This window comes from Necator americanus, chromosome III (genome assembly GCF_031761385.1).
Source record: "Necator americanus strain Aroian chromosome III, whole genome shotgun sequence".
NCBI classification, from domain to species: Eukaryota; Metazoa; Nematoda; class Chromadorea; order Rhabditida; family Ancylostomatidae; genus Necator; species Necator americanus.
The window spans coordinates 1,119,745-1,188,608 of NC_087373.1; the positions used below are offsets into that span (position 1 = coordinate 1,119,745).

The 68,864-nt window shown below is 41.6% G+C and overlaps 17 protein-coding genes across 23 annotated transcripts; 8 read left to right on the top strand and 9 right to left on the bottom strand.

Moving 5' to 3' along the window:
* Positions 1–4,105: 4,105 nt before the first annotated feature.
* Positions 4,106–4,672, top strand: RB195_008255 (uncharacterized protein; the record flags this gene model as incomplete). Its single annotated transcript, XM_064194672.1, has 1 exon — positions 4,106–4,672. One exon carries the CDS (start codon positions 4,106–4,108, stop codon positions 4,670–4,672), a length of 567 nt encoding a protein of 188 aa, XP_064045817.1.
* Positions 4,673–4,858: 186 nt separating this feature from the next.
* RB195_008256 (uncharacterized protein) lies at positions 4,859–5,368 on the top strand (the record flags this gene model as incomplete). The annotated part of the gene is made up of 1 exon (XM_064194673.1): positions 4,859–5,368. One exon carries the CDS (start codon positions 4,859–4,861, stop codon positions 5,366–5,368), a length of 510 nt encoding a protein of 169 aa, XP_064045818.1.
* A 63-nt stretch (positions 5,369–5,431) lies between these two features.
* Positions 5,432–6,595, top strand: RB195_008257 (uncharacterized protein; the record flags this gene model as incomplete). Its single annotated transcript, XM_064194674.1, has 1 exon — positions 5,432–6,595. The coding sequence occupies one exon, from the start codon at positions 5,432–5,434 to the stop codon at positions 6,593–6,595; it is 1,164 nt and encodes a 387-aa protein (XP_064045819.1).
* A 251-nt stretch (positions 6,596–6,846) lies between these two features.
* RB195_008258 (uncharacterized protein) lies at positions 6,847–7,224 on the top strand (the record flags this gene model as incomplete). The annotated part of the gene is made up of 1 exon (XM_064194675.1): positions 6,847–7,224. The coding sequence occupies one exon, from the start codon at positions 6,847–6,849 to the stop codon at positions 7,222–7,224; it is 378 nt and encodes a 125-aa protein (XP_064045820.1).
* Positions 7,225–7,579: 355 nt separating this feature from the next.
* On the top strand, positions 7,580–7,908 carry RB195_008259 (uncharacterized protein; the record flags this gene model as incomplete). The annotated part of the gene is made up of 2 exons (XM_064194676.1): positions 7,580–7,621; positions 7,726–7,908. The coding sequence occupies 2 exons, from the start codon at positions 7,580–7,582 to the stop codon at positions 7,906–7,908; spliced, it is 225 nt and encodes a 74-aa protein (XP_064045821.1).
* A 1,162-nt stretch (positions 7,909–9,070) lies between these two features.
* Positions 9,071–10,669, bottom strand: RB195_008260 (uncharacterized protein; the record flags this gene model as incomplete). 3 transcript variants are annotated; one of them, XM_064194677.1, is made up of 2 exons in its annotated part: positions 9,071–9,925; positions 10,100–10,210. In XM_064194677.1, the coding sequence occupies 2 exons, from the start codon at positions 10,208–10,210 to the stop codon at positions 9,071–9,073; spliced, it is 966 nt and encodes a 321-aa protein (XP_064045822.1). The 3 variants fall into 3 exon arrangements, with proteins under 3 accessions (XP_064045822.1, XP_064045823.1, XP_064045824.1); XM_064194678.1 differs by lacking the exon at positions 10,100–10,210 and having other exon boundaries at positions 9,071–9,844; XM_064194679.1 differs by lacking the exon at positions 9,071–9,925 and having other exon boundaries at positions 9,932–10,669.
* A 14-nt stretch (positions 10,670–10,683) lies between these two features.
* Positions 10,684–11,052, bottom strand: RB195_008261 (uncharacterized protein; the record flags this gene model as incomplete). Its single annotated transcript, XM_064194680.1, has 1 exon — positions 10,684–11,052. The coding sequence occupies one exon, from the start codon at positions 11,050–11,052 to the stop codon at positions 10,684–10,686; it is 369 nt and encodes a 122-aa protein (XP_064045825.1).
* Positions 11,053–13,375: 2,323 nt separating this feature from the next.
* Positions 13,376–24,008, bottom strand: RB195_008262 (uncharacterized protein; the record flags this gene model as incomplete). The annotated part of the gene is made up of 15 exons (XM_064194681.1): positions 13,376–13,404; positions 13,570–13,648; positions 14,165–14,296; positions 14,365–14,439; positions 14,667–14,829; positions 16,357–16,484; positions 16,559–16,633; positions 16,689–16,815; positions 16,913–17,008; positions 17,073–17,155; positions 17,499–17,579; positions 18,317–18,446; positions 20,428–20,510; positions 21,331–21,420; positions 23,964–24,008. The coding sequence occupies 15 exons, from the start codon at positions 24,006–24,008 to the stop codon at positions 13,376–13,378; spliced, it is 1,416 nt and encodes a 471-aa protein (XP_064045826.1).
* Positions 24,009–24,889: 881 nt separating this feature from the next.
* Positions 24,890–26,415, bottom strand: RB195_008263 (uncharacterized protein; the record flags this gene model as incomplete). The annotated part of the gene is made up of 3 exons (XM_064194682.1): positions 24,890–24,992; positions 25,627–25,889; positions 26,233–26,415. 3 exons carry the CDS (start codon positions 26,413–26,415, stop codon positions 24,890–24,892), a joined length of 549 nt encoding a protein of 182 aa, XP_064045827.1.
* A 2,827-nt stretch (positions 26,416–29,242) lies between these two features.
* Positions 29,243–30,907, bottom strand: RB195_008264 (uncharacterized protein; the record flags this gene model as incomplete). Its single annotated transcript, XM_064194683.1, has 7 exons — positions 29,243–29,260; positions 29,329–29,461; positions 29,979–29,985; positions 30,101–30,129; positions 30,614–30,636; positions 30,695–30,709; positions 30,770–30,907. The coding sequence occupies 7 exons, from the start codon at positions 30,905–30,907 to the stop codon at positions 29,243–29,245; spliced, it is 363 nt and encodes a 120-aa protein (XP_064045828.1).
* Positions 30,908–31,440: 533 nt separating this feature from the next.
* Positions 31,441–32,324, top strand: RB195_008265 (uncharacterized protein; the record flags this gene model as incomplete). 2 transcript variants are annotated; one of them, XM_064194684.1, is made up of 3 exons in its annotated part: positions 31,441–31,535; positions 31,638–31,798; positions 32,209–32,324. In XM_064194684.1, 3 exons carry the CDS (start codon positions 31,441–31,443, stop codon positions 32,322–32,324), a joined length of 372 nt encoding a protein of 123 aa, XP_064045829.1. The 2 variants fall into 2 exon arrangements, with proteins under 2 accessions (XP_064045829.1, XP_064045830.1); XM_064194685.1 differs by lacking the exon at positions 32,209–32,324 and having other exon boundaries at positions 31,490–31,535; positions 31,638–31,846.
* Positions 32,325–32,396: 72 nt separating this feature from the next.
* On the bottom strand, positions 32,397–39,126 carry RB195_008266 (uncharacterized protein; the record flags this gene model as incomplete). Of its 2 annotated transcripts, none has more annotated exons than XM_013437962.2 (7): positions 32,397–32,468; positions 32,588–32,692; positions 32,837–32,916; positions 34,647–34,737; positions 34,840–34,914; positions 36,540–36,677; positions 38,968–39,126. In XM_013437962.2, 7 exons carry the CDS (start codon positions 39,124–39,126, stop codon positions 32,397–32,399), a joined length of 720 nt encoding a protein of 239 aa, XP_013293416.2. The 2 variants fall into 2 exon arrangements, with proteins under 2 accessions (XP_013293416.2, XP_064045831.1); XM_064194686.1 differs by lacking the exon at positions 38,968–39,126 and adding an exon at positions 36,768–36,776.
* A 2,887-nt stretch (positions 39,127–42,013) lies between these two features.
* Positions 42,014–42,839, bottom strand: RB195_008267 (uncharacterized protein; the record flags this gene model as incomplete). 2 transcript variants are annotated; one of them, XM_064194688.1, is made up of 4 exons in its annotated part: positions 42,014–42,086; positions 42,179–42,324; positions 42,665–42,722; positions 42,799–42,839. In XM_064194688.1, 4 exons carry the CDS (start codon positions 42,837–42,839, stop codon positions 42,014–42,016), a joined length of 318 nt encoding a protein of 105 aa, XP_064045832.1. The 2 variants fall into 2 exon arrangements, with proteins under 2 accessions (XP_064045832.1, XP_064045833.1); XM_064194687.1 differs by lacking the exons at positions 42,014–42,086; positions 42,665–42,722; positions 42,799–42,839 and adding an exon at positions 42,420–42,516 and having other exon boundaries at positions 42,249–42,361.
* A 622-nt stretch (positions 42,840–43,461) lies between these two features.
* Positions 43,462–50,199, bottom strand: RB195_008268 (uncharacterized protein; the record flags this gene model as incomplete). Of its 2 annotated transcripts, XM_064194690.1 has the most annotated exons (9): positions 43,462–43,543; positions 45,240–45,361; positions 46,931–47,023; positions 47,117–47,203; positions 48,680–48,783; positions 48,864–48,966; positions 49,178–49,257; positions 50,011–50,015; positions 50,090–50,199. In XM_064194690.1, 9 exons carry the CDS (start codon positions 50,197–50,199, stop codon positions 43,462–43,464), a joined length of 786 nt encoding a protein of 261 aa, XP_064045834.1. The 2 variants fall into 2 exon arrangements, with proteins under 2 accessions (XP_064045834.1, XP_064045835.1); XM_064194689.1 differs by lacking the exons at positions 50,011–50,015; positions 50,090–50,199 and having other exon boundaries at positions 49,178–49,243.
* Positions 50,200–52,547: 2,348 nt separating this feature from the next.
* On the top strand, positions 52,548–58,863 carry RB195_008269 (uncharacterized protein; the record flags this gene model as incomplete). The annotated part of the gene is made up of 12 exons (XM_064194691.1): positions 52,548–52,604; positions 54,352–54,441; positions 54,525–54,650; positions 54,703–54,836; positions 55,847–55,920; positions 56,004–56,064; positions 57,245–57,430; positions 57,491–57,561; positions 57,638–57,741; positions 57,933–58,046; positions 58,153–58,253; positions 58,734–58,863. 12 exons carry the CDS (start codon positions 52,548–52,550, stop codon positions 58,861–58,863), a joined length of 1,248 nt encoding a protein of 415 aa, XP_064045836.1.
* A 1,650-nt stretch (positions 58,864–60,513) lies between these two features.
* RB195_008270 (uncharacterized protein) lies at positions 60,514–60,782 on the bottom strand (the record flags this gene model as incomplete). Its single annotated transcript, XM_064194692.1, has 2 exons — positions 60,514–60,581; positions 60,650–60,782. 2 exons carry the CDS (start codon positions 60,780–60,782, stop codon positions 60,514–60,516), a joined length of 201 nt encoding a protein of 66 aa, XP_064045837.1.
* Positions 60,783–68,052: 7,270 nt separating this feature from the next.
* Positions 68,053–68,373, top strand: RB195_008271 (uncharacterized protein; the record flags this gene model as incomplete). The annotated part of the gene is made up of 1 exon (XM_064194693.1): positions 68,053–68,373. The coding sequence occupies one exon, from the start codon at positions 68,053–68,055 to the stop codon at positions 68,371–68,373; it is 321 nt and encodes a 106-aa protein (XP_064045838.1).
* Positions 68,374–68,864: the final 491 nt, after the last annotated feature.

Consider the following 68,864-nt stretch of genomic DNA (forward strand, 5'->3'; position numbering starts at 1 on the left):
TCATTCATAACTTACCTGGGACAGAACTTCTTCTGAACACGTTTAGCCATAGGTCAAACAAGAAACAAAAATGCTAGTAAAAATATTCTGTTATGAAGCTTCACCGATGATTTAAGGATGATTCAGTTTTACTACGAAACTCTTAGGACGAATGGAAATTCTTAATTCTTAATTCTTTTCTTCTTAATTCTTAGTAATAATTATTCTTAATTCAATTTTAGTTTTAATTCATTAAATAATTCTTAATTATTCTTAATTCTTAATTAATTCTTAATATAAGTAATATATAATATATAATAATAAGTAATATATTCTTAATAATAATAATAATAATATTGTCCATGTTCGACTGTCTTTGAATCTCGGCATGTTGAAACGTGGTTTTAAATTGATTTTCCTGAGCTGTAGCCAAGATTGTTATTGATCGCTTTTATTAAACAACGGATAACGGCTATAGTCCTTTGCTTCTTTGTAGATATTGATTCCTAAACTTTTGCTTTTTGCTAAAATTATTGCATTAAATATTACGTGCGAAGAGGTGGATGACGAATTTAGTGTGCGAAACCATTGCAACCACGATAAGTTCATTCTGCGTGCAAAATTTGAAATTATTCGATCTACACGTTATTTGGTTCATCGAAGTTCATTTCAGAGTTTCTTATAAAATGCTTAAGGTTATCATTTTAAAAGATTCCTATTTGGCATGGAGCAGGTAAAGAAATGAAAAAAAAAAGAAAAAGAAAGAAAAAGAAAGAAAGAAGATTAAAAAAGTCGCTGAGAAATTCGACTCCGACTGCATGGTCGATGGTAGAAATCCGCTTAAAGCCAACCAAGTCTTTCATCTCTCTGTCTGAGGTCGATAAATTAGCAAACTTGTCTGGGAGGACAAAAACGCTGACCATGATAATAAAAATGCACAGGCTCGCCCCCGCAACTCATTTCATAGGTTTCATACGCTTTCATAAACCACTAAGGATTCTGAATTGATTTCCGAATCTCGCAGGCACTTCTCCAAAGAGAGTGATCGACGCCGTTTACTCATTTGTTTGTAGATTTTGTACCCTTTTATTTTGGTACTGCTGTATCAAAATTCGTGGTTTTGTTCAACGAGCGAGGAAATCGAATCCGTTCAATCCACTGAATTATATCCTATTCTTATAGTGAGTCCCTCCATCTCATCTTAGGTTGGCCACCTTATCATTTCCAATTCTATGCGTTTGTATTCATCCATCGCTTGGCGCTCCTGTGGCACAATCACATTTTTAATCCGCATCCATCGTCCTTCTACTGCCATTCCTTTGATGAGCAGGAATTTTGCTATGCTACTGAACCAAATAGATGTGGTTTACGAGGAGAGTACAGGAAAATGTTTTGCTCATCGTACATGTCACTGAGCTATCCGTAATGTCTCCAATTTCTTTAATTGTGGCATTCCTGTTGGTGTAGCAGGCGTTGGACACAGCTGGACACGGTCAAAAGTGAATTCTTCTGTTCACCTCAAAGATTGGATTTCTACCAACAGATACGCATGTTCGAGGTGAAGTGATGGTAAGCGTTTGACTTGATAAGTACAGTACCGACGATGGAGAACCGCGTGTTTACGGAATTTTTCACGGCGAGTGAGAATTTATCTTCAGTCCAACATTTTAGTTTTTTGCCATATTCGACTGCCACTAAACCTCAGCTTTGCGACGATTCAGTAACAGTTGTAACATTGATTTGAGCCTTATACGAATTTGTCAAGATTTTTATTTCGAACTAATCCTTTTCACCCTTTTCAGACCCTGTGAGAACTTAACCAAATTTGATCTGTGATCTACAGAAACATCTCATCTGTACATATGACAAAGAAATATTCTTAGTCTTTTGATTTCGTAGTTACGATTGAAAGTGCAAATAACACATTAAGATCAAAAAGAACTTTGTTGCTGTTACTATTAGATAAGATACTTAGAGCCAGATAACTGTCGCAATTCATCAGTAGTCCTTAAGCATCTGAGAAGAGAATACTTCCGCATACTTGAGAGGCTTTCCTCTTTGCTGTTCATTTTTTTTTTTTGGTTTTGAAATGGGCGCTATACACCATCCACTTTCAAAAATCTTCTTTTTCTTTTTTTGATGGCCCTCACCTCATGCTTTAAATTTTCCGAAGTTCGTTTGAGACGTTTCTTAACAACATTCTTGTGAATGCTTCCATCACATCACAGGGCGTAGCCAACGCTGCCGGTTTTTCAGAGTTTACTGGTAACCTAGACGATTCTGGAGAGAGATTACCGAGATAAAGTTGGTCACGCTCTGGTTACAAATGAAACTGTCAGTAACTTGTTGAAAATGTTCCGATATTCTCTACTGGTGATACATCTCCTCTCTTAGACGAATTGGTTTACTCCACTTCATAAAATGTAGCATTGCTGCGGGTATCAGGATTAGATGCGTAGTTTCAGATCTACTATGGATCGATTTTATTTGGTTTTCATTACAATTTTTGTTCTCATCGAACCGAGTGCAACCACACCAGAATGGGAACGAAACGAGAAGCAATGCAAGGTGCGCTCCTGGTTTATGTGACGACATTAGCTGAGGTTATCAAAAATTTTGCCCAAAGAGTGGCCATTTAACATCTTCTCGACTTTTGACTAAGACCCCAAGTTTCTTCTATTTGTTGAGAGTGTCACTCATCTGATTATGCTATTCTTCATTTTCATTAAATCCCAGATTGATGCAGGCTTCGCTGTACAGACATTCCTCCACTCCGTTACGCTCCTCATGCATCGGTGATAAATATTTCTCTAATACATAGTTTTTTTTTTATCATAATACATAGTTTTTTTTCAATCAAAATCATTTTTTATCATTTTATCAATTTATTATTATTTTATCAAGTTTATTTTTTTCCATATTTTTATTTATTTATATTAAGCAACTTGCTTCAAAAATTGCTCTCCTGACTTATATCTCATGCTGACGCTAAGTAACTGCTACTTACAGTATGCATAAAATGGTTTGTGTTGAGATGACGCATCGCTGCATCGCTTCCTCGGAGGAAACATGCACGGTATCTCGAGTGCGACAAACTCTTCGAAGCTCTTTCATTTTTGCTTGTCATACTTTTCTCTCTTTTCTTTGCATATTAGTTTCTGCCTCAGCTTACGTAATCTTAGCAAACTCATATCTACTAGTGGTGCCGTTTGTTTTGCTTCTAGGGACTTCTAAGATCTTAGCTTGCGGGTGTCTAATTTTTGTAATCTTTTTTTCTGACTCTTCTTCTGTAAACCGTCTACGCTTCTTTGGTCACGTTATGAGGAGGCCATCTGATCATCTTGTCCACATAGTCTTGAGGATGCTTCCAGATCCTAATAGGAAAAGGCCTCCTGGTCGTAAAGAACGTTCTGGACGGAGCATAGATGCGATAGTCGGAACCGGTGATCTGACCCCCTCCACTTTTGGGCGGTTGGCGAAAGGACCCCTTCACTTGAGCTGCACCCCATAAGCTAAACCTCCTTCACCTGAAGAGGGTCCGGCTTCTCAATATCGCACCTATGGTACGGAGGTTGTGAAAGAAGACTTGAGGACACTAGGACACTTGGCGTTGACAGGCTGCTCAGTCGAGACGTGAAATTCCTCCGGTTGTGGAACAGCGACGGATGAGTAGATACTACGTAAACTTTGGCTGACGATCGAACAGGATGGGCTCGGATATGTACGGGAGCTACACAGCGCGGCGAAGAACCGGATACCCGTTAGACCGCCCCCGATTAAGTCAAGTAAGTCATCATAAGTCATCATAAGTCCTAACCGGATTCAATGCAGCTGCGACTGCGACAACTCAGCACGACACGTCGTTTTAGGTTTCACTGCAGTGATGGAACAGTGTAAATTACCGTATTCTCTTCATTTACTCGTGACAATACACAGAAGTGTAGAATGCTGAATCTAACATCGTTCTACCCCGTTTGCTTTATTACTTACTATTATTATCTACTTGGGACCGCGTATACGAGTCTGATTGCTACCTGCACGTGGTGGCCCTGCTTTAACTAAACAACAATCAGGTGTTCGAGTGTACGCATTGGGAACGTACGAGCTATATAACCTGCACTGTTATATGGCGAAAGCTTCCCATACATTGCAAAAAGGTGCTGTCGTCCAGCAAACCGCCAAAGCCCATAACCTGAAAGGTCAACTGCCTGAAGGGAGCATGGAATCTTTGGCAACAACCATTCGTTTCGTCACGCTGAACTGCCGAACACTATCGAGTGAACTCCAACAAGCCGCTCTATCCAGACTTCTGCGATATTTCTGTGTGCCTATTGCTGCACTGCAGGAAACACGCATGAGGGATCGGTCCGTCATCAGCATCGAAAATCACACCATATACTGCGGCGATGCTGATGAGAACAAAGTAGGTGGCGGCGCGATAGCTGTGAGGAACGATTACGAGAAAATGGTGGAGGAATTTGGCTCAACGTCGTCTAGATGCGCCTTTCTACGACTGCGGGATCGCAGAGGACGTAAACTCTGGATCGTAAGTGCTCACGCACCTACGGAAACCGCTGAGAACAACAGTAAGGACGCCTTCTATGATGAACTCAATGCGTTGATGTCTACACCAAGCCAGCAGGTGGTCATTGTCGGAATCGACGCAAATGCGAAGATGGGACTCGAACAGTAATCCTATTTGCTAGGAAAATGGTATTATCCAGCGGAGCGCACGTCGGAAAACGGTGACCGTCTGGTCGACTTGTGCGAACAGACGGGCCTCATCATCGCTTCCACGTTTAAGAGGAATCATCGACGCCATCAGCTCACGTGGCAGGGGTCAACCCTTTTAACGCCTGAAGAGCAGATCAAGCGGAAGATGAGGACTCTTAAACTTCAGCTCGACTACGTTCTGGCGAGGAACATTCCTCAGTCAGATATCCGAAAATCTAGAGCTGTTTGGGACGTCGCGTTCGACTCTGACCACCGTCCAGTTCTTCTCAGCTTTAAGATACGGTTCCACAAGAGAAACCGAGGAGTTCCTCTTCAACCGAAAATCGACATGGCAGGTCTGAAAGACGATGAATGCAGAAGAAAATTCCGCCAACGTGTGTCTATTCATGTTGGAGTAGGGACCAGGAAGAAGCTTAACGATGCGGATTCCTTCACAAAGTGCATCCAGGACGCTGTAAAGGAAACGCTCCCGGTTCTATTGCCGCGGAAGAAGTTTGCCTTTGCATCTGCGGAAACAAAATCCACATACAATTCTGTATGTGTCGTGCGCAGCGCTGGTGACTTCAACCAGGAAAAGCGTCTTAGAAGGAAGCTGCGTCGTCAACTGCAACAAGAAAACGATAACGAGTGGACGTCAAGAGCGATGCAGTTTTAGAAGGCGTGGGAGGACAGGAGCCCGCGGAAAGCCTACGCTCTACTAAAACAGTATAGCGGCAAAATGAAAAGATGTTCTCATGTCCTCAACACTGCTAATGGGGTAGCTATCGGTGAATCAACCCTTCCAATTTGGAAGGAACACTTCAAGACCTTGCTGAACCGGCTAACACCGTCAGTTCCTGAACTCGAACACGTTCATAGACCGACATATGCGGTTAACGAGGAGCCACCGACCGAGTCGGAGGTCCTGGTCTGTATTCAGAAAATGAAGAATGGAAAATCTGGTGGAGACGACGGGATTAGCGCAGAAATGCTAAAATATCTTCCTCCGTCTGGGATTCGTGAAATGACAAAGATCATCCGTTCAATATGGATAAACGAAAAGATACCTGATTCATGGAGACACGCTATCATAATTCCCCTCCACAAGAAGTTATCCGTCACGGACCCAAGGAATTATCGAGGAATCTCCTTGCTGCGTATTATGTACAAGGTACTGGAGCGCATTGTCCTGGACCGACTCATTAAACATCACGAAGAAACAACGCGCGACGAGCAAGCTGGCTTTCGTCCTGACCTATCTACGATTGACCAGGTGTTCATCGTCAGGAGAGTGATCGAAATCTGGCAGCGGTATTCGAAGCCAATGCAACTAGCGTTTCTGGACTTTGAAGCCGCGTTCGACTCTCCTCACCGAGGCCGTTTTCTCAACGCGCTTCGCGCCGATGGAGTACCAGGAAAGTTCGGTCGCTTGCTTGATGACATGAATCAACGAACAACTGCTGCAGTTCGAACACCAGCCGGATGTACAACACCGTTTGAAGTGGTAACTGGAGTAAGACAAGGGGCGGTGGCAGGACCCTTCCTGTTCAATTTCGCCATCGACGACATTATGCGAAGAACAGTCGACCAGTGTCCTGCCGACATTGTCTTAGCAGCATCAGGGTGCTCCTTGACTGACCTCGAGTACGCCGACGATGCTGTTATATTCGCGGAAAGCAGTACGAAACTTCAACATGTTGTCAACCTTGTATCGAAGCTGGCTGCAGCCTACGGACTACGCCTACGCCCTGATAAATGCAAGCGGATGTGGATCTCTTCGAGACCTCGAATGGGAATCAGGGTGGACGGACAACCGATAGAACTCGTCGATGAGTTCTTTCTTGTTCTCTATGCTGAAGAACAACGGCAGCTACGAGAGAGATGTTCAGCAAAGATGCGCTAAGGCCACTTCTGCATTTAACTCCTTAACGAAATGTCTGTGGTCGACCCCCATCACCAACGAAGTCAAGCTGCGAGTCTACCTATCCGCAATTCGCTCTATCATGATGTACGGATCGGAGACTTGGGCAGCACCATCCCAAGAGGCTTGACTGCACGGAACGAAAGCTGTTTAGACGGCTACTTGGCTACTTTTGGCCTAGGGTATGCCACAATGAAGATCTTTACGCAGAAATTGATGTGGTTTACCGGCGGATGACACGTGGAAGATATCAACATCTTGCACCGCCTTCGAAAGCGGCTAAAGTAAATCGTCTTCGCTTCTTTATTCATATATTAAGGAGACCGACCGATCGTCTTGTCCAACGAGTTCTGAAGAGTTCGTCGGGTTCGAGCTGGAAGAAGCCACTTGGCCGAAAACGGAAGTTCTGGACTGAGGTGGTAAAAGAGGACCTGAGGACACTCGGCATGGATAGGCAGTTCAGGCGAGACGTAAGGTTTCGCAGAACATGGGATAGCGACGAATGGATTGAATCTGTGCAAGCTCTCGCAGAAGATCGAGAAGGTTGGGCAGAGCTGTGTTCAAGGACGGCACTTCTCGGCGAAGATGCGGGTAATCGCGTCAGGCGATGACATCAGCCTGCTGATTAAGTCAAGTAAGTCATCATCTACTTATTATCTCCAAGCGCGGTTGCTTGCATCTTCGCCGATAGTTTCCACAGAATCCATCCATTTGCCATTCTTCCGTAGCCTCCTAGACTTTCCACCACACCCAGCACCAAGCGACCTGACTACCCTCATTTCTTCTAGTTCACTGTAGCTAAACTAAGGGTGTTACCAAAGATTGCATGTTTCCTCCGGCCAAATGACCCATTACTGTTGGGATCTGGCATGCTGGATGACAAAATTTTGAAAATACACCAAGGTAAATTCCGTCATATAAGTGTTAAAATTATATAGTTCGTTGGTGCCCAGAGTGTTTGCTTTAATGCCTCATTGCACTTGGTATAACCAATGTGGCGGCGAGCAGGTAGCAATCTGACTCTTGTACACGGCCTCAATACACCACATTTGGCCCAATCACTGTTTCTCTCTCAATATGACCACACCGTTCTGAATGTGTTTGACATTTAGGTGCATCGTTCTCCACCAGTTCATCACGTTATGGATCAAATATGTCTTCTCTGCCATGAAATGTTCTCTCATGAAGCGCCAAATCTTCGTGCGGAATGTCGCGCCAACTGTTTTCGAAACGACCAGTTCTCATCATGTATTGCTATGTTCAGTTCAAAGAACCGTCCTGAGCATTTTCGATAAACTTAACTATGTCTATCGGCCAGAACTACTCTGCTACATGTAAATTGTAAACATGATGATGTATGCACATATATCGCTGTTAAAGTTTTTCGCGTTTTGTTTGTTTCCTAGTTTCTGAAAGCATATTCATCATTCATAGCTGTTGTGGGCAGAGAAAGTTATGTTGTTTACATTTAAAAAAGACTCTAGACGTCAATTAGAGATATTTTAAAAGAACAGATGTAACGATCTATCTATGATCTCTGGATTACTTATTTCACGGGTGTTGTTAATTTATTGTGCATATCAGTGTGTGGCATCTGTACACGTGTAGGCTACTCTCCTTTCATTTGTGATTTCCAACTTTTTCTTCATCCTTTGTTTCACTACGTGAATAAATGTAACGCAGATCAATCAATCAATGAGCACTAATCGGCGGTCTTGAGAGATCCATATAAATCTTTGAAAGTTTGGTCAGATCTTTTTGAATATCGATTACGATAGTGCATGCTCTCTTCTTTTCTATTCATTCTTGGACCTTTATTGTTTATTCAAAACGCTCCCAAACATTTGCGAGTCACAATTTCGGCTTCGTACGATACGATCGTGGCAATTATCCAGGAAGGAGCATTTTTTTGGCACTGTCTGTGATGTGCTCTGAGAGGATGTTCTTGAATACGGACACAAAGGTCGCCCTGTTTTGCCAATGTATTGTTCGCCAAATATTTTGCACAAAAATATATAAGCAACACAAGATACTATGCAGTCGCTTCTCTTACCGGGAGGGTATGTTACACAGATTGAAATTAGGCAGATGTAATCGCACATTCTGTTTCGAATTAACTGTTTCTTGAGATTTGAGATTTGATGTGAGGTACTTGCACAACTCTCACTTGGCCTCCGAGATTGCACCTTATGAGACTACAAATTATTGCTCTACTCAGGTTGTCGTTTATGAAGGGCGGAAATTTATCTTTTTTGAGTCATCTACTGTGGCAAAATCTTGCTGCGCAATAAGAACTCTCCTACGGGGTAGATTAGCAATGTAACCGTTAGAATTTGCGATCCGCTGCATTATACAGTACATAAAGGACGAGCAACTCGCTATAGATAGGGAGGTTCCAGTGGTTCCGGTTGCAATAACTAGAAGTCTGAGTGCTGAGGAAGGCAGGTTAGACTACAGTTAGATGGATTCCACGAAATTAGCAATGATATTGCTGATGCTTCTAATCAACTCGATCACCTCGACTCTCGTTGATCTTCGAACTGGTCGAGGGGGCGCCAGTAATTCTTCCATTTGTCCCGATCGCGTTCCAGAGTAGCCCAGTGGTTCCTCCTTTCGCGCTGACCATCGGGTCGGCGGTCTTCCTCTAGTGCGCTTAATATTGCGGGGAACCCAGTCGCTCACGGCTCTGGTCCAACGGTTGTCGTTAAAGCGCATCACGTGTCCGGCCCACCTTATTTTACTTTCCTTGGCAAACGCGGCGACGTCTCTAATCTTCGATCGCTGACGTAGGAGAGAACTTTGAATCCCGTCCCTGACTTGCGTGAAACGGGATACTCCTAGCACTCTCTCAATTGCGCGTTCAATGACGCTCACCGCGTTTTCTTCCTGCTTGCGAAATGCCCAGGTTTCCGAAGCATAGGTCAAAACAGGAAGTACGGTGGTGTTGAAGAGGTGAGCACGGAGCCAAGTGTTCCTGGTCTTCTTCACTACATCCTCGATTTTCTTGTACGCTCCCCAAGCCGCTCGTCTCCTCCTGCCCAGTTCGGGGGTGAGGTCATTCATCATGTTCAATTCCCGACCCAGATAAACGTAGCTGGTGCATTCGGATATGTTCGTTCCATTGAGCATGAATGGGGCATCCGAGACGCATCCGTTGCGCATGAACATCGTCTTTTGTAGATTCAGCTGAAGACCGATGCATCCACATGTTTCGTCGAATTCGGTCAGCATTCGTTCCGCTTGGCTGATGCTAGGTGTTACCAGTACGATGTCATCAGCAAAGCGCAAATGGGGTAGCTGCCGACCATCAACCTTCACTCACATGTCGTTCCATTCCAACTTTCGCATTGCGTTCTCGAGGGTGGCTGTGAATATTTTAGGTGAAATTGTATCACCCTGTCGGACCCCCCTCTTCACGTCAATGATGATGTTCTTGCAGAATGGCGAAATTCCGGTCGTGAAGTTACTGTACAACTCTCGAATTACCTTTATGTACTGAGTAGGGACGCCTTGGTTGTCCAAGGCTTCCACGACCGCTTCCGTCTCAACTGAGTCGAAGGCCTTCTTTAAGTCGATGAAGGTGAGACAGAGCGGCATCTTGTACTCTCGTGATACCTCGATGAGTTTCGAAGCAGTGTGAATGTGGTCAATCGTGCTGAATCCTTTTCGAAACCCTGCTTGCTCGCATGGCTGTCCTTCATCCAAGACTTTTTCAATCCTATTAAGGATTACTCTTGTAAAGAGCTTGTAGATGACGGACAGTAGGCAGATTGGGCGATAGTTGCCGATTTCATGTGGATCTCCCTTTTTATACAATAACACGGTCTTGCTGGTCTTCCACTGTTTAGGAACCTTGTATTCCGAGAGGTAATGTGTAAGGAGCCTCGCCAGGGTGTTGATGACTGCTGGCGAAAGGTTCTTCAGTTGTTCTGGTCTCTGTCCGGACCGGGTGCCGTACGATTTCTTACCGACATAACACCATGTCGTATTTCGGACGGAAGAACCTCTGGAATAACATGTCCGTCTTCCCTCAGATGGTGAGGAGGAAATGGACATGGCTGCTGAAGAGATCAGAGTAGAAGTCGTACATGATTTTCTCCATTCCCCTTCTCGATGCAATGGTTGTTCCCTTCGGGTTGCGGAGAGCAGTCATCCTCGTCTTGACGGGCATAACGGAAGCTTTTTCCCGCCTCTGCAGCTTCAGCTAGCACTTCTGCTCTTCTCTCTTTAAGGTCTTCCTTTATCGCCTCTCTGCAAAGCTTTGCGAGCTCTGATGTGAGTTGTTGCTTCCCTGCGGCTCGTGCTGCTCCACGTTGCCATATTAGCTCAAGAGTTTCAAGAGACAGGCGTCTCTTGGTGATTTTAAAACTCTCAGCCTTCTTCGCGCAGTCGTGAAGGTGTTCAACGAGCCGGTCATACTCCTCGTCGATGTTGTCCATTGCGGAGTCTTCCCAAAAGCCGCCTAGCGGAGCGAAGAGATGATAGTTCGGAGCGAAGAGATGTTAGTTTGATAGATCAGTTGATGATAGTTCTGGGATTTCTCTCTCTTAACTTGGTGGCTTTCTCTGTTTTTCTTGTGAAGGAAAATCTTACTCAGAGGAGGCGCTGACATTTCTACTACTAATGTCTTGATAGCTGATGTTCGGCCGCGTAATACCGCGATTGAGTAATCAATACTCATCGCTGAGATCGTTGCTTGTCTTGGCAGAACGGAGCAAAGTGACGGCAGCACATCGTATACCAGCAGCGTACGGGGTAAAAAGAAAGAACCTTTCGAGGCTATGATAGAAGAATATGCAAAATACCATTGCGATGTTACAGAAAATGACTCATCGGTTGTTCGATTGCGGGATCAGCTTTTATCTGGAAGTAGAGCGGCGTTAGCCTCCGCTATTACTCTTGTGGAATCTAGACATCCCCGAAAACGTGCTCAAGGGAACTTGCTTCTGCATACGATGCTTGCTGCGGAACGGAAACGTTACGAGGAAAAAGAAAAGGAATGTTTCTAATATATCAGACAAACTGTTGTAAGCTAGCGATTTCTTGCGAAACATTGACAATCCAGGTGTCTAAGGTCCATAATATTTTAGAAAAGAGGAAAGAAGAGCCCAGAGAGGTACACCTTGTACACCATTCACTAACGCTGTTTTACGAGTTCAACACCGAACTAGTAGTTCCAGTATTTCTAAGATCTTCACCTGACAGATATCATTCAGGGAATGAATTACCGTTTCAGATACTAGTTCACAATAGATTAGCATCGAAAATCTTAAGCTTCAACAGTAGCCACCGATCCTTCGCAGGAATTGTGAGAGAAATAGGGTTGATAGTTCCCCTCAACTACTGAAAAGTTTGTAGAATTTTTGGACGATAACGAGGCAGATCAGTCTTTTACTATAGGGTAGACAAAGCTGACTAAAAACCTTCTACTCAGAAAGGTCTTCATCCTTTGTGAATTGATTAGTTAGCAACAGCAGCTCTCCAGAATGAAATTGTTTATTTCGGCTCTCTTTCGAAAAAATAAACGCATGCACACTAATTTCAAGAAGTTTTCGATCGATTCAATATTCAAAAACATGTCACTACGTATCACCTGTATAGCGTTTGATAAACCGGGATGAACTGCATACAATTATTAATTGCCTTGAAATTAAAAAAAGAATTAACTATGATAAGTTGTGGCATTGCAAATGATCGATAACAAAATGTCAAGAACCGGCTCAAATACAATTAGAGAGATTGACCGGAAAGATGAAAAAACCCAAACAAGATATAGAAGGAAAATAATGCCAACACGACAAGGAATATTGATTTTTCTAAGAACATATGTACAACGGTCAATCGAAGAGACAATAATATGAAAGCAGATTTTCACTATGGTACATAGTACAGCAGAAAGTTCTTCGATGAACACCGATTTTTTATGCTCCTACTCGAAAAATAAAAAGTGATACAATGTAGAAATAAAAAAAAATTAACACTTGACCTAGATTTCCGGGAAACAAGTAATCAGGCGAGATAAGCGAAAAGCAATATTGAAGTGTGACGTTCAAGCCACGAAATAAATCCAGAAATTCGCGCGATCAGCCATCAAAAGGTGGATGAAGGCAGTCGCATAACATTTGGAGGAATAGTTAGGATTCCTTATCAGAAAAAAATTGAACCAAACGATGCGGTGCGGGAGAGGTAGGGCAAGTCATGCATTCTTATAAGATTAATGGAAAACAAACACTAGAAGTGCAGAAAAGTAGCATTTCGTAGGCATTAGTAATCAATCAGCAAAGAAGATAAATTATTTTAAAACACACTTATACAGCATCAGTTTTGGAATGATTAGTGGTCATGAGATAACGATGGCGATCTGCCACAGATCACCGTGCCCTGCTCTCCGTATGTGTACGGTGAAAGGCAAAATACGAAGGGAAGAATCATTTGATGAATAAGTAGGCAAAAGAAGGAAATCGAACGCACAATCTCTGATTCCAAAGAAATAAAACAAATCGACCAGACTGAGAGCATCTCACAATACGTTCATACTTATTGCTTTGAGTGCAGCACAAACTGCGTGCGCTTGCAACTGCACTAATGATCCACATAATATATGAGAGGCCAGTGTACTCATCTTTGAAGCTTTAAAAGTCTGTTAATGGGCAGGAGTTTTCATCCTCTTGAGATGGATCAGCAGCCAGTCTGCCGTTGTTGAAGTCAGAAAAAGTGCGTAAGGCGATGATAGAGAGCGAAGAACAGGGCACAAACATTTAGTCATAAGATAGCACAACATCGACACAAACCTGAAAAAAAAAATCTTGGCAGAAAGTTCTGACAATTCTCCATGGTTTAACAGTAATGCAAGGTTTGTAACTGTAGTGAGCCAGTGAAAATGCAGACAGTATTCAAATCGAATCACTAATATTGACGCTCTTTTCAAAATGCAGTTGCAACACTACGGTTGTTACCTGCTCTGGCAGTTGACGGATTCGCTGGAGGTGTGGCCGGAGCGAAATAGGCGTGGATTTCAACGTGTGGCCGATGGTGCTGAAATAATCGATAAGTCAACATGTAACGAACGTTCCACCACGTGGGTCAAGAAAAAGCGTTGGGTTTGAAAACCTTCTTAGTTTAAAAAAGTAGTACGAATGATACTAACCAAAATGTGATATAGCAGTATTTCGACTTCAATCGGAACCTTGCTGTCAAGAAATGTTGTTGGTAATTTCACCCTTACTAAGGTGCTCTACGAGAACATGTTATTATGAAGTGCTAGAATAAGACGGAGAGGATATTCAAAACTAGGACATTGTGGTGAAAATGCAAGCAGTGAAAATTCAAATGAGAAAAGGGGCAATAAGGGAACAGCGAGCAAAAATCCTCATCATGCGGAAGAATGAGGACGAAAATTAACATATAAATCTGTTTAAAAAAACAATACAACACCATTTCTATACTTTTTTTTTGGCACACACTACATGACCGAAACCACAAATGTTCTTCGTCTCAAGAAGTGAATTCGACGAAGATCAACTAATCAAATTAAAAAATGAGTAGCAGCACCTTAAATCTCTGTATCGCCTCTTTCGACACGTTCTGACAATCGTACAAATCGATCCTCTTGAGCGCCTTTGCATGTCGCATATGTGACAGGGCAGAATCGGTAATTTGAGGACAATTATCAAGCTCCAGGACCTAGGATATTGATAAGCACATATTTGTAAAAACGTACCTACCTATTACTCTTGCAATGCTACACTCACCTGTAACTTGTCTTTATTATTGGTGCAGAGACAATGAATTGACTCGTCCGTTATGAGCTCACAATGGGAGAGACTCTAAAGATACAGTAGTTCTAGATTTTTATGGCCTTGTGTGGATATGTGGGAACGTAGTATCCGAATTCGAGATGAAAAGATTATGCATCTTCAATAGAACAAAAATATCCTTCAAACTACCAGTTGCTCAATGTGTGTCAAGAAATGCAGGAATAAATCAAATGCACCTTTTTCAACGTTTCTCGGTTACTATGATTACAAAATCGAAATGAAAGTGACAAGCTCACCAATTCGGATAAGTTGTTACAATTTGTGCTAAGCGAATGAATAGTCGCGTCCGTAATCAGACTACAATCCTCCAAATCCATACGTGCAAGATTTCTGCAATTCCTAGCAAGTTGTGTGAAGCCGGAATCCGACAGTAAGCTGCAGCCAGATAGTTCGACATCCCTGAATTCTCATAACAAAAGTATAAACCACAAAAAAAGTCACTTTTGTATCATGTGTTGAATACAAGTGCACAAGATACCCAGCAGTGTTAAATCATTTCTTTCAAGAATCTGCCTGATAGTTACCGATTTCGATTGCCATTACGATAATGATATTTCTTTGAAGAATATCAAGTAATCGATAGTCCTCCACAGCGTTTTACCGCTGTATAGTGGCGTTGAGGTGAATCTGGGCACCGAACTGCAACGCACATCGGAGGCACGTTTTTTGGCAAGGTTTTCTAAGCTGAGATTTCCGACTTCCTTAGAAATTGGACGTAAAGCTAAGAGTAAATCACCGATAAGATCAGGATCAATCGTGCGATGAGATTCCCCAGGTAGGGGTTTCGGAAAAAGAAGAGGAAAGTCGATACGAGTGGAGTGACACATTACTTTGGAGAAAAGAAATGCGAACAGAGTTCCATGAAAACCATACGACGACGATAGGACCTCGAGGGTTCGATCTTTCACAAAATCCAAATATCCGTAGAGGATGAAAAACCTACAACTTTACCTACTAGAAGGTTAGTAGCTTGATATTACAGAGTTTTCAACAATTTAAATCTGAATTTAATAGCACTTAAATACCAGAAATGCCAAGACTTAGGACAGGTTGAGGTGAGGACAGGTTTAAGAGATCGTTAGTAACTTCGCGAGGACAGCACTTGGAGAATATACACTTGGCGTAGATCCAAAACGCCTCCACCTTTCGCACCGCAGCACTAATTTTACAGGCTAGAATTGTGGTCCTAAAATCGGCTCCTTCGTAACGCCCACTCGACTACCATCTAACGCCGTCGTGTCACGTGATTTCCTTCTGCTAACTGGGGGTTCTTTCACTCGAACACATGGCGGTCTAGCCTATGTATTGGTCGCCCCACTCCTTACACGAAACAGACAAACACACGAACTCGTGCACTCACTTTCGTTGTTATCCGCAAAAATTTTACAGTCCGTTATAGCGCAAATGCGGTGGGGGCGCTGACGAGGTACCCAAGCGAATTGGGTGCAACCGATGTGTGTGCCAGTAGCAGCTGTCCTGTCCATCCTTAGGCTCCGCCCACCCCTTCCACCTAAGACGCGCATGATATTTCTACCTGGATACCTCCTGACCCTGTAACCAACCACCCTCCAGCAAAAAATATAAAGGATAAAGGATAAAGAATAAAGTGTCTGGCGTTAATCAATCCGTTTGGGATGCGCCACCACGTTCACTTCAATTCAGAATTGTTTGAAGTTTAAGAACGTGTAACTGGCCTATATAATGATTTGCGGGGATAGCCGATGTGTCAGGTCAGTGTTCTTATCCTCTAAGACAAGTCTGGTACCAATTTATCGACCACGGAGGGATGAAAGGGTTGGTGAGCGCTAGAGCGGATTCGAACCTCCGATCGATCGTGCAGATAACGGAACCTCTAACCGACCGACACCCGCCTCTCTAGCAAGAAATACATCATTGCAGAAATCAGATATCGATAAAGTAACTTACGTTAACATTTTGCAGCCTTGTGACAAGGAGATCAAGGATCGATCTGTGACCTGCGTGCAATTTGATAGACATAGATATCGCAAGTGGGGACAACCTCGTGCAATATGCGCCACGGTCTCGTCATTTGCCTGAATTATCGATCATTTTAGGAAGATCCTGTTTGTCGATCTTCTTTTCATTTTTAAACTTAAATAGAACTTACAAAACATGACAGTAAGTTGATAACCTCCAAATTCTTCATATTATCGATTGAATTTGCAAACACTTGTTCAGTGAGCTGCAATGAGGATGACTTCTTAATCGAATGGCTGAAGGTTCTCGCTAACGCTCACCCCTTCACAGCCTTTCATGATCAGTGTGGTAAGATTTTTACATCCGTTTAAAACCATATTTATGCCTTTGTCTTGTATATTGTCACACCAACTAATATTCAAATACTGCAGGTTGGGGCAGCCATCACTGCAATAAATCAAAGTCTTTGCACTTTTTATCACCTGATCTCTTAGTAGGCGAGTTAAGCAAAGAAAACAAAATCAATAGTGTATTTGACGCCCACCTAATATACCTGAGCGCTCGATCCGTGATTGCAGTGCAGTTCTCTAGGTTCAAATGAACCAGTTTATGGCAATGTCTGCCAAGATTCTCGCACGTACTAAGCAGAAATTCCAGAAGATCAATCTGTCCCACCAATTAAAGGCAGGAAAAAAAGAACTTACGCATCTGTCACTCGTTTACATTTGTATAAGCTGAGATGTTCGATATTGGCACATTTGGCTGTGAAAGACCTTAATGCTGAATCCTGAAAATAATGACAAAGTTAGCTTTGAAAAAACAAACAGACTTTGAAAAACTTTGAAAAAACCGCTAAAACAGCTAAGGACTTCTCACCAATAGCTCTCCTAGAATGTTTTATTTCGATGCGATTTTTGCACACCGTTATATTCAACACTCAGAGACCAATAATTTGCCGTCCTTAATGTCATCCAAATCGCCGTACAACCGTCACTACAACGCGGTTGATGTCTTCAATACGAGCTTGGGCTCGAGTGCACCACAATGAAAGCGGTGCGGTGACTCGGGAGACAATAAGGATACAAACGACAATACATAAATAATCTCTCCTTCAAGCGAAGGCTGCGCACCTGTATATTCTCACATCCCTTTAATGAAAGCTTCTTGAGAAATCCGCCACAACGTCGAGCAAGATTTTCAACTGTTGCTGCCTGAATTTGAGATTCTTACTAGAATATTGGAAACATTTTACTGCATAGCGTTTTGGACTTTAGGATACTGTTAATTTCTGAATGTTCTTGATTTTAGAATCACCCGATGAAACATCAAGGCAATTCACTTTTTTTCATCTGAAGAGCATTTTTTATGGCACCCATTTCACGAAGCATAAAGATTGGAAGCAACTGACATATTAACGGTCTGCGCGCCATCTTCTACACTTTAAAGGCATCACTCCACGAATCTGAGGTGGTGCAGATTTCAGGTGGAGTATTCGTATACGGGATGGGAGACTACGGAGGAGGGGGATTCCGTCATTTCTTGTTATTGCCGTAAAAACGGCCCGGAAGATGCGGCGCCGCACAAGACTGGCGCGCTCCAATCGAACCTCTTGTACAAAATGGTGCGCCAAAACGAAGAGGTATCTTCCGGGCCGTTTTTCGGCAATTGGGGAAATGATGGAATCCTCCCTCTCCGTGTCCCACCTGTATAATATCCCTGAATCTGCCTTCTTTAAAATCAGCTTCTAGCAAATGTGGCACCTGCTGACAGTCTATTTTCTCACCATTGGTAGACTAGAATGGAGTGGATGGGTGTGCTGATTGTTAACGTTTTGGAGGGACGATCAGAGAACAGTTATAGAAAACAGCAACTCATTTTTCCATAATACGTCTACCTACTTTACCTAGTGTACTACAATATTCACTTTTGTTTTGATGAACTGCCGCACCTTAACATCTTTCTGGAACGTGAACAAGTCGACCCGCTGCCAATTGGAGCCGTCGAGCGCCAGCACATTCCATAAACGGCATGCTTGTGCGCATCGACATAACGTTTTCATATCGAGATAAGAGAAAATTCTGAAAGAATTGAAAACTTGATGCTGGATACTGGCGGAACAATTTCAATCTCAAAACTATTCGTACTTCGTTATCCATAGAAAAACAAAGATGAAAACGTATGCATGCGAGTGGAATCAGATAAATCATCTATCTAACATCAGTTCATCGATTGAACCTATTTCATTCGCTTATGCTGATTTTTGACCTAGGCCCCGTAGAAAGTTGCTAGTTAGGATTAGCATGCACTAATCATGTATGAGGTAATCATTTGGAGTGCGATTTATTTCCATTATATGTATTTATTGTTAGTTTTCGATTCCAGCAGTGCTTCCGGTGCAGTTCTTTCCGTTTTTTTTTTGTTTTCTTTCTTTTCTTTTTTTTGCTGCAATTTTTTCGTAAGTTCTTTACTTTACTTCTGAAGAGACTTCTTTACTTTCTTCTTTGCTTTCTTACTTTACTTTCTACTTCTTTACTCTCTCTACCTCTACCTACCGATCGCAACTTCGAAGATTTCCGTTGACGCTGCCTTTAATATGAGTTGAACAGCGTTACAAAACAGCAATGCAAAAACGGTGCAGTCAGCTCTTCAACTCACTCAAACGATACATAGCAAAAATTGAGGAGACTGATAATTTCGCAAGGACATCACCTTCAAGAAATGAATGCAGTTGGAACAGCGCTTTCTTTGCAACAAATTCGTCAGAAACAAACGTAGACAGTAGAATGCAAACCTGTCAGATATTTTTTCCCCATATATCGCAAGCAGGTTTACTTTCCCTCCGAACGACACACTCGGAAATATGGAATACCATTTATTAACGACTGAAATAGTTTACGTGGCGGTGTGGTCGTAGGGAACTCCAATTAGCATGTATTGTTGGTCTCGCAGTCAAACGTGGTAGAGTGGTAAGGAAATCCGACGCGTACAATTTTCTTAGAACAGTATGTTACTATTCAAAGAAGAAAATCAGAAATATTTCCAATATGAAAAGAGAACGAAAGAAGATCTTCATCTTTGAACAATGACAGAACCATTTATTTATTCTTTTATACTAGGTTCAATGGCGTGCCAAGAAGAACATTAGTAACAGTAACCCAATCTAAGCTAAACAGAATAAAAACACATTAGAAATTAAAAGCCAATTGTAGATCATTTTCGCATCGTAGGACTCTCAAATTCTTTTTTTTGAATTATAGTATGAAATGTCTACGTTGTTAGGTGAGAAATACGGGCAGTCAACTCTTTTATGTCGAATGCAAAATCATACTGCAAAATGCAAAATCATCAGCGATTGATCTTTGACAGTTTTAATAAAAGTGGCACTATAATGCGCTGCACCAAACGAACAGTGGTGCATCCTGTTGATCGCACAATAAACTTTGTACGCCCTAATCCTAGTTTATTTAACAGCGACTCGTCACTCATTCTTCCCATTTTCTTTTCTCTCTCCTCTTTCCTCCCCCATCCATTTAGGATCCCTTCTTGCTTCTACCCTCTCTTAGGACTCCTATTGGGAAAATCCCGACGCATGCTTGACCCTGTGCCATTCTTTGTAAGTAAAATTCCATCATACGCTTGATCCTGCTTCCGGCTACCTTGTACCATATATTTTATCATGAATAACTACACATTACTCTTTTTTCTGTGTTAGCTCAATTTAGGGCACTCTACACCTTACAGATCAGAGAAGGGAAGCTGTAACCGAACCAAAATATTCCCTTTAAAAAATACATTGAAAAAAAGCAGGAAAACAAAAATTTAGTTTTTACTAAAAAGTACTAAAAATAGGTGAAAAGAAAAGGAAAACTAGAACAGAGCTTGAAAAAGTCACATACAGGGACTTCATTGATTTTCAAACGTCACAGCATCACTCGTACAAAATCCTATCTTCAACAACCACCGAAACCCACCAAAGCTCAAGGCACAAAAATCTCCACAAAACAAAATAAAGCCATCTTACAGAAAAAAAGTGACTGAAGTATCCTGATCCATACTTACCGTAATATAAGCTCCTTCGGTAACACTTTGTTGATTAACGCTTGCTCGCTTGGCGTCGGAGCAAGTGTCGTAATTAAATACATCTAAAAAAAAATGGTACTAACACTACGAAAGTAGTAAAGACGCAGAATAAATCTAAAGATCTCTGCATTGCAAAGAATGCACATTTACGATTATTTGGTCGCACTACTACTAAGCTTTGTTAACAAGGTGTCCGTAATTCTGTAATCAGAGTGGTTCTGTCTTCATTACCTGAAGACGGCTTTCAGGGAAACTATCCAGGAAGACGCGTCCTTCTGCAATATATAGGACACTGAGACATCGACAGCTTTCAGCCCCATCAGTCATAACGACGAAGAAAACTACGCGGACTCGTCCAACAAAATGATATACATTTAACATAGAACTTTTGAGAAAAAAATGTTGACGCGACGCGTTCTCGGTGAAGGTGTGCACTGTGATCGCTCTCTACAGTGGTCTCAAACTCTTCAGATTTCCCTTCTTTTTCCTTCTTGCAGTTATTCATAATTCTTCCTATAACAAGGGATAAAGGATAAAGTCACTGGCGCATCAATCCACTTGGGATGCCCCAACGCGTTTTACTGGAATTCGTAATCGTTGAGGTTTTGGAACGTGTGTGTTGGCGTATACAATGACTTGCAGGGGACAGCCGTTGTGTCAAGTCAGTGTTTTTATCCTCCCAGACAAGTCTGGTACCAATTTATCCACCACGGAGGTATGAAAAGCTTGGTTTGCACTACGGCGGTTTCGAACCCTTGACTGTGTGGCTACAACGAACCTCTAACCGACTGCGCCACACCCGCCCCCAAACTCAGATAAATGTTTCTATTTAAAGTTGGAAAGAAAACTTTGAATCGCTTAAGAATCTGTACTTCTAAATACCTGGTTTTGTTTGGCCTGTATAGTGGGATGCGTTTTCGACTGAGCGGCAAGTCGTTTGCCACGTCGTGAACTCGTTCCGCGGCGATCAACCTTAATAAGAATGTATTAACTTCAGAATAAGGATAGAGTGAACGAGTTTTGCCGCATACGTACAGTACGTCTGGAACAATTAATTAGGACTCATTCGGTAAATTTTCAACCAAGAAGCAACCAAAATTCATTGGAAACGAAGGATTATGCTCTTGAAAGGCTTTTTAAAACACTTCCAGCCAATCTCTATTTACTTATATAGGCAGCACAATCTACAATCGATACAACCATGACAAACTGCTCATATGCAACTTTCACATGCTGCTTCTCCTGATGGACACAAAAGTTGAGGATGTGTCTATAAAGACATGCTCATAGCGAGCTTGTTCAGCACGCTTGACATATGCTCAGTAGCAGTAGTTTCCTAGTAACATTGAATTGTCCTGCTCGGATGGCAGATTTAAACGTAAATAGTCCTGAAGGTTCTAAAAAATCCTGAGGGAAATAAACAAACACTAGTCGTAAAAGTGGTGTAAGTCGACGGCGTCGGCGTCCTCGATGAGGGTATGCACTGAGCTCTCTACAGCGCGGAGAACGCCCAGCACCTCTTTTTCTCTTGATTTTTACAGTTTCCAGCACTTTTTTCTCGTAACAATGCATGAAAAGATTACATAGTCTTAGTTAAATACTGTTCGATTAGGCTATAGTATCTTCTGCTAAAATAGCGCCTCCAAGATTTTGCCTTGCAGGGATTTAACATCTATCCCTTTTTGAGAAATCGCACATGATATTCATCTTCCGCAGTCGATATACGAAGAACGAATTCTGTACGAGATGGATTTCTGCCAACTTTTTGCGCAGCCGTGCATAATTGGTCTTGTACTTAGACCCAGTTTGAGATTTTACTTTGATTCCGATTACAACAAACGCTAATCATGCACATGTACACAGAAAAATGGAACAGAGATCCCTGCTAAGTAAGATCTAAGAGGTGCCCTACCAGCAATACAAACCATGAAACGGATGAAAAAGGACTTTGTTTAGATTATGTAAGCCTATTCCTTCCGTTACTACACGAAAAAAGTGAGAACTATAAAAAACAAAAGGAAAAGCGGTCCGCAGAAAACTCCGCTTTTCCTTTTGTTGTCCACACATTGCAGAAAGCTGAATTCACGCCTTTGTCGCGTCGCGCCGTTTTGTTACAACATGTTTTACGCTGGGGAACGGTGAAGAGGGTCACGGCGGATTCTCCGCGAATGCCTCCGAGACATTACGTGTTCAGTGGATATGCCGGGGGGTACGCGAACATATCTCGACGAGGTCACGCTTCAGTCTTTCATGGAAACGCAGACAACCCCCTTAGATCTTCTTCTGGCCATAGAGATGCTAAGAACTACGGATTTATAAGGAAATATGTAAAGAAAAGTGGTGTCAGTTGCCGAATTTACTGAATAAGCTAAAGAACAATCCAGTTAAACGTACATGCCATTTTGTGTGGTGTTCTAATAAGAGAAAAGGAGCGAGTTTTGTCTAGATATTACCTTCAGTAATTCTAGAAATATTATCAAATGAATTAGGCTATAAAAAAGTTTGAAACTTAAGGATAATCTCTCTTTAGGGCCACAACCCTGTGAATACAAATCAGTGTGTGAGTAAAAGTTGTTGCACGCAAAAAATTCTAATGGAAAAGAAAGAATTGACAGAAAGATAATAATTGGTCAATTAAGGGAGTTGTGCTAATTAACATAAATATTAAATCAAACAACCCTTTTTCCCGTTTTTGGACTTTTACGTCCATTCAGAACTGTTCAAGTTGTGGAATGGTAACAATTCGCTGTCTGGTTCACAGACTTCGACAAATACGAAATGAGTTCAACTGTACATCTGTTATTAGCAACCCATAGTAAGCCTTCCTATTCAGAGTTTAGTTGTACATTGTCCACGAATATGATGACTGTGGTAACCCGCGACTATGGTTAGATATAGTTGATGTAGCCGGATGGTAAGTGTGTAAAACTGTGGGCCACCGCTGCTGAACAGATTTGCTTCTCAAAAAGAAAAAAAAGGAAAAAATCGAGGTTAAAAACAGAGGCATCGACCAGTGATACACCAATGATTCCTCCGCCATAAAATGAGACCTACTCAGAACCACTTACGCAGCTGCGCAAGGTCTTAGGTCGTTTTGACACGACAGTATTTTGCTATATTTTGTTGATAATATTTGCTTCTCATTTCACATCGTCCTCACGCACACAGTCCCGCTTGAATCCTGCAGCATACATGCAGTTGAATTTAAGAGTATAGCTTTCTGCTGGGGAACGTGCTGCGTGCAAAGTCTAGAAGTCCGTCTTTCATTTTTCACCAATATTGTGTCTAATGCAATATAAGAGCACCTAAATTAGAAAATAAACACGCCACAATCCCCTTTTCATTTATCTTGGATATCTTAGATTTGCAGAGAGTCTTTTTTCCTGAATTATTAATGAACAGCAAGAGTGAGAGCAAACCTCCGGCATGCATTCATAAAAAAGACAAGAAGAGTGCAGATCAGCGGCCCTAGTGAAAAGGGTGAATTCTAAATCGATTTACAGCAGAACACTTACCTCCATGTTTTCTATATTGATTCTCCTGAATTGAGCACCGCTCATCGATGCATATCAGACCCTACAAACAAAGGTGTCATCAAATGTATAATCAACATCTGAGGAAAACGAAAAAAAACGTGCAAAAACACCAGGAATTACAAGTATTTACCAGAAAAGTGAAATGGTCGAATGACGGAAAATGTAGTAAAGGAAATAAATAGACTACACAAGAAGTTCAAAAATCTAGTTGTATAATACTGATTTGAGATGCTAAATGCTAGGGAATTCCACACCGATCAACTATCCAAAGTCAGTGAAGCGTCAAAATATTGCCACCCGCAGCAAATCGAACGTGTACTTTGTATTAGATTGAGTCGGAATTACACGGATGATGTGGTATTGATGACTTGTAGAGATCATAACTCAGCAATGAGCTAACATAAATGGACGCGCGGGCTACCGTTCGATAAAGTATAGAGGGTTCTTCTAAGTACAGAATAACAAACACATCGAACTATAATAGTTCCTTTCCTGCCACCATGCTCCTTCAAGCCGTCGCCACTCAACCCCCCGCTACGCCAACTCTTTCTTTGTCTACCAGGCCAATAACCCGCGAATATCAATAGACGTCTATTCTAACGTTCACCGGCTTCCCCAATAGGAAGGCAAAGGTGCGGATGCAGAAGACATCCCTAAACCCAACATACAAGTATATGCTCTGCATCAGGCGGAGCGTACACGGCGTCGAATACTGGGAGTAGCTCGTCGAGGGATGTACAGTGACTGCAGACGTCTTGAGAAACTGAGAAATTTAAAAGCAAATCTCGAAATCTACTGCTAAGGGTGAACTGATGAAGTTCGGCTGGATAATTTTAACGCACCGACCGTATTCACCAGACCTGGCTCCCATGGGTTACCACATTTCTGCCCATCCCCAACGTCATCTAGAAGGGCAAGACTTCCAAATCCGCAACATCAAAAAGGCAGCCGAGAAGTTCTTCAAGGATCAGTCCCCAGCGTTGTGGAGCAAGGCCATCTAAGATCTGCCTAAACGTTTGCAGAACACCATTGATGCCAATAGAGCATACTTCAAATGATTCACAATTCTCGTTTAAAAATTGTAGGATAAATAGAAATATTGTCAATTTGTCCGAGAAGTTTCGAATCAACCTAGTATTATTTGTGAATATCCTAACTTCTATTTTGCGATGGTCAACGGAAGATACACAGACAATGTCATTCCAATACACACTCACTGTGTACGGGAATGATTTCTCAATATTCCGCTCCCACATTCCTCTACTGAAGCTAGGACGAAATTGTTAGATGAGGAATAACCGTAAGGGTATTATCACACAAAAAGAAACATTCACATGAAAGACATTTCGACATCAAAGACACTGGTTTCACTGGTCAAGAAAAAAAAAACCTTACTTCAAAAAAGAAAAGAAAGGAACGTGCGAGCCTCATAGAAAACAATACCCAACATGCCCAAGTTCAGGAACTAACGGCTCTTGCCGGTTGAGCAAGGTTTTGAAGTGATCCCTCCAAATTGGAGGGTTGCTTCACCGACAGCCCCTCCATTGGCAGTGTTAAGGACAGGAGAACATCTTTTCATTTTGCCGCTATACTGTTTTAGTAAAGCATAAGCTTTCTTGTCTTAGTTCTTGTCTTACCACACCTTTTCAAACTCCTTCTATCTCGACGTCCACTCGTTATCGCGGTTTTGTTGCAGTTGACGACGCAACTTCCTTCTAAGACGACAAATACAGAATCGCACGCAGATTTTGTTTCCGCAGATGCGAAGGCAAACTTCTTCTGCGGCAATAAAACCGGGAGCGTTTCCCTTAGCTTCATGGATGCACTTTGTGAAGGAATCCGCATCGCTAAGCTTCTTCCTGGTCCGGCATTTATATTACTCTGCGCTGAAACATGTCCAGGAACCTCAACTTCAACTTCTTACTTTAATTGAAATCTCCAGCATTTTCACTCATACATATTTTTTTGTAGCACTGCCGCACTTCGTATCTGGTCGTCGTACGCTGCGTCGCGACACGACAGGCGCGGCAACTCCTCACTTTGCACTTCGCTCGCACTCTGTTTATGGCGGCTGTCGGAATGTGATACACCTCAAACTGGCAACTGCACTCACGGCCACTCTTGTGGCTATTATTCATGGACGGACGCCATCGACGTGTACGTCATCCGTTCTAACAATGCGAACGACAGATACTTGGAATATCATTCCAATCTGATTTTTTAGAGAAACATTGTGGTAAGTACTAACCTGGAAGTGTCGGGGTGAACACCGATAGGTATCCAAAGCGGCTGTCAGAATGTCCTTAGGAAATGTGTACGTTGATAACTGTTCCCTGTAGAACTTCTCCAAGTCCATATAGAAAGCTTCGACTTCTTCGTAGCTTGATGTTGGAGCGTAAGCGACGAAGTCAAAGCTGGGGTTGAACCACATCTTTTGATCTTCATCCACAGATGTCCGATGCGGGCAATTAGTTGTTCGAAGGAGCCTATGTTCTTTGCTATACTTGTGTTGACGAGGATGCCAACTCCACCAACACCTCTACTGTCGCATGTTCCTGAGAACAGTTCTTCTCTAATTTTATATACGGCGTTGAGAGGGTTGCGTCGTCTCGTCTCGGTAAGTTCAATGATAGTACTTAATCTTCCTGGCTTGCTTCATCAGACTTCGATCTCCGCTTCAGATGCAAGCGTACGTGCGTTATAAGTACAGATCGTCATCTTAGTCCTTTTCGGTAGCCTATATGACTCCTGCAACCCGACGTGCGGGGTACAAGGATGTCATGAGTCAGTCCTGGCTTAGCAGAAACGGAGTCCATCCCCTGAATCCACCCGTGAATCTGGGCAGACACAAGGTCGCTTTTGTTTCGCCACTAACTGGCTGTGATCCCTCTAATGAGGGAGATCCGTGGGAGAAGGAAAAAGGAAAAAATCGCAGCTATTAGAATATATATGTATATATATCCATCACTTTTCTGTCATTCTTGAAAGTATGACGCCTTTTCCCGTTATTTTTACTGAGCATTCTTCATTTACGAACAACGTTTCTCATTGTGGAGCTCATGTTTTACCATTTCATTTACTTATAAGCTCGTTTTGTCAGGGTATCCAAGCAGAAATATCATGCATGTCTTCGGTGGAAGGGGTGGGCGGAGCCTAGGGATGGACAGCTGGACAGGCGTAGCAGCGATTGCTGCTGCAGGCACACACATCGGCTGCATCCAATTCACTTGGGTATCGCCTCAGTGCCCCCCAAAGAGCGGAGGTTGTTAGGTCGAAATACCTTCTTTTAGGAGCGAAGAGATCAATGAAGGTGAATTTCTCGACTAAGGAGAAAAACGGCTGATCTTCGGTGGGACAAATATATAAGTAACGAAATTCACAGCAGTTAATCCACGTTATGGCTGCCGTATTCACATATTTTCGAAGTAAGCAAGCCAACAAAAAAGTGAATGGTACTTACGTAGAAGATTTAAGCACTAAATATCGACTCCAAGTTTCGCAAGAAAAATAATAAGTGTGACATGACTGCATAATCCGGACAGTAACAAAAATGTCATGGAAACAGCATTCCTATACTACAAATGCAGACAGTGGGGCAGGTCACGGGGAACAAAGGTGATAACAACAAGCAGAAGTACAATTGCACAGAATTAGCTGAAAACGTGACCTTTGCTGAAACGCGCACAAATAGAGTTTTAGTGTCTTGTGACAGTACTTCTCAGTATTGAAGCAATAAGGGAATAAAGTAGAACTGGAGCGGTCCCACAGACTAGGAATTCCACCTCATAAGCATCAGCCAAGAGCTAAACAATAGATCAAGTACCTGATGAGGAAGGTTGCTGTCTGTAGATAGCAACACTTTCGAAAAGGAAACTGGCACCTAATATATAGTCGGGTCAAAACGACATGAAGCACGTACGCAACTGCGTACGCGGCTTCTTTCGAGGCGCTTCGGTGTTGCGTAGCGGCTTGGACCGTGGTGAAACCCTTTCTGGCACCACCCATCGGTGCAATTTGCGACAGTCGCAACCAGTCGGTTACAAATGGTGCCTCAACCGCACGTTTCGAACATGTACGCAATTGCACCGCAACTACACTCGTGATTCATGTCGTTTTGACCAGACTATATAGTCGGGTCAAACGAAATGAATCACGAGTGTACTTGCGGTGGAATTGCGTACATCTTCGAAACAGCACGGTGGAGGCAGCAGTTGGAACCGGATTGGGACTGTCACAATTGCAGCGATAGGAGTCCCAACAAGGGTTCCAACACGCTCCTAGCCGCTACGCTCCACCGAAGCGTCTCGAGAAAACCTGCGTACGCAATTGCGTACGTGCTTAATGTCGTTTTGACTCTACTATAAGCTACTACGAAGATCCAGATGTTACGTGAAACTGAAGAAAAAATGTACAAGAAACATTATACCCGACGATTATAGCGAATGTTTTAGTCAGGATGACTGTGATTGATTGTTCCACAACTCAACTTCTCCCTTGTTTGATACTCACTCTTCCTGTTTGGACACATTCTTCTTCATCACGAAAAGTTGTAGGAATTATTGACGTTTCTGCACTCTGCAGCGACTGATAATGTTAATCGCCGCTCTTCTCCACTTCTAATATTAGCAACAATAAGATTTTTCGTTGCATCTGAGCCATTGAACGAGCTACGCCCTCATCCGGGAAAATCGACTGTTTACAGAATTCCACCAATCGCCGCAGATAGACAAACAGAGCAAAAATGTGTCAGTGACACTGACGTTTTCCACGGATATAAGAGACCATCAACAAAACAGACATGTATTTATTGATTGACAGATGTTAAATCCACATTACCTATAGAAATTCACACCACTCACGAAGCTTCTGCGTTGACATTCCAATCTGGAACGTTAAATGAGATTATCCTACAAGGCACAAAAAAAGTACCTTCAGGCATAGATCTGGTTACAAAACAAAAACTTGGGAAAAGCAAGAGACGGAAGTGATCTAAGAAACACAAACGTTGATGGAATTCCTTCGCAGGAATCTGCAGAAACATCAATGATAGTCAGATGTCAATCAATATGACTGTGTGTGTGTCGATGTGGAAACAATTAAAGGTTAGTCTTACATACTTCAAAAGATCATGAAGATGAATACTCATGTTTACAACTTACAAGAGCGTTGTTTAGATGACGCTGCGGAAAATAAAAACATCGAGAGTTGAGAAAACGATGACACGATAACATTAGTGGCTAACTGACACTGAAGGTAAGTCAAATGTCTCTAACATCCTACAATGGAAAACCCTAATAAAACAAATAAATAAACGAATAGAACAGCCCATAACCAATACACAGACAGCGGTCGTCCGACGTGCGCTCAGCTGAGCGAATAGCACTCGTGTCTGGCACCATCCTTTACGAGGAACGCTCTCTCTCGCCACTCTGGTGTTCTGCTGTACTCCAGCGTAGCACGCGTTTTCTCGTCCCTGGCTGAAATGTTTACGCGATCACCAGTAACGAAATTCAGCCGATGGTCATTCCTGTCCTGTGACCAGGGAGAATGTGCCCACACAGAGGTCGCACCTCTTCAAAGCATCACCCCACGAATCTGAAGTGCTACGGATTTCAGGTGGAGTATTCGTACACGGGATAGTAGATTATGGAGAGGAGGTGATTCCGTCCATTTCTTCCTAATAGCCGTAAAAACGGTCCGGAAGATGCGGCGTGTGCACAAGGCTGGCGCGCTCCAATCGAACTCCTTGTAGAAAATAGCGCGCCAGAACGCCCGAAGCCGTATCTTCTGGGCCGTTTTTTACGGAAGTTAGGAAGAAATCGACGGGATCACCCTCGTCTCCTTAATCTATAGTCTCGTGTACGAATACTCCACCTGAAATCCGTACCACCTCAGATTCGTGGAGTGATGTATTTAAGCGACTCCTCTGGATTGTGTACTTAAATGGTGATGAATCTTCAATGCACCCAGAGCAATCTTCAATTGCATCGGTACCTAATTTCTCAGGATTTTCTCACTTGTACGGTCCAAAATCACGCTCCAAACAGAGAGAAACTGTGAAACTTGGCTGCAAATCCGCTCTGACCGTTGTGGAGTTCAAGTGAGCATAACCAAACCGTTTATAGTGTTATAACGTGGAGAACATCTAAAAGTAAGTCACATACAGTAAGAGGAAATACCAGAATCTCCACGAATTTGATGACTTAGACGCAGCACCCCACGAATCTGAGGTGGTGCGTGTTTCACTTGGGTTATGCCTATACGGTGCCGTAGATTATGGGGAGGAAGGTGATTGCATCCATTTCTTTGTAATTGCTGTAAAAAACGAGCCGGAAGGAGCGGCGCGTTCACAGGCGGAGCCGGCACGCTCCAACCGAACTCGTTGGAGAAAATAGCGCCCGCAGCGCCCGAAGCCGCATCTTCCGGGCCGTTTTTTAAGGCAATTAGGAAGAAATGGACAGAATCACCCTCCTCTCCATAATCTATGACACCGTATAGGCATAACCCACCTGAAACCCGCACCACCATAGATTCGTGGGGTGATGCCTTTAATGGATTCAAGAATGTGATACACGTGATGTCAAGCAGAAGTGTGGTTTCCGCGCTCCTTAGTAGAAATGTTGACCTACTGTCGATACTTCCATCCCACTTCCTGGAGCGTATCCTTTCCTCATTTTGCTTCATTTCCATTTAACTACTTGCGACAGGACTTTTCGGGGAATCAGCTGGAAATCCACGACCGTTTCTAGACCGTTTCTTTCTAGATACATTACTGTGATTCTTACAACAGTTTTTTTCGATTCCACTCCAAATCTTGCACATTTTTGCACTGCGGGACCTCTCCTGGCAGAACTGAGTAAGAAACTTTGCTGATTTCTTCGTTCAAATGGCTGTGTAGTTGATGTTGTCAACTCGGACAGCATAGTTGAAACGTACTAGTATAGAAACTGATCTCCAAAAGTGTTATACTGCATCACTGGCATAAATTTTTAAGATAAATAGCCGATTCATATTGAAAAATGTTTATGAATAACAACAACTCCCATACTCTTCACATTTGTGGCGATATGCACGCACTTCAGATAACTGCTAACCTCATACCATCTGCAGCTAGTTCACACCCGTTTTTTTTTTTGGTCGGAATCATACTTACGCTATTCACAGTATTTGAGTGGCATGACTTTAGTCAGTGATTTCAACTACCTACTAATACAAATCCACAATTTTGAACAACTGCCTATTTCACGCCATAACATCAAATGCAGCGCAGGCCTGTACTGATAATTTTTGCTTTGACTGGAAGATTACTTAAAAGTAGAAGTAGATTGAAAAACTATGTTAGAGCCTGAATAAACCTGCTGGAAGGACGTTTAAAAGGGTCGCGGCGGATTTTCCTCGTTGAGCTCTCTGAGCACACAAAACTTTGCACTAGAAGACATACAAAGCTTAACATCTTATGTACAAAAAGTTTTGTTCTGCAGCTTGCAGAGAACACGTCCTCATTCATGACATGGTCTGCTTCAACCTATCTCGCATTCGACTTCCTGTATGGTAAGTCATCGGCGAGCTCACCGAACATATATGGTCGGACCAAAAATCGGAGATTTCCCTCACCTTCCATTATCGCTTGCCTAAGTTGCATAGTTCTTACAGGGTTACGACGGACAAAGAAGCTACGACGGTCAGCTGCAAAGGAACACCTGCACATTTTGCCGCGCGCGGGCTCCTTTTGTTCACATGTGACCTCATGCGAAATAAAACTGGGTCGTTGTGTGCGTGTGACTTCTACGCCGGTGCAGCATTTGAAGAAAACTGTGAAAACGGCTTTAGAAACAGGACGAGACAATGCGTTAACTCATTAGTAACAGCGATGCACAATGCTTAAAAAACCTTCCATACATGTGCAGTTGTAGAGTATGAGAAAACGTGCTCAACTTGCGCTCAATGCTTACGCCACTCAGCAATGAATCCCTATAGAAAGGGGTGTAGAAGACCGTAAATATCCAGAAAATGACTGCTAATCAATGATTTAATTGACCCACAGTTTACGTGTTGCATTTATTATAAATGGTAACAACAGAATATCGACACATATGAAATAATCTAATCGAGACAGAAATAGAAAACTATAGTAATTTAATTTTTAAAACACTAATAATTTTTCAATGAGAAATATAAAATCCAGCTTTAAGAAACTGTTACAAGACCATCTTCATGAATTTAGCAGATAGCACACCTAACAAAAACACGAATGACAGGATTCGTAACATTTATTTATTTGAAGAAGGTAGTCAACAAACAAAAAAAAAAGAGGAATGGCAAAAGCAGTGTAGAGAATGAAGTAAGAATGAGCAGAAGAAAAACAAAGAGAGCTATGACGTAGCCAGACACTCGGAAGCCGAACGCTTATTCTCATGAATATTCGGCTCGAAGACCACGGCTGCTGATCTTGAAGCGACCGCAATTCTGTGAAGGATCCTTCACCTGCACTACATATTATTACCTGGTCTGATCATCAAGTGAAGAATAAATGAAAGGTGGTGAGGAAGGCAAAGATGCTTTCCGAGCAATTTTTCTCACCTCCTTTGAAATCTCGTACTTACCTTCAAAACACGAACTCCTCGCACCTTACTGTCGTTCTCCACCAGTATACTCCTTTGTATCTGTTGAATCCAGTTCCTGGTTAACTCGCTTTCGTGATCTTTTTGCTGAATATAATATTGGTAGATTTTAGCTAGCATATAAATAGCAGGTCATCTTTGTCTGCTCTCCAAATGAATCTATACGGGGTTTTCACTATTTCAAGGCACATGGTTGTAGACTTTTGGAGAAGAACGGAGAAATGGACTCACAGAACAGGTTGTCACGACAGTGCAGCCAGCCTCAGTGAGAGTGTTGATCTTGTTTAAAATCACTCCCATAATGGAAGATCCTTAAAGTTGAGGATTTAGCAATGAAAATAAAGCAATTCTCATCGGAAGCTGTCAGAAGTTAGCATTAAAATTTTTGTGACATGAATACAAGTTACAATTCTCGTTTCAAACAACAGCTAATATTGCTTTCCATAAGTACATTTGTAGTCAAAATGAATTATCTTACTTTTGAATAAAATGATGTCCCACTGCATCGTCGTACTGCATTCAATATTAAGAACAATTTAAGATAGACTTTAATAATACATATTCGTGCCTCTTTTTTCTTTATCATTTCCACTGGAAAACTTCCGATTCAAACCTTCAGCGAAGATAAAGTACTTCAATTCTGAAGAGGTCACGGCCTTTTACGCTACCAGCATACGAAAATGAGGAACGAGTGCGTGCTTAAGAAACACTTGGCTGCAAAATAAAAGAAAAAAAAAACTTTAGATTCTTTCTGCTAGATTGTTGCCGAAAGACATCATTTGCGAGTTCCGCATATTCTTTATCAGCACCGTTGATTCTCACTAGAGGTCTAATTTCGCCCAGATCGTTACGTTACAGAATGAACCAGGTTATTGCTTGAAACGGCAGCGGGTAAAGAGGCCTCTAGATTTTCGAGCATGCTCCCGATCACACCTTGTCTGAGCAACGAGCGATTCAGTGTATGTATGTGTAGCGATAGAGTGTGAATAGATTGTATAGTGTGGAGATACTACCTAAGTAACACCTATGAATCTTATCTACCGATGATCTTACGCAGCATCGCCGGCTAGGATGTAATCTACATTGTTCTAGAGAATCAGACACATCCACTGGAATTTTCTTATGGAAATTTTGAGAAATGTTGTGACGTAAAGTGATCTTAAATTAGCAACTGACTAGAAACTAGAAAAATCTTCATGTGAAATGTGAGAGAGATGCATCTAATAGCTACAAATTACATCAAAATTCAGTTGAAAACACAGAACATCCCAGCTTTCAAGAGTAACTGGGATGAAGAAAATAGATATCTAGCGGAATCCAAGCCTTCTATAGCTTGTTCCCACGTGGAACTTACGAATAATGGTGGTAATTGTGAAACACTTAAACAAATAGGAACGGAAGAAAGTAATAAAAAGCCTGTCGTATGGATGGAAATTGGTGCTGAACTGTATTTCCGATCTCTTGAAGGTAAAAGAGTTCATTTGATAAGATTTCTAGACTTTCTGAAGGAAATAGCTAGACAAGATTCTTGCAGCTTGGCTTCGTCGAGGGATGTTTGCGTCTCCTCAGACATATTCACCGGGTAAATAATATTTCGGAAAGATCGAGCTACCTCTCCGTTTCTCGCTTGCGGCAACGTTCCACGTCTTTTTGACGCCTCGTTCCCCATCACCGGTCGTTTTAGTGCTGAGTATGTAGTCTTATCCCTTCGTTCAAAGTTTACTTGCATGCTTCACCCTGGTATTCTCAACGATGCAACCAAAAATGAAGAGAAGAAAATATATTTTATCAGCGTCAGACCAGAAAAAACTACAATGGATCTGCACTCAATTTATAGTCAATGGAATCTAACACAATTGTTGTCGTGGCGGATGAGTATTACAAACATGTCATTCTCGTATATTAAGTGAACGGTCCTCCTGTGACATCTGTCCCCCTAATCCAGAATTATGCACCCTTACTGATTTCTAATTTTTCAAAATAACAAGACAGAAGTAGACAGATGGAGCACTAAAGAGTTCTAATGCAACGGTAAACTTACTTCTAACATTTTCCCCAAAGAGACGCTCATCACACATTTCGAAGACGCCATCAATTATCACTAGGCGAATGCAGTACTCCACAAAATAGTCCTTAACGATATTTTAGTAAACGTTATAAATTCACTCGTTTATTTCGCTCCAATCATTTTAGGCAGTGTTTAAATACAAATACAGAATGTTCTATCGACTTACGTCTATAAGTCCTAGAATCTCTATGAGCTGTTTGTGATCGCTGACACGAGCGATTGTTACACGTTCAAGAGCCTCCTTGAAAAAAAAAACGCCAAGAATTCATCTAGAGGAGACAAATGATCACATTCTCAGAAGAATGAAAACGAAAATGAGCTCTTGGTTTGCGTTGGTTTTCTGACTATTTGATGTATAGTGTATAATTATGAGTTTTTTTTTTTGAGATAGAGAATTTCAAAGGAAATGCATGCAATAAAAAGACTACCAATAAGTTTGTTCAACGAAATGAGGATTGGAATTGAATCTGGGCGCAGCAGTGTAGGTGTAGGAATTAGAAACTGCGCGGTGGAACGTAGCGGTTGGCAGCCCGCAGAGTTCGGAGCCGCGTGAGCGCTCGGTTTGGTGGTTATTGACTATTTAAAACTGTGCATCCAATAATCACCAAAACCTCAGAGTTGCCAAACCGCGCGTTCGCGCGGCTCTGAGCTCTGCGGGCAGCCGTTGGGATCGAATGGTGACCTTCGCTAGTATCACTTATCGTCGCTGTTCGAATGAAGCTAACGATGGTCACACTTCGATCCAAACCGCAATGCTTCGGGCGCAGGCGCTTAGACAACTTTAACGAACATCGGTTCGAAACTACAGTATAGAATTATGCACAACTACTGGGTTCTAATTTTTCAAAATAAGAAGACAGAAGTAGAAGTCCAAATGACCCGAAGTTGTGCGGTTGCACAAGCGGCTGGACTTCCACGGTGCAATGGTGGAGCGTAGAGGGGACTCTCGTTAGCACCACTCATCGCTGCAGTCCGAGTGAAGCTAGCGAAAGTTTCATCTCGACCCCTGCCGCTAGCTCCACCGCCCCATTTCGAGCGCTTACGCAACTGCACAGTGTTCCAAGTCATTTTGACCCGACTATAGTCGGGTCAAAACGACTATCGAAAAGCAAAGAAAAAAAAGTAAAGCAAAATAATTCCACTATTGAGTTTTTGATGATAATAACACCAATATTTTTCTAATCCTCGAGCATTAATGCATGAAGCTCGGAAAAGTTGTTACTGTTGAGTATTTAAAGACATCACCAATCACGAATCTGGGGTAGTACGGGTTTCAGGTGGGTTATACCTATAGGGGGTCGTAGACTGTGTGGAAAAGAGTGATTCTGTCGGTTTTTTCCTGTATCAGTGGAAACAGACGACCCCGGAATGCCATTTCTTATGACGGCTTATGTTGCAATGCGGAACGTTTGCGCTCAGCCCAACGCGGCAGGCGGGGAGCGGCGCAAAGGTGGCGCGCAATTGAGGACGTCGTAACGAACAGCGTTCTAGGGTTGTCCGTTTCCACTGATTGAAGGAGAAATGGGAAACAAGAAATCACCCTCCTCTCCATAATCTACTACCCCGTATAAGAATGCTCCACTTGAAATCCGTACCACCTCAGATTCGTGGGGTGATGCCTTTAAACACATTCATGTGAAACCTCACTACGCTCGTAATCCTCTGCAAACAAAACATTTTCAATTACAAGTACGACACTATGAAAATATCAGATTGCAGTGCAGCAGAAAATCCTGTACGGTTGCAATGTACATTGTGTGAGTCATATTTTAGACATGTTTTGCATCATTTGAAAATTCAAAACACAATATCTTTAACAGAGCGAAAATTACTACACCTAATCTTCGGAACAAAAGAAAAACCCACGAATGTTTTGTCAATAGTCTCACCAGAACCCTTCGCGTACTCAACCAATCGATGAGCTCGAAATGAACCATTCGAGTCTAACCATGCCACATTGAACGTCGTATGGAAAAGGAAATGTGTGACGAGAGCATAGCATAACTATAAAATTTTGTTGTGGATGACAGTGTACATATGAAGTTACTTAGTTACTAAAGTAAATGTTTGATTGTAAATAAATAGCTGACTGACGCTATGCATTGTTTGGAAGAACAGCTTTCATCAGCCCCATAAGATATTCCAAGATATTCCCAACTCTTGCGAACTCGGAAGCGGCTGAGAAGGCATTTGTGACGATGTAAAACACGGTAATAACAGCAACCTAAAGTGGCGCGGTGACGACAGCGGACTCTCACTCATGTCAGTCGGCATGCCCTCTTTGGCTTGTATTTTGGCGCGCAAAAAAAAAAACTTTTTAGAGCGCGGGAACCGTTCTTGCCGTTAGACCGTTTCATTTGCATGATGGCTGCTGCCAGCTCACTGACTCTTCCTGATTTCACTCTGATTACACTCAGTGGCGCACTTATTTCTCGACGCTCTAACCTACTTTTTTCCTTAGTAATTTTAGTTTACATGTGGTCCTCTAAGACTAATACTTAGGCCTTAGGGCCCGATTGATTTGATTATTTACTTTGAGAAAGGGCGCCACTGAGTGCTCCTCCCTCCAGACTTACTTAGTTTTACTCGTCCAATTAAGAATTTGACGAGTGGTACGCTGATCGTGGATTGCTATGAAAGTAGTGGCCATGCCCCGGGTGCGTATCGTTAGGTACTCGCAGCCTTCGCGACAACCCATCTTTAGGGGAAACAACTGACTGGCAACGGCTAATTGCGCTGCGCAGCAGTTAATAGCGTTAGCAGAGCACTGCGCTGCGTTCGCCTTACGCTCCGCCCATCACATCGTCCATGTTTGGCCCTCATCGTCTAATGAAGTGCAAAACATGCCACACAGGAGCATCTTCGTTATCCCTGGCATTGCTTCTGAACGGAGTATCGATCGTTTACGTATAGAGATACATCGAACGATTGCACACGAAATCCCAGAAATAGAAAATAATAGTGTTTTATTTATGTAAAACAAACAAATCGAAACTTTTACAAACTACTGCAGTATCTTACATGAGTTTAATGGTTTGTATAATTACAAATATACATGTATATCTTCTATGTAGTTTTTTTTTTCTCAACCACAAATCTACATCTTTCAAAAACCAGGTTCTCAGTTCTACACATTTTAACTTTTATTCTGGAACGTTATCAATTTTCAGCTTCATTCATGTTTTCTGATGTTGTTTTTTTCTTGAACAAATCTTCTACGTTCTTTCTTCATTTTTAGCATTTTCATTTTCAACGTCTTTTGCCACTTGCTACGTTGGTACCTTTTCGTTCTTTGAACCTTCCTAGAAGTCAACTCTCTCACTTAATTGCAATACAAAAACGGCACATGACCTCAGTGATGTGGTGATGGGTAGGCGCGGCTTAGTGATCATAGGTGGACTAAGATATCCCTGCCCTCCCCTGCCGACAGCCTCTTCTGCAGGCACTTTTTCGGCTGCGGGTACCTAACGACCGCCCCCTCACCATGCTCCAACTATGGAAATCCCTGTAAGGTCACGAAATAGACGAAGGACGATCAACCTTCATAAAGGCTAATCCAAAGGCCCTCTTCAGGGTCACCAACTTGCTAATACAAATCGAAAATGTCTGGATAAAAGTTGTTGCATGCATGCTTCATGCTTGGTATTCGTGGAGAAAATTCCAATGGAAAAGTATTTTCGATTCTTTTTTGTTGGAGAGTACTACATTATATGACTTGTAGTCGACATGAAGCACGGACAGTTGCGCACGCGGCTGCGCTCGAAGCGGTTCGGTGGAGATGGTTGGAATCGAGGTGGGACCATAGCGAACTGCAGAGATGGATGGCGGTAGCGAGGATCCTTACACGATCACAACCGCTACGCTCTACCGCGTTGCTTCGAGCGGAGCCGCTTTCGCAACTTTTTTTCAGAATGCTATTGCAGTGTACCAAACTTGCGCCCCACCCCGCTTGAAATGAAATGAATTGCCCATCGGGGAGTCCGAGTGGATTTTTGACGAGTCGCAGTCGGAGGCAGGGCGCAAGGGTGGCGCGTTGCAATAGAGGACATCGTAGGGAACCACATTCCGAATGCTTCTGTTTACAGTGATGCAGGGAGAGATGAGCCAGGTCCCACCCGTTTTGCAATCTACTCCCCCGTATAGTCTTTGACCCTTGGAAATCCATACCACGTCAGATTCGTGGGGTGAAGCCTTTAACGCATGCCTTCGCCGAGGGCGCGGCCCATAACCCCCACGATGGTAAGCGTTTTACATCGTGTGTATTTTGATAAGTAAGCAATAGATTTCAGCTGACCTGAGTTTTTCCAGTGCCAGCATCACCCATAATTTCAGATATTTCTCCGTACTGCAAATTATTCGATAAAACTTCGTCGATGACAGGCAAGCCAGTCTGCAGTCCCAGTGGTACACCAAGAGCGACCAAGGCGTCAATGGCAGACTCATTAGTGCCCATTAATGCTTCTCAGTTCCAGTATTTACCTCAACGAAAACGACACATTTGGGGTACATGTTCAAAATAAACACATTGATGAATACGTACGACAGAAATATAGTCAGGTAAAGACGATCTGGAACTCGGCGGAGTGCCGTAAGCGGCTGAAGCAATAAGCGAAGCGACGCAATAAAGCTAGCGGTTGGGTCAAGGTGGGACCATCGCTAGCTTCATTCGTACCGCACCGATGAGTGATGCTATCGTAGATGACAGCTACTTTCGGTACTGAGTGCGGTACATTTACCGATATCACACTGTCATACTTCAAGAGAGAGGGCTCCTGGGAAAAGATATCGATGTTCGCTTATTCGTTCTCTATGTGCATTTAAGTTTTGGCTCGGGCAGCTCTGACATGTCAGCCCATGATATCCAGGTGACAGGCATCTCCTGACGATTTCCCAAATCCTTGGAGACGTACTACAAACCACATTCCCATTCGGTGTTGTCCATCGCGGTGTTTTCCCTAAACTCTGCTAACGGAACAAGAAGCTTCCAACTGATGTGATTTTGGAACTCCGCTTCTTGAACTTCACAGTTCCATCTCTTTTATACAGGAACAAGAATATTCTTTGAAGGCATTGGTCCGATTCTGTTTAGCAGTTCGGGACAGTCGTTAAGCAGAACCTACTACTGACGATGAATGTGACCGACTTCATTATGGAACTCTTCACAGACCTGAATCTTCCCTCCGGAAGAGAAGATTCTGGAACGTGCGTATACTATTCGAATGTTCAGAGTCTCAGTACTTTTGAACACTCGTATCTAAACTTACACCCGGCTGCGGGAGGCTCCGCCCCTTGGACCAATGCTAACGCCCTGCGAAATTCAAAATGGTGTACTGAGTAAGTGCTTGCTCTGTTGTTTCGGAGGAAACTTAGAGAAGCTTAGAGAAAGGTAGAAAGTGAGTGCTTTACGGTGTTTTACGTATTCCTACCATAACGAAGAGAATAAATATCGCAATAAACCTCAATCCAAGAAAGAAAGGAAGTATGATCTTCGAATTTCAAACTGAGTAAAAGGATTAGTAAAAAAATTCATTATCTTCCTCCTCTTTTACATTCCTATTTCGCTTGATTTGTTATCTTTTCATTCTATTTGTTCTTTTACAGGCCGACTTCTTTCGACATAATTGAGCTAACTGCCGTTTTCATTTGATTTCTACAGTATCAAGTATTGGCACAGTACTTGTACACCCGCTTTTAACCTCGCTACTGTTTTAGCTTTAGTAACAGGAGAAGAAACGACGTTATGTTCTTCACGTTTCTGCCAATTTTTCCAACTACGTAATAGCATCACCAGAGCCGAAGTGCATCAATAGCTTTGATTTGATTCTAGGTTTTTTGAGCAGAGGTTTGAAGATGGGAACTGGTAAAATTCGGAAACAGAAATGAGTAGTCACAATTTCGCACAAACGAAGAAAGGAAACTAAATCAAGCTTTGGGATTCGGTGTTCAGATGAGTATTCATTGTAAATTTCGCACGTTTACTTCCTATGAAATATTCTAGGACTAACTTAAAATATGAAGAGAGCTTGATTTCTTTTTCTGTCTCCAAAATTAGTTGAATAGCAGCAGAAAACTGCTCTCCCTAAGAAAAAATATTGAAAATATTTACAAGTTGAAACTTCAAGTGAAGTGTGAAAACGCTATCTAGTTTTGTCATGGACTGCACTGGCTTTCTTCTGTACTTTTTTTCATTATCTTGTGTCAATGTAGGAGATGTATAATCTAGGATGTTTTGTAGAAAAAAGCACTTTCTCCAATTAGAAAGAGATACTGGAAAAAGATCTTTGCATTCATTTGAGAAACTTCCGCTATTTTTTTTATCCGAATTGTGTTCATTTACCTTCGATGTTCTTGTCATATGTTAACGTAATTTAAGTGCCGATTATCATGCAGTACGCATTCCCTAGGTAAGACCAAGTAAACAGCGCAATTACGTGCTGGAAAATAAAGACAAAATGAGGAAAGGAGAGTAACGTTAAGAGCAAAAAGGAGAGCAGGAACAAAAACAATAATGGATGTAAGAACAGTGAGACACACGAAAACGAAACAAACATGAATGAAGTAAACGTGTGACATAACGAGTAACATACTAGGTAAACTTGTGGTATAAAACGTGATGTATGAATAAAAAAAGAATTTGGAACCATAAGCCTTTCAAGGAGACAGAAGGTAAAAGTGGACGTAAAACCAAGAAAAGGAACAAAAATACAACTTTAAAAGATAGAGAAAAAAGACGAAATGATCATAACAAGTAAGACAAAGGAATAAGACAAAACAATAAGACAAAGAAACGATAAAAGTAGAACGGAGAAACAAGACAAGTAGGACAAAGATGAGGCAAACTATAGAAGGAAATAAAAATGTGAATTAAATAAGGGAAACAATGCAAGAACAAATGGAAAAAAGAGAAGAAAACTGGACAGAGGAAGAGTAAAAGATGTTAGCTATGTAGTTACCTGAAGTAATCTTTCCCAACTGCATGATGAGGATCAAAAACCTCAAATTCCAGTTTCATCCGTTACTTAGTTTGAAATTCGGAGATCATAATTCCTTTCTTCCTTGATTTACGGTTTATTGTGATATTCTCCTAGTTTATGTCACGAGCAGGTGAAGCACCGTAAATCACTCTTTTTCTTTTTTTTCCCTTTTTCTAAGGTTAATCTTCTGATACAGCAGAGATAGTAGTTACTCACCATTTTTAATTTCGCGGCGCTTTAGCATTGGTCCAAGGGGCGGAGCCTGTCGCAGCCAGGTGTAATTTTACGAGTCTTTTGAACTAAATGCCTAAATAGTTTTTCCCACGCAGTTCACCTTAGTGGAACTGTACGCAGCGCTCTTCCTAGTTAGGAGAATTTCTTGTCACTGTGTCGAGTGAGAAAAGCCACAGACGGATTGCTGAGTTTCCACGCTGCACATCTGAGTGGCTAGCACTTAGAATATTAGTTATCAACAAAATTATGCAAGTCGAACAGATTTTAGTAGCACATATATAGCCGAGTGAGAGTGACCTGTAACCTGATGCAGCTGCAAGTGGCACGGTGGAGCTAGTACATGCGAATGACGCCGGAGCCTCGCTTGCTACACTCGGACAGCTGAGACGTGCGAAGTTCCATCTAGATCGCAACAGCCAGCTTGCGACACTTCGAGTACAGCCCTTTGCGCAGGTACAGATGGTCTCAGGTCGTTTCCACCTGTATAGTAGGGTCAAGACGACATGAAGCACGCACGCGGCTAGGAGCGTGGTGAAACCTTTGCTGGCACCCCCCATCCCTGTAGTTTGCGACGGTCCCAACAGCTGCTTCCACCGCGCGTACGCAAATGCACCGCAACCACACTCGTGATTCATTTCGTTTTGACCCGACTACACAAGTAGTCCGATCTGATGTTCAACATTGTGATAGCTAATTTCTACAACTTTTGAAACAACAATTTCTACAACTCAAGTTTTGACAAATCTAAGCAAATGAGTGGAAATATTTGAAGCTTGGAGAAACCGGTAGCATCAAGAAATTGCTCGCATCTTCGTCCATACGATTGTAGGATTTACAATAGCTGAACTAATCACATTAATTGAACTAATTACGAAGCAAGTAAACAACTTGTGCAAAGTCCAGCTAATTTCACATACCAAGTAAAGTACTTCTGCACTTGTAGAGCTGTTCTGATCATCAGAAAGCCTATGGTCACATTTACGGTTCCCGTATAGAAAGATCGTGATTAGTGATTCTCGACTTAATGTAGATATATGAAACCTGTTACAGTGAAGTTGAACACCAGTAACCTTTTTCATCGATTTTCTCATACAGAGTAATCATGAATCTAGAACAAGTACTGCAACATGCTGATACCATTTTGCTCTATAGAAGCTCCAGTGTGCAAAGTGGAACATGAGAAAATGTTAAAACATCAAAAATTGCATACAGATACGGTAGCAAAAAATAGTGCAATAAATCGGATCGAAAAAAAATTTTTAGTTGATGAAATAATAACAATTAAACTCTGATAGACTTACTACAGACCACAAATACAATACAACCAGATCAACATTGTAGAAGAAATCTAGGGTAAAGTGAGGTGTAGGGGGAGAGTACAATCAAACACGCTCTTGTTTCTGGAAGTAAATAACTGAATTAGTCGGTGGCCTAAGACCTAAGCATAGTAAGAGGATCTGTGATATGTAAGCTAAAGTTACTAATAGAAAAAAAATGAAGATATAGCTCCTAGAAATAAGAGCGCGGTTGAGTGCCCCGCTCTCCCAACTTTTCCCCAAAATCTGAACTAAGCAAAAATCTTATGGCTGTTGACTTGGCAGAATTGGGACGATGAGATGCTCTTGAGCCATTAGGTTGTATTTTGTTACATAAGTCGTAAACCTGAAGAAAAAACTTGGAAATGTTCCATATTATTGCTATTGTTTAGAAATAGTATGAGATTTTTGCCTCAAAATCGGTGCACTAGGACCAGGATAAGGCGTGTGAGGGGATTTTCCCTTCGGGGGTCACAGAAAAGGGAGGATTGCAAGGCAAGGGGGTCGTAAGAGAGTGTGCGGTGGGCAGCTGTGAATGAAGGAGAAAATGATAAGCAAGACAAAATATTACGTAGTATTAGATAATAACATACATTATAAAAGATTAAAACAAATAATATTGAATGATTACATAAATCACAAAGTATTATATTTAGTTTCAGGGGTAGGATAGTATGGATAGAATAACATTCTATTTTGAAAATGCACAACGTGTTGACAATGTAACAAGTTACGCAAGTTCAACAACCCACTGATGCAAATTTTTGCAAAACAGGTAGAAGCTTGGAATTTCTCCTAAAAGATGAATGATTCAATTACATGTAGTTTTCATCAGTTTAAAAATGGAGTTAATGGAATTTAATGACCAAAAAAGCACGGTTTCTGTGCACATAATTAGGTCTAGAATATCGCGAATAAGTTCGTGATAAGAGGACCAAGAGAAATATTTCAGGAAGGTTTTTAGAGAAGATGGTTTGCCCTACGAAACAGCCTAATGCTGTTTTTCTCACCTCCCAGTCTTTTTAGAATTTAAGATGGGACAAAGATGGGAGAAACGGCATCTTTCCCATTGTTCAAAGTCACCCATTAAAGTCACCCACAAGTCGGATTTTCGCCAGTTTTCCCATTCCAGAAAAACGGGGCAGCGTTTAAAAAAATCACCCATATATTCGGATAGAGGGACCAAGGAAACCCCTATGTACAAAATTTCTCCTTTCCGGACGATTTGGTTCCCTCATAATTTAAGTGGGAAAAATTCAAAAAAAAAAAGTCAAAAAATTTAACTTCTGTCCCCTCTAAATTCCAAAAAGACTAGGAGGTGGAAAGAGACAACTATTTCACTGTTTTTGGGGCAGAACTTCTCTGAAAAACTACCGGAAATATTCCTCTTGGAACTATTATCACGAATTTAATCTCGATCTTCTAGATCTAACAACGTGCACAGAATCCGAGCTTTTTTGTTCAATAAGTTCCATTAATTCAAATTTTGAACTGATGAAAACTACAATTGTATTCTTCACCTTTTACAGGAAGTTTCATGTTTCCAGCTCTTTCGCAAAAAGAGCTAGAAACTTGAAACTTCTTCTGAAAGACTCCTGCCTCACTGGGGTTTCGAATCTGCGTGGTTTTAGAAAAAAAAAAGAAGAATAAAAACTAATATCCATAGAATATAAATAATTCATAGAATAAGAAAATATAATCCATAGAATAAAAACTAGAATATTTCAACACCTATATTTCAAAAACAATTCAGCAAATTTGCCTCTTCTGCTACTTTGTGTCTCTTCGCTTCTGTCATCTTTGTCAGCAACCAATTTTCTCATTAGCCATTTGTTGGAGGAGTTTTCTTCTTCAAAACACGCGGAATTTCCAATATAAATGTCAGCAACCGAAAACTGTCGCAGGAACGCTGGAGGAGAAGAAAAAAGGAGGAGGGGTTCGTATTCGAGAGGGTCCCATCCTATCATCGCCCCTGACCCTGACTAAGATGGGTTTGAAGGTCCAAGATTACCACAAACATTAAGCTAATAAAATAAACCCACCGTTTGCAAAGGTGAGTGCTGTTTTCGAACTCATCAAATAGCTGTCTGTGATGGAAATAGGCGTGTGAGAATATTCGATAAACTCTACGGCAAACGGACCCTAACTTCGACAAAGATGATTCCTAAAAGTTTCTTTTTGTTTGACTCTCGGCTACTGCCTGTTACCTGTTTGCTGAACTGATGAAAAATCAGATGAATGATTATAAAGGGTGTGATGAAAGCATAAGTACACCTAATTTATGGCACCATATTTCGTTTTCGCGCCCCTCTCAAGGTCCTAAAGTGGTTTTACGGTGCATTGTAGTTTGTAGTGTATTCGTAGCGTCATGTTTAAGTTTCGTAGATATCCACTGACTGGAAAAGCCATGGTGAAGGCATTTCCACACTAGTGGTAGAGCTGCACAAACGCGCGATGACGAAGGTCGCGATCGCACGATTCCTCTGTTTGACCCGGGGAACGATCAGACAGATCATCCACAAGTTCCAATCCTTTGGCACGTTGCGTGTGGGGCGTGATCGAGGACCGTGCAAGATCAAGAAGACCCCCGCTGTGATGACGAATCGACTCGAATAGATCCGAAAGCACGTCGACCGGAATCCGAAAGCGCTGTATGCGTCAAATGGGCTGAAAGTGTCGGAATATTCCCTCCAAACCATCGTCAAAAAAACGGCAAGGGTTGACCTTTCATCGCGTTCAAAAACGGGTTGTCCTTTCGGACAAGAACAACCAAGCCCGCCTGAAAAATGTCATGTTCTACTCGCCCGGACGCGCTCTGGAGAGCACCTCAGGGCGGTGTTTTCCGACGAAAAACTCTTCACTGTGCAAAGCTGTTTTCAATCGACGGAACCATGGTGTGCTTTCTAGGACATCCCAAGGAGCTAACATGAAAGGTGGAATCGTAAATCCAGCGGTTTGGGCCATAGATGCGATAGTCTGAGCCGGTGCTCTGACCCCTTCACTTTTGAACGATAGGGGGAAGGGACCTCCTTCACTTTTAAGTGGTCGGCGAAATTATCCTCTTCTCTTTCGGGCGGTTAACGAAAGCACCCCCTTCGCTTGAGCTGCACCCCATGAGCTAAACCCCCTTCACCTGAGGAAGGTCCGGCTTCTCCCTATCGCACCTATGGTCGGGCTGTCATCTGTGCCAGCGGCAAAATTCCGCTGATGTTCGTCGAGACTACATCAAGACCATTCTCGAAGACGGGTCATTGCCTTAGGCCAATTCTCACATTGGAAGTGACCTTTGCACATATCAGCAAGAGAGCGCCGAACTACAAGGCCAAAATCGTTCAGCAGTATTGCCGAGACCATCTTTCGGACTTCATTCATACTGAGGATTGGGCGGCCTCCTCTCCGGTTCTCAGCCCTCTGGACTATGCCGTATGGGGTTATCTGGAAAGCAAGGCTTGTGCTACTTTTTATTCCAACGCGGAGTCACTGAAGACTGCCCATCGTCGGGAATGGAAGAAAATCGACGTCGACTACCTTCGTACAGTGATCGACTCGTTTCCAAAGTGACTGAGGGCCGTTATCGCAAATCGAGGACAAAGATACTGTGCTGTTGCAAATCCCTTAGGGATTTCTTCATAAGTTTTTCACCTTGTTTGAGCTACCATGACCCGATAAAATTTCTAGAATATTTGTGTACTTGTACTTTCATCGCATTCTGTATATGGACAAAAAAACCTACTTTTATATTAATCCTGCTGGGAAAGTATTTGTTACTATTAAGCAAAGACGCGGCACCATCAAGTGTATGCCTGGTGTAGTCGATCGCAGAGCACTAAATACTTGATCGGTCTTTTCGAATGAGTTTTGGGAGGCCAGCAATAAACTCTTTTGAACGCATGTAACAAGATAAGGTAGATAAACTCGCCTCCTTCGGATTCTTATGTGCCGCACAAAGGAAGATCCATTGCTCAGTAGCGGTCATTTGAATGCAGGTTTCAGGATTGCATTCTTCCTAGGACAGAATGATAGTAGCTACTCGAACAGCGGTTTCCAAAAATAACTTTTTTTTTCTAATTTTGCTAAATATTTCCATTCTCTGGCACTTGAATCTTTGGCAGAGACCGACAATAACTCTTTCATGGATGATATAGCGAATTATCGGTGGGAGAACTGCGCCGGTCAGCCTCTCGGAGCCCTCTTTTTGTTTTACGAATGATTTTTTTTCTTTTTTTTCGTATAATAAAGGAAGAGATCACGTATACTCAGTAATATAATTTCCCACTGGTTACTTCCTTTTTAAGACTTTTGATTGTAAGGACTGGATTTCTGCGTCATTACTTTTTATAATCGTGCATGTTGTTCTCTACACTCGTGGTCGTAAAAAATTCTATCTTGGTTAGCTAAGCAGTTTCTTTCGCTGCAAAGGCGTTCCTTCTAGGATTTCATTTTGATTTAGTTTTCACGTTATCAGTGGTTGGATTTCTACTTAATTATATAAACTAATTAATCCTAATTATATAAACACGCGAAGGAGCGATAACGCGGAAACGCGATTCCAACAAACCGAAAACATTTGAGGTTGCGATAGAAGAGAGAGTTACTCTAACAAGAATGGAATTCGGTATTACTGCAACTACGAATTAATCCTAATCATGCACAGCTAAACAGAAGAATACAGTCTTGAGGAAAAAACTCAGAAGGGCACAGCCAACTATAAAGTCTCCCACAAAAAAAGGAAAAGGATCCCGATGAGATACTGTAAACCTTGCCATACACTACTACACGTCTCTTTCTTTTTTCTAAGTAATGCAAATAGACGATCATAAATGTTTGAAAGAGATGAACGTTGCGAGTACTTGTGCGGGGTGCAAACTCATTAAGAAGTATCTCTCTCTAATATTAGAGATTTGATATGTTCCACGGAGGAAGTCTATTCATCGGAAATCTGGACAAACCATTTGACAAATAACAACGATTTTTGCGCCTTAAGCGTAGTTCGATTAGAGCAGCCTTAGGTGAGTGAACGCAAAGGAAAATCATTCGATTCAACACTCTTACTCTTCCACTACCCAACGTTGGGGACGTTGCACACGAAAGAGACATAAGCACAACTATATTATAATAGTCGGAACCTCCAGTATATTTTCTAATGGACAACTCCTACCCATGCTTTTGTTCTTGTGGACGGAAACCAATACTCAACTTTTTTGAAACCACTACCTTAAAGGGATCAATTTAGAATTTCCCTTAAAGCACCTTTGATCTTACCTTGACTCTTAGAGTATCGTTGCGAATACGCAAACCTGCAGTTCAGATTCAAACACAACAGGTGAACTGTTTCCTAATGATATTTTATCGACACAAACTTTGCGAAAAGAGAAAAATTAAGCTAATGATCTAATAAATTCTGCAGGCAGTTTCTTGTAAGAGAACTGCAGAATCTTTCAAATCAAGGAATGATACACTTAAAAACATTCGAGATGTTCACCTGCAGCATGAAAGCCAAACCGTTGAGCTGAAGACAAAACTGGCGAAGATGCTCGTATTTCCACACTCCATCATCAAGATCAGGTGGCGGAGCAAGAATAACATCTAGACAATATATGCACGTGATTTTGACTGCAACAATGCACAAGACAGAAGATTGAAATAGGTGAGATGCTCTAGATCACCTATTTCAGCAGGATTTTGCTGAATAGTTTGTTGGATATACTGTTGGACATTTAGCGTTGAATCCATGTCGTCGAAGGTCATTGGCGGCCATTTGCTCCAATCCTGAACCCAAACATTGTGACAACAAAGCTACAAGAAAAGTATTCATTTAATTTGCTACAAAGGTTTTCAAAGTGCGAGCTCTGAACCTGTAAATATAGCACTGATTACTTCGAGTACAGTTTGCACGTCCCAATACTTCTGGATAGAAAAGCGTTATTCTCTTCTTAAACCCAAATAAAATAAAATAAAAGTAGTAAAACAAAGTACTGACTTCTCGTTTAGTACCGGGATCATTTCGTCGGAAAAGACGTGGTTGTTCTGCAGCTTGCACAGTCATATTATACTGCGTATCTGTAAGAAGTTAAACGTCCCATAAATTCTAAAACAAACCAATCATCAGCAAAGGAGCAGCACTTTTGTTCGAAAGATGTATTGTAGAAGTCACAAGCGTATAAAAGTCGACCTGGGCGCAAAAGGATGGCATCGAATATAATGCGACTTGTGTAACTACACATACCACGCAGGCACTTACGACATGATAAAATAATATTTTCTGGTTTTGATTTCTATCTCCTTCATATCTTTCTCCTTTGTTAGGTGAGTATTATTTCTCGTCATTTCTCTCGCTAATTTGTTAGATTATTTCCCTCTTGCTTGCATTTTGTGTGCGCTTGCATACAAGGTCCTTTTCTGCACTGCAGGGAATTGCATAACATGTGAAACTAATCATATGTAAGAAGAGATTCTCCACAATATTTCCATTCAAATCTACTTGAACGGGCGGACGCAGCGCGTTGGCTTGTCGCCAGCTCCACCATGTCGGCGGCCCTTCGCTGGCATGAGGGCCTCTAATGCTAACAGGGACTCGCTATTCGATGTGACCCCAACGAGTACATTCGATGGTTTCTGGGTGTATGTAAAGAGGGCCCTCAGACTTTCGAGCATCCCCTAGCGAAGGTTTTCGAAGTGCGAGCTCTGAACCTGTAAATATAACACAGATTACTTCGAGTACAGTTTGCACGTCCCAATACTTCTGGATAGAAAAGCTTTATCATCTTCGTAAACCCAAATAAAAAAATAAAAGTAATAAAATAAAGTACTGACCTCTCCTAATTAGTGATGGAGCGTCTCCTGTGGAGATTCGCTGTCTTTGCTACCTAAGTAGCTGACTCTGCCCACCTACCACTGATCGTACACTGCATCACCGGGGGCGGTCGTTAGGTACCCGCAACCGATTATCTGCAGCCGGATAAGTTCCTGCAGAAGAGGCTGTCGGTAGACCAGAGCAGGCATATCTTAGGTTAGCTGTGACCACTAAACCACGCCCATCCATCACCATGTCTCAAAAGCCATGTGCCGTGTTTGTATTGCAATAACATAATAGAGTTGACTTCTGGAAAGGTTCAAAGAACAAAACGGCAGCAACGTACCAAAAAATAGAAAATGAAAATGCTAAAAATGAAGCAAAAACGTAGATGATTTGTACAAAAACAAAACAGCATCAAAAGACATGAATGAAGCTGAATACGTTCCAAAATAAAAGTTGAAAAGTGTAAAAACGAGAACCTGGTCGTTGGAAGACGTAGATTTGTGATTGGAAAAACTTTATGGAAGATATAGACATATATTTACAGAGTATTTAATGCATTAGTGCATTGTATTTATTTAATACTGCATTAGTTTGTAAAAATTTCGATTTGTTTGTTTTACACAAATAAAACACTATTATTTTCTATTTCTGGCGTTTCGAGTGCAATCTTTCGATGTATCTCTATACGTAAGCGATCGATACTCCGTACAGAAGCAATGCCAGAGAGGTGCTCCTGCGTGGCATGTTTAGCACCTCATTAGACGATGAGCCCAAAGATGGACGATGTGATGGGCGGGGCATAAGGCGAACGCAGCGCAATGCTCTGCTGACGCTATTAACTGCTGCGCAGCGCAATTGACGATTGCTGTTGCCAGTTGTTTCCCCTAAAGATAGGTTGTCGCGGAGGCTGCGGGTACCTAACGGTTAGCGTCGCCTGCATCTAGTGCACTGCTGATAATTCACTGTACCACGATGCTAGTCTTTCAAAAACGTTACAAAAACCGTTAGCCTCCATCTATAATTACTGTAATGAGAACGAATATACCCTGTTCAATGTCTTCATAGCTGATTATTCAACATCCCATGTATAGTTGGGTCAAAACGACCTGAAGCCTAGTACGACTACTTATATAGTAGATTCAAAGCGACATGAAGCACGGTGCAGTAGCACAAGCGGTTGTGCTCAAAGCGGTGCGGTGGATTCCAGCGTTGAGTGGAGGAGTGAGGACCCCTGCTGCCACCGTTCATTGCTGCAGTTCGAGATGGTCCCACCTCGTTTCAAACCACTACCTACACCCCGCCATTTCGAGAGCAACCGCTTACGCAAGTGCACCGTGCTTCATCTCGTATTGACGGGTAACATGTAGTTGGGAGCGGGGAGGGGCACTCAGTGGCGCCTTTATTTCTCGAAGTAAATAATTAAATCAATCGGAGCCCTAAGACATAAGCATTAGTCCTATTCGTTTTGGTGTTTATTGAGCGCACGGTTGTAAACGCTTAATAACCTTCAAGCGTAGAGCTGTGAACTCTGCGGGAAGCCTTAGAGGATCCAGGACATGTAAGCCAAAGTTACTAAGAGAAAAAAGAAAGCTAGAGCGTCGAGAAATAAGGGCGCCACTGAGTGCCCTACGAGCTTTATGTCGTTTTGAGTCCGATGTAGTGCTTTCTTCATTCACTTTTTTGCAATCATCGCGTCTTTAGTATCAAACACTATGTTCGTTATGTTCTGTATATAGTGTATAGTGCCGCTCCGTATAGAAAATTGTATTGACATGGAATGATGTAATTGTGCTCCTTATAACGAAGTTAGAGCAGAGGAAATGAGTTTCCACGAATTTCCATGATGTGCGCAAATGCTCTGGTAAAGATGCATGCTCCAGTCTACTCTTCGGCTTTCAAACCTATCATTTTCGTCTCTTCCTGCTACTTACTAGTGACTCCGACTTCTTCGCTTTGTTGTATTGTACCTGATATTGTACGTAATTTTTGCTTTTATTTTTGCGACGTCGTTAGTATTCGTCCACGGATGGAGCTTCCTGCACCCGATTGTTACTTTGGGTGTAGTCGGGTGAAACGACGAGAATGTCGGTGCAGTTGCGTAAACGGCTGTATTCGAAGCATCGCGGTGGAGCGGAAGAGTGTGTCCCCTGTCCACCCTCGCTCAGCGTCCTTGCATCAATGCAGTCTGAGTGAAGCTACAAGAGACTCGACCTTGATCGTAGCCGCCGGCTCATCATGTCACTTCGGACACAATCGCCTAAGCCGCCAGCAGAGTTTTTAGCGGTGCGGTCTGGCCACTTTGTGGTTCAGTGACATTTGAGCGTTAAATTCTGAACGTTTGATAACCAGCAAATCGAAATGCCATCTGTGAACTCTGTTGGCAGTTTTACGCACCTGAACCGAGCTTCTTTTGATCCGATTGTACGAGTGTTATTCTGCTACGAAACTGCGTGTCTTCAGTGGATACTTTCTCGCTTTTGGTTTTTTTTTACTTGTGCGAAGACGAGTACGCTCTAATTTTATCGACGTTCCTTTCAGTAATATTTAGATCATGAGCTACGTCGATTCTCACTTTTCTGATGACGGTTGGCCGTTACCGTACGACTTTGTGGGTTCTCCTAAATATAGTTATTATGTTATAGTTATGTTTATTTAAAACTTTTATTGTTGAACTTTCGTTTTTTTTGAGGGCATAGATACTAATGGCTCGTGTTACATGATACATGATCTGACGTGGAACGTTATCTTTATTAGTACGAGGATGTCGTTCACGTCATTTTATGTTAAAACATCATTCTGTTATAACTGATGGGAGGAAAACAGGAGGAAAGCCCATACTTAGGGTACTCCTTTCAAATGTCTATATTGAGTTGGTATCGAAGGAGTATTTGAAGCTGAAGTTTGAATGTTCTCCAAGTGTAGAAATGACTCGTCTAGAAAGAAAGCTATGAAATCTTCCGCCTAAATTCATTTCAAAAAAGAAAAAGAAGGCGTTGTTAGAAGAGAAACGAGCGAAGGGAACAGAAGAGAAAGTCTGAAGTTCGGCTTTACCCGGACTTTCAGACTGGTATAAAAATAATTTATCAGTATTCAGCAGTGCGGTGTGGAACCATAGTGTTTTCCCTCACTAAGGCTTTTGGATATCGGATGAAACGCTGCAAAATTGCAAACGACGTTAGCAACTGTATATCCTCTTATTTGTGGATTTGTACAGAGAACTCCACTATTATTAACGTGAAATTGCAATGTATATTCCATTCTCGATCCACTGTACTAGAAGGATCGCACTTTAACCCTTTTTTTGGACGCTTTTTTGGTCGCGTGGGATAATGCAACCCAACGTTGAGCCGCATGGTTTCCAACGGTTATTTTCCGTGACTTCCCCGTTTTTTAAAAGTTTTTTTTTGTACTTAATTAGTTTATTATCTTCGAATAATATCACACACAACATGAGCATGGAAAAAGGTTCCTATCTTTTGAAAACAAGAAACAAATTCGAGCGTTAATTGCAAATCACACCTTTGCGCATTCTTTAGAAACATCCAATGCAAAATTGGCTTTTTCATTCACTACAAATAATCCAGTAAAGTTCTTGATCTCAGTGGCATATGTGTAATCAGATTTAGGATCTTTTCCTTGCTCTGCTTACCCGTTTCTTCGACAATTACTGACAACATTTCCTTGTACAGATATAGTTCGTAAAAATCGATTGGTTTGTAACAGCTACGTGAGTGACCATGTGGACCAAATTGTTGAGAAAATTGACCAAATTGTTTCCAGTCACCATGACTTTCTGCGCTTCTTGACCGTTCGTCTGTTCGCTCTTACTATGTGACACCGAAAATCTCTCATTACTTCTCGAATCAGACTCCTTATCCACAAGCAGCATTAACGCATCATTGAAAATAGAACCATTTTCTGTAGTTTCTTCACCAGATTCATCGAATATTCTTTTAAAACTATTCTCCAAATTTAACTCAGATTCCCCCATCTTTTGCTGAAAAATCATGAAAAAACGCAAAAATTTGTACACAGGGAAAAAAGTGGTAACTGTGGGACAACGCAGCTCAGCGTTGAGCCGCGGTTGCACGGTGTCCTAAAATGTGCCTGTTCCACGTGCGAGATATGCGAAAACGTCCATTGTCGTCAATGGGTTAAAAAAAAAAAATCAAGAATTACAGTGAATGCTTTGGAGCTCAAACGAGTGCGCGCGATACTTTGATTGGGGAGGCACGGAAAGAACCATTAGCGCATGTCAAGAAGAGAAAAGTTTACGTTACGATATATGCACTCACCCTGTTCACCCGGTTGAAAAAATTTGGCGGCGACTACACATGATCGTTTTCTTATTCAAGGATCGCATCTTACACAGTTACGAAGAGATCTATGAAGAAGTCGCTGCGAGGCCTATAGAAGACGAAATCGGAGAGGCTCCCGTCCATTTTGTGAGCTGTGTTTGGTGTTGAAAGTTGTTCCAACTTCAAAATGAGATCAACTGCCCATTGTCATTTTCTTAAGCATTGTTCAGTTCGATTATGACGAATTGACAAGTAAGCCAAGATTCTTTACGCCACCACTGCAGTATCAGCGTAACAGCTTTGTTCGGGACGTCTTGTCTAACTACACTGAAAGAACAAAGAAGAAAATTAAGAAGGTTGGCGCTGGTCGTTTTCGCTCTAATAAAGTTGTAGCGAATGGATGTTCAGTTGGCGGTGCTCGGATGTGGCGCGCTATCACTGGAACGGTTTTTGATGCTAGATTTTGGGAGCATGGGAGTTGAACGTGTAGTTTCTGTGGACATCAGTGCGCAAGAACTTGCCAAAGGACTGAAATTCCTCAAGTGAGGTACATTTAAATGTTTTATTTATAGCCAGTCACGAAATTCCGCATTTAATCATATCCTACGTAGAGACTGTTGTCAGCAATATAGATATCATAGGTACAGTGAGGTCAAAACGATCTGGTCTGTGCTTGCGTAAACGATTGTTGGCACAATGAGATTCTTGCTCACGTCCGCCCTCGAGCTGTAGGTCAGGTACTACCTACGCTACAATGACGCTCGCAGTCACTCGAACGGTAGGAATCTGCGCCACTTCAAATTGGAATCGCTTACGCAGTTGTACTACCAGACAGGTCGTTTTGATCCCCTTCTACAGACATAGATTTTGATATTATACAGGGATTGGACTTGTGCCACACTTTGTTTAAAGGCAATGTATCACAAAATTGACGTGTTACGGGGAAAACGTAAAGGTCGAGTTGTAAATTACGCATGGCCCCGCTCAAATCCCCCTATTCTTCATAAAAATCGGCGTGGAAACCGCCTTAGTTCCTACGATTTACGCTAGAACGAGCACACCGTGAACACGCTCCGGACCTCTCAGCCACCAATTCACTTGTTTTCCTTGAATAGGCTGGTGAGGAGACCTCACTAATCCTCGACCGCTCGCTCATAAAAGTCCTCTATACCAATTTTTACGACGATTTGGAAAAGATGAGCCGAGCCACGCGTGTTTCCATAGTCTACAACCCGAACTTTACGTTTTTCCTGGAGTTTCCGTACCTCGTCAATTTCATGATTCACTGACTTTAAAAATCTGGTTGTGCATTATTGCCATTGTTCGTAGCATTAATCGTAACATTTTTTCGACTAGTACAGTCTTTTTTGTCGCTGTTAGGAGGTAGGGAAACTACCGAAGAAGGATTTGAACTTCCAGGAGAGGAATAGGAGAGGAGGGTCGATTTTTTGAAAAGAGATGTGCTAGTAGTATTGATCCTGTTGGTTAAGGAGAACTTCTTATATATTTTCAATATACTTGTTAGTCACACTTTTACAAAAAATATTTTCAGCATTGTGGAAAATCAGAATGAGAACATTATATGCAATACGAACGCGCTCCCGGTTCTGTTCGAAGTTTATCGAGGTAAAGTGTTTTCTACATTAGACAATAAAAATACTTACATGTGGAGCTGTTCTGATGTTTTTGCTGTTCTTTTTCCGCTTCAGGCGACATATTAGAGTATGATGAACGTCTGGCCGGTACTTCATGTGTGTGTTCCACTGAAGTGTGAGTTATTCTTTCATTCCTTTGTGTTAGTTTACCCTTACCTGCTTAGAGTTAGACCACCCTGTAGTAATACATGAAAGATATAACGAATTTAATCCGAGATTGGGTCCATCATACTTTCCACCTTTTCTTTTTCTTTTTCGTCCTTTTTTCCGATAGAATCTTAATTATTGGGAGTTATATGAGTTTGTTCCGTTTTATATTTCAAGAAATGAATGCTCTATAAGCAAAAAAAAAAAACTAATAAAGGCACCATCAATTGGTTCATATTACCTAAATCCAGTGTTCAGGGATTCACGTTCACTGTGTTCAGGTAGTCTCGCAATGTCTTCTCTATTAATGTTCTCTTTTCGACCTTAAAAAGCTGTCAACGTGTATCTTGGCATCTTCCATGCACTCGAAACCCTCTCATACAGGAAATTTTGAAAAGTGATAGTGCTGGTGTGGAAAGGAAAGGATGGAAAGGACTACCCCAAGTATGGGTCTTCTTCCTGCTTTCCCCCATCAGTTATCACAGAATGATGTGACGTGAACGACATCATCGTACTGATAAGAATAACATTCCTCGTCACATCATGTAAACTGTTGGCTATTATTTAAGCAGCCGGTTTCATTCGTGTTTTCCCTTTCTGAAGAAGGTATGTTACCAACCTGAGGGAAACGTGCAAGGAAACAGACGCACGGAGGAGTCATAGAGGTGAAAAGCAACGCGCGCAGTGGTCACGGCTATGAAACGGTTGCCACGTCTCATTTACCTTTTGCGACCTGCACACGAAGTTACTTCGCGATAATACTGCACAACAATTCCATGCACCCGTTGGACCCGGTCGGAACCCATTTTATAGATTTCTGGCGTCGACACACCAATCCGACACGCCATACATACATACATACATACACATACACATACACATACACATACACATACACATACACATACACATACACACACACACACACACACACACACACACACACACACACGTGACAGACTCAGCCCGTTATTACATAGTATGATATTGTTGATGCCTCAGAGGATGATAGCGGTGGTGGCGAAAGTGACGAGTTGGATAATCAGTGGTAGATAGGCGACATAGAGAACTACACTGATCAGAACCCTAATGAAGGGATTCACTATTCGAGTACAGTTTTTTGCTTCTCGTATTTTGGTAATTTGCAGGATAGAACACATTTCACAAGAAGATGCTACACGATATGTACGTTCTGTTCTCTTAACCATACAACCGCAGTTATTCATTTTATCAACACCGAATCATGATTATAATGAAGCATTCGGTATGCCCTCCACCCAATTCCGTCATAGCGATCACAAATTTGAGTTCACGCGACAACAGTTCAAGTATTGGTGCGTTTTGCAGACTATTGAAGATGATGCATTTTTGTATTACCAATAATGCCCACATAGGTTGCATACGATCTTGGCTGATTTTGGAGCGGATTATGACTACAGCGTCGAATATGTCGGGAATGTCCCTCGTACGTGTTTCATATTCCCTCATTTTTGATTTTTTTTCGTGGTAATTCATTTTGTGTAAAATACTAAGAATTCAAGGGTTCACTCATTTGGGAGGTGCCACTCAATTTGCTGTCATACGGCGGAAGCATAGCGAATTAAGCGTGGTCTTGCCGTGCATTCCTTCGTCGCCGTACAAGAAGGTGAATTGAAAAAAAAAACACTATGTGTACAATAAGTGATTGTTTACCTACAAGTTTCAAAGACTCGGTGAAATCCTACAACAACACACTGTGGTACTGCAACATCAAAGAATGAGCATCTTTGGAAAACAAGCGAAGAACTTCGCTAGCAAATTTTTGGAACTCTCTTTGTTACTGATCAGAATTTGTAGGTGGGTGAAGCCATTGCAAAAAACTCGCTGTTTTCTTTGGAACGTGAAAAGCTAAAGCAAGCGTTCATTCTATGGTTGCAGCGGAATCCTTTGCGGGAGGAAAACCTACTGAAGGTGATTTTTGTTACTTTCGTTGGATTAGTGAGGAAGATTAATGATAACTGTACACCCACAAGCATCAGTATTCTATGGGTGGTGAAAAATTTTTTCTTCACTTCAGACCTACATTGGCAGTTATTGGCGAATTCGCATATCGTCGATCGTAGATCTCATAGAGCTACCACACCCGTTGAAGAAAAAGATGAATAGAAAAGTGATTGCGTGAGTTTAGTTGTATCATAAGCTTGATCTAGAGAGTAAACTAAACGTAGATTGGAGTGGAAATGTTTATAAATCTAGGGTTGATATAACATTAAAGACATTATAGCAGTGTATACTATAATAAATGTAATAATATAATATAATATACATGTCATAATGTATACTGTAATAATGTAATAATTATACCTAAACTAAGCACTTCGGATGGACTGGATAAATCTGCTCTTTTGATGTCCAGTCGGGCCAAAATGACATGAAGCATGGTGCATATGAGCAGCTACGTTAGAAGCCACTACACGTCTATTTTCCTTCTTAGTCTATGTTATTAGGTTGGTGCAAAAATAATGCGCCTTTTCAAACATTAACTTCGAAACGCTATAACTAGCCTCAAAATCAATCACGATTGGTTTTGTCGAAATGTGCGGTTCTGTTTTAAAATCAGGCTTATATATTTTTGAGTGCAAACAATCGTTTTTACAGAGACATACTCCGGTTTCTCTGTAATGGCCGAGTCATCTATGAAACACATAATGATGAAGCATGTCTAGATATCCCGTTTAACGTCACGAAGGATGAACTTATTGGAATAATGATCTCAAGAAGCTCCTAAGAGGTTTATCTTAGTTATGTCATGTGTATTATTATTATGTTTATTCATATTATTCATGACTACTTCCATGATTATGTTTGATCTACTTTCCTGTTGAAATTTCGAACACTGCTGCTGAAATAGGCGCTATTTTTGAATGGGTACGTCCCGTTCTTTGTTTATTTTTCTGCATTGTATTTCCATACATTTGCAGCAATTCTGTTTTTTTTTGTGCGAATCACTTAAATCTCACTGTTAACACCTTGACTTCTAGCTTCTAATACCACTAATTTTTAACGTTGCTTTATCATTTTTATGCTCGAAGACCTCTCCTTATTCATTCGTTACAAGTTGTTACAACAGCAAGTAGCGCATCACTTATTTACTTTTTCGGGCCCTGCTTTCCAAAAATTGCCGCTTTTATCCAGTTTTAACAATTCCTAAAGAGCCGAAGTCTGCTTAGTACTCTGAGTATTTGAGAAGTGTACCTAAATGATTCACTTTGTACAAGGTTTGTACTGCAAAATGAATTTCCGAGTTTCATTTTGCGAGCGGAAAATAAGTGTTTTTACAGTGTAACGAAGATTATTTTGTACTTCACATTATTTTAAACAATTTTCTCCGAGATTCTCTTCTCTTTTCGATTTAGGACAAGAAACGAGAACTTGCCTATCGTGATTTTGGAATAAATGAGAAAAAAAAATGAAAATGAAGTCGGTGCACTATGAAACCTCCATTTGAACTCAAAGACGGGGGCTTTAGTCACGTTGGCATATGTAGGTAGACGTTGTTATGAAGCTAACGATATAGTCGGATCGAAGCAATGTGAAGGTTGGTGGCAGCAAGGATCGATGCGTTAGCATCACTCGCCACTGCGGTCGAAGTCGCTTGCAACCGCCAGCTCAACTGCTCCGCTTCGAAAGAAGCCGTTTACGCAACTGCACAAAACTTCAACTAGTTTTACCCGACTACATGACATCCTCTATAAGTTTTTTTTTTATTTTAGATAGTATTCTGGTTGACTCAATGCAGGTGAGCTAAATGGACATTGCATGACATTGCACTATCTGGTTGGTAGGGAATTATTTCCAATTGATCACTGTCGTGCAGTTCCCATACAGTAACAATACAGATGTCGAAAGTGCACTTTTCATCGAGGAATATCCATATTCTATCCTATCTTTTGGAACCTTTTCTTGTATCGAAATTGCACACAAAGTACGGCACCGCTGCAGTGCATCTGTTGAGTAACCGGGACGTTTTCGAATGACAAATACAAATAAACAATCGGCTGATGAGAAGTAAAAGAGGGAAATGTTTGAAAAAAAATCCATAAAAACGGACTACTCAATCTAGTACATATTGCATATCTGCTCATGTTCTCGGACAACTTTATTGAAGTGCTAAAGATATATTTAAAGTAATTTTTGTTGTCGCAATACCGGATAGGCTTAGTGCCTTCCTTTTGTGAATTTGTATTTGTTCTATATATGGTTCATATATATAGTGCAGTTTGTTTTGTTATTTATACAAGTTACCACATCATACTTTTTGACCCATTTGTTGAAATTTTGTTGAAACCTTAACTTTTCAGTCTGTGAATAAAAGAGTTCCCAAACTTGTGTCACCAACATTTATGCAGGAAGATGAAAAGTACCAATTCATTGGCGGTCAATTAACAGTCGATTTTCGCAACGCCTGTTCTGGTCCGAGTATTCGTTGATGTCGATGCATGTTTTCTGTAGCAGGTGTATATATTCACGATGTCAGCGTGCGGTAAAGTGACTGGTCGATTTATTTCACGTACCTTTACGCCGTCGGCGCTGAATTCTATCCATATCAATGATGTCCTGTTTGATAAAGATGTACCATGCGGAATAGACAGAGAATAAGACTAGTAAAGCGGTTAGTATACGTTGAAGCCAGGTGACCACTTGCATGATGTTAACCGATATTTGAGTCAGGTTAGTGCAGAATGAGGAGTTCGAAAAGAGGATCTTTTGCCTTCAATGCTTATCAGATGTGAAATGCAGACATAAAAATCGGCTCATAAGATGCGCGGCTACAACGAAAGTCGCTGTTAGTGTTGTGTTGCGTCAGGTAATTACAACCCCTCCGGGGTCGACCAGACTTGTCTGGAAGGATGAAAACACTGACTTGACACATCGGCTAGCCCCCCCCCCGAGTGTTCGTAAATCTCAAAACGATTCTGATTTGAAGTGAACGTGGGGGCGCATCCCAAGCGGATTGATTAACGCCAGAAACTTCATCCCTTATCCTTATCCTTTAATACACTGGCATACTGCGTTAAGGATGCCTTGTAGCATCCCCGCACGTCTTGAGTACCTTGGACTTTGCAAGTTACCGCCGTCAGCAACATCAAACTGTAATCGTTAGTCAAAAACCTATTGGTCTGAGCAGTGGCGGGAAATTACAGCATTTTCGAGGCTAACGTGATTTTTGATGGCATTCCAAGTTGGGTAACATTGATTGGAGAAGAGTGCCTACAAGCGATGATCAATGTGGATGTAAGGTGTGGAACAAGAACTATATGCCGACTTATCAGTAATACTTTTAATAGCTGATCATCTCCTGCATTCTTTCAGTCAACTTATGCCAGAGATTTGGCTATTTTTATCAAAAACGGGGAAGAAAATACATGATCTTTGGTTATACTTCTGAATAGGTGCACATTGCGAGTGTTTCTCAAATATCTCGTTTATTGTTAACAAGGTTTAGTTAATTCGTAATATATTCATATATTCAGCAAAAAACCAATGTAGCAAGCTCTGCACGCATTTGCATTTGCAGGTCCGAAGCTGCGCCCAGGTGCGAGACTTCCGTCTTACCAAGCGAATCTGCATAACCTCCACTAACCTGATGTGTTTGGTTTCTTGCTCTTCGCTGGTTACAGCACCAGAACACTTAAATTTAATCTCAAAAGTGGATTTAAGTTTTGATAGTAATAATTGTTGATGTGCATGCTTCTTGAACCACATCTGACTGTACAATGTCCCACTCTTTATCGCCACGTGTTTCCTTCAAAAAATTATAGATGTAGCTAAACTTCAACTCCGAAGGCTGTGTACTACTGTCTTACGTCGTTATTTTTGGTATGTCTGCTCTGTTTATTCTTTCACTGTTTGACTTTGGAAGCAATCCACGTACAATTCGTTCGGGCATAGTCATTTCTTTGCTGGTCAAACCAGTCAGTTCAGTTTAGTAAACCTATATGTTTATCTTACGCAAGGTGTTTAAAAGTAACGGAGTCGAAATTTCCACTTTCGAACGAATTCCAAAAAAAAAACTAATATTCACCAAAGTTAGTAGTAGATTAGTTTTCACCTGGAACGTTAACATACTCTTTAGAATGATTTTTTTCTCATTTCTTCTTGCAGTCAACTGCGATGTTACTTGTGTTTTAGTTTAGTTTTAACAATTTTAAAACTTCTTTGTCATGACTTGCGGAACATTCCAAGTTGCAAATTTGAAGCTTTGCCACTGTTTCTTTTGGAGAATAAGAAAAGTGGACCACAATATCTCAATGTGCTCTACAAAAATGTCCCTTCTAGGGGAAGAAATGCAGGATTTTATGGATTAGAAGAAGCATCTGCTTCCGATGGCTTCGCCACAAACTCCATGTAATTTTTTCCCCACAAAATGATTCTATTTTGCATTTTAATCTAAGAAACATGTCTTGTTCGGGCTTTATAATGCCAGTATCAGAATTCTTCTTAGCTTTCCATCCAGGGTTTGCAACGTCTCTCCGCAACTGACTTCTCTCCCTTCAGCAAAACATGAGAGATAATCGCTGCTACGCATGGAATACGTGATTATTTGTTCGATAGTACTACTAAATTTTCGCTGCTTTCCTGAATATTCTTGCAAACCGATTTTTCTCTGTATGACACATTTTTCTAACGTATAATACTTGTTGGATTTAGAAGATTTCTTCACTGTCGATCGCAACAGCAACATAACCAGCAGCTTGTCCAGAATTGTGACTGTAGCCTAGTTTGTCTAGTGGTGCACATCGACATTGAGTTGAACTAAGTTTTAAATTAGCCTATAAGCATTTACTACGGTCACAAGCAGGGGCTAACGCGTAACCGAATAACTTATGATATTTATTTTAGGATTTTTTTAACATGAATAGATAAGATTTCCAAAACTGAATAGTATGAGTAATAGTAAGTAGTAATAGTATAAAATGAGTAATAAGCTGAGACCCAAATTCTTGCGCGTTGTTTTCACTGATTTCAAGGAAGATATTTTCTTTTCTTCGCATCTTAAGGTTGTTTAGGGATAGAATTAAGTGGTGTAAAATTACTACTTAGGTGTTATTTGGATCCAATACATATTCAGGTCTCATTTACTTCTTGACATATTCACTTGAAGTTATTACCCGGCGCTCCAATCCGACACCTAGGGAGTCACCTCACACCTTTCTGGAATTTCGTCACACACACATTCAGACACACAAACCAACACGTGATAGAAAAGTCCACAAAATGTAGCAATCATTATTTAGCATGATTATCTTCCCATTTTCTGAGCAAATATACTCTTGTCATTTAGAAAACGAGCATATGCAGCTTCCAACTAGTGGACGGCACTAAAAGCAGTGCCCGAGTAAATGGTTCTTGCGCCACAAAATGAAAATCTTTGTTTTTACAAACAAAAAAAAACATTTAGTTGAACACGGATTCAACTTCCGTAGATATTGTCTATTAAAGTAAAAAGTACGGTAAAGTAAAGTAGTAAAAAGTAGTGTGGCGGCTAGAGGTTCCGCTTCTCGCACGATCGATCGGAGGTTCGATATATGGGTGATTTTTGGAACGCTATCCGATTTTTCTGCAGATAACAATGTGCACAGAATCGGATCTTTTTCGACTATTAAATTATATTAAAGCCGCTTTTAAACTGTTAAAAGTATATCAATGAATCAATGAACTCTTTTTAAAATGTCAAATCGGCCATGCACCTGTGTGAAAGTGAACACGAGAACAGCTATGTTATTCAGTAGAAGTTTGTAGTTCACGACCCCACATGTACGTTTCAAAGAGCAAACTTTTTTTTTTGATTCCATTCTACTTGGACTGCCTTCTACTTCTTGATTTATGATGAAAAAGATCACCTAAAAGGAAAAAGAAGACCTGTATATTAGGATATAGAGTGCTATTAATCTATCTCGTAGGATTCATCAACGTGTTCGGCTCCAATTCAGAATCGCATAGGTGTAGGATGAATGTGTATGCAGTTTCTATAGCGACCTATGGGTGGAGGCTAATGTATGAGGTCTGTGACCTCATCCACTCAGATAAATCTGATACCAATTTATCAATTCTTAAAGGCATCGCTCCACGAATCTGAGGTGGCACGGATTTCAGGTGGAGTATTCGTATACAAGATGGGAGGCTATGAAGAGGAGGGTGATTCCGTCTATTTCTTCCTAATAGCCGTAAAAAACGGCCCAGAAGATACGGCCTTAGGCGTTCTGACGCCCTATTTTCTACAAGGAGTTCGACTGGAGCGCGCCAGCCTTGTGCGGCGCCGTATCTTCCGAGCCGTTTTTTTACGGCAATTAGGAAAAATGGACGGAATCACCCTCTCTCCATAGTCCCCCATCCCGTATACGAATACTCCACCTGAAATCTGCACCACCTCAGATTCGTGGGGTGATGCCTTTGAGAGAAGAAGTGCGTGCTTGGACTTTCGTGAAACAATCAACCCCGCACTAACAACGAGAAACTGCGCTAGATCCGTCGAAAACATTTAAAAATGTTTTCTGAAGGATATTGCTATTTTGTCGTCCATTTTGTAGGGGTTTGGGTAACATTTGGGAAATGGCTTATTGCCAAAAAATAACCAGGTTTTCTAATGTTTCCCCCATCTATGGAGTAAAGTTCAAGTCGTGTAAATTCGCTTGACGTGTATTGCAGATGTCATTTGCATCTAATGAAGCGTCATCATCCGCAGATGATCGATGTTTCATCCAATCCGTAATGTCTGACGTAGGATGTCAAGCAGTCTAGTAATTTGTTATTAGTCAGTCATTAATGATTACATAGTAATGATCAGGTTCCGAGGGTCAAACTTTGGACATTTTCCTCTCGAATACGGGTCTCCAGATGTTGGCTTGAAATAATTAGAAAGTTGTTCAGCAGGACATGGCCGGAAACATTAGCTGGGAAGCCTTTTTCTCTCCCTTTTCAACCCTCATCAAGTTCTGTAAATTTTCCTCTTTTTTTCGGAGAAAGAAATCTTATTCATGTCGAGGTTGGGTAGCAATTTGCTGTGCAACAAATTCTGTGGCTTAAATGTAGGAGACATTGAGTTAATTGTGAAAAATTGTGAAAAACACATCACTGACTCAGTAATAGCGAAATGTTCAGTTATAAATCTAATGAAGTACCCAAAAAGTCTTGGATAATGGATCCCAATACTACATACCTTACGTCTTCACTACAGAACGTTTCTAAAGGCATCCTTTGTGCGCTAAACTTTCTAGGTTTTGAGTTTGAGTTTCTAGGTTTCTGTTATTTCCTTCAAACAGGAAGGTGTTGAAGTTTGTCTGCTGGGATTTTGTGTCATTCATTCACCCGCTCCATTCCTTTAGTGGTTTATTCATACAAAAGATAAAGATAGAGCGTCGGACGTCAATCAATCCGCTTGGGACCCGCGCCACCACGTTCACTTCAATTCAGAATCGTTTGAGGTTTACGAAAGTGTAACTGGCCTACACAATTACTTGCGGTGGCTAGCCGATGTGTTAAATCAGTGCTTTTATCCTCCCAGACAAGTCTGGTACCAATTTATCGACCTCGGAGGGATAATTGGCATGGTGAGCACTAGGTAGATTCGAACCTCCTACAGATGGTGCAGGCAGCGGAACCTCTAACCGACTGCGCTACACCCGCCCCGTGCTTATACATTATACATGAAATTCATTTATTCATAAAACTATTGACTTAATTTTGTTTTGAATTGAAAATTAGATGACATCGTTATAAGTAAATGCACACATAAAAAATAACACCTCTTTCACAGCGGAAAATCCAGGCAACGACTATGCGCAGGAGTGGATGTGAAAGCGCCCGCAAAGCAGATGACCGAAAACGGTGTCTAGCAACAAATGTGTTCCTTTATTACAATACCAATGTACGAATCCATGTATATTCAATTGTTATGGCTGAAGGAAAGAATTTGTGAGGTGTCACGGGATTGTTTTTACTGGTCGGAGGTTCCATGGATCTCTCTTAATAGCACCATTTTGACCCCGTGGGTTCATCCAGCGCACCAAACCGATGCCATGGTATCCGTCTCCCTTTATTTTTGGAACTTTTTGACTGAGACACACACAAACACAGACGCACACACGTGACAGAATAAGCTCGTTATTATATAGCATGATTGCTTGCAAATTTGGAAGTATACATTCACATAAAAATTTATTTACCCTCACTAACATACGACTGAAAAAAACTTGCTCTATCAAGGCCAACATGCATGAAACCGTAATTCTGAGCAGTGGTACAGTGGTAGAGTGCTCGCCTCTCAGTTTCATGGCTATGGTTCGACACGTCACCGGTACAGAGCTTTGCATCATTATGGGGTATTTTTGCGACACACAGACACCCGCACGCACCTACACACACGGATTGAGCGCGTTATTACATAGCATAATAATTATATTATTATGTGATAATGTTCAGAAACTCAATTTAACAGGACCAAAAGAAGAATGCGAAGGTTTCCTACACGTACATGTGAACAGCTTTAAAATAGTAAGAAAAATAAATGAAGTGGTAGTTTTGTGATACTGAACAGAAAGAAAGCACATGGAAGGGAGTAGTAGACACAAATGATAAGAAAAATTAGCAAACGAACAAACAAACTCTTTCCAGAGCATTAAAAAAGATAAAAAGCGTTCTAGTGGAAGATTGTGAGCGTTGCCCAACACTAACCATGCCGTCCCCATTGATCCATAGTTGATCTTATGGATGCGATCAGTTCTAGACCTTTCTGTTCAAGTAATGCTATGATCAGACGTTCAAAAAACTTTCGTATTCGACTCTTCTTTTCTTGCCATATTTAAAGTGAGTTCTTTAACATTGTCATACTTCTTTGGAACCTCTTTTCTTATGGAATTCATTTCTTTGGAACCTCAGCCATAATTGATAGTTCTAAATAGGTAACATCAGTAAAACCTGGAATAAAATCGTCGGAAAAAGTAATGTCTAGGAAATATTTAATGATTATGCACGCAAAAGCAAGAACAAATATTCCAATCTATTGTACGTTTTCTACATTTTCCTGTTTTTCTTGTGTTTGCACAGTGGTGCCGATCCAGGTGCTGTTCTGGAAGTGTCATAAATAGGAAGTCTATTGATTAGTGGAACACTTCTGTAAACTCATTCACTTTTTTTTTTAGAAAAAACTGCTGTTGTGCTGACTTAGTTAATAAACTAAAAATGTTTAGTTAACGATAATTTAGTTAATAAAATTCAAAAGAAAACTTTCAACCTGCCTCTATAATGGAGGGACTAGTCATTTACACTGTTTTGCAAATTTGGAAGTAGACATTCATGTACAGTATACATAACAGTTTATTTACCCTCACTGACATATCAGAGCAACTAACTTGCCCTATCAAAGCCAACATACCTGGATACATGAATTTGGACAACGGTGAAAAGGTAGAGTGCTCGCTTATCAGGTGGATGCCGATGGTTCAGCACCCCACCGGTGAAGAGCTTTGCATATTATGGAGTATTTTCGTGACACAAACACACATACATACACACACGGATTAGGCGCGTTATTATATAGCATGATGATGCTCTGGCAGGGGCTTGAAATGAAATGGGTTTGAAATGCGAGGTTCGTAAACAGCCGAAGACCGGGAGTACCGTGTTGTTGTATAAAAAGGGAGATCCATATGACATTAGCGAGTATCGCCCAATCTGTTCACTATTCGCGATCTACAAGCTTTTCACAAAAGTAGTCCCTAACAGGGCTAAAAAAAGTGTTGCATTAGGACAGGCAAGCAAGGGTCTCGAAAAGTATTCAGGACGATTGACCACATCTATAGTGTTCCGAAACTCATGGAGGTATCGTGAGAGTACACGAGAATGCTGCTATGTCTTACCTTCATAGGCTTGAAGAACGAAACTCAATCTGACTTTTGACTCAATTGAGGCGGAAGTTATGGAAGCCTTTGACCGTCAGGTCTTTCCTACTCAGTACATAAACGTGCTTGGAGAGCTGCACAGTATCCTTCGAATTTCGTCACTCTACAAGAATAAGTTCATTGACATGAAGAGAGTGGAACGACAAAGGCACACAATTTCACCTAATACATTCGTGATCACTCTCGAGAATGCAATGCGAAAGCTGGGATGGGACGACACAGGAGTGAAAGTTGATGGTCGGCAGCAACATCATGTGCGCGTTGCTGATGACATCGTTCTGGTAACATCTAACATCAGTCAAGTGGAAAGAATGCTGACCGAAGCTACGTTCATCTGAATTGGAAATGAACATGAAGAGTGACCCAATGCCTGGAGGAGGCAGGAGGAAGCTGGGGAGCTTATAAGAATATCGGGGGAATAGTGAAGAAGACAGGTACACCCAGTTTCATGCACACCTCTTCACCCCCTTCGTGCTCCCTGGTTAAACCTATGCTCTAGAAACCTAGGCACTTCGCAAATATGAAGAAAATGCTGCGAGCATTATTGAACACTCAATCGAAAAAGCGATGTCAGGAGTTTTGCCCTTGACGTCAGTAAGGGACGGGATTCGAAGTTCTCTTCTACGCCAATAATCGAGGATTGGAGACGCCGCCGCATTTGCCAAGGAAAGTGAAAGAAGGCGGGTTTTTACGCGATATTTAGCGCACTACAGGGAGACAACCGATCAGACTTCTTCACAAAGTCCTTCAGAAAAAATCTTGATCTTCATGTCGCACGCGAAAGGAGAGTCCAGTGGGTGACTTCGAGACGCGATCGAGACAAGTGGAA